The sequence below is a fragment of the Orcinus orca genome, chromosome 12, assembly GCF_937001465.1.
Source record: "Orcinus orca chromosome 12, mOrcOrc1.1, whole genome shotgun sequence".
NCBI lineage: Eukaryota > Metazoa > Chordata > Mammalia > Artiodactyla > Delphinidae > Orcinus > Orcinus orca.
In genome coordinates, this window is record NC_064570.1 from 7886863 (window position 1) to 7958951 (window position 72089).

The 72089-nt window shown below is 42.9% G+C and overlaps 1 long non-coding RNA gene across 1 annotated transcript; it reads left to right on the plus strand.

The window, feature by feature from the left end:
• Positions 1 to 833: 833 nt before the first annotated feature.
• On the plus strand, positions 834 to 55263 carry LOC117196270 (uncharacterized). The gene is made up of 5 exons (XR_007470616.1): positions 834 to 2067; positions 2201 to 2340; positions 48506 to 48609; positions 48742 to 49616; positions 49792 to 55263. It is a non-coding gene; the product is annotated as an uncharacterized LOC117196270 (long non-coding RNA).
• The last annotated feature ends 16826 nt before the right edge of the window (positions 55264 to 72089 follow it).

The following is a 72089-nucleotide window of genomic DNA, read 5'->3' on the forward strand; positions in this document are numbered from 1 at the left end:
TGAGCCTGTGGAGTGCAAACCAGCATGCGGGTCACGTGTATGAAGTTTTATGGGCCAGGCCTGGAGGTGACGCCTGTGTGTCTGCTGTTTTACTGGTGACCACAGTGCACCTAAACACAAGGAAGGCTGGGAAGAGAGCTTAGCTCTGCTCCTGTGCCCAGAAAGGACAAGAAACAGCCAGTCTCTCTACTGCTCCGGGATTCTGAGCAATCTGTTTGACCTCTCTGTGCCTCAGCTTCTCAGCTGACCATAACGGGTTTCTGTGAGTTTACGGGGTCTGGCATGAAGTGAGCACTGTTAAGTATAGCTATCATAGAAGTTGTTTTACATGGCTTCTCAATTTTTATCTTGTCTGATTCAGCCACCCTGCAGGGAAGGCAGAGGGGATACAGACTCAGGGACAGATTCGTACCTGGGACTCTAGCGGCCTGTTCTGGGGTCCTCTACCTGCTTTAGTGTGCTTTCCACAACAGTGCGTTATATTCTGAAAGAATACCTTGATGTGTACGTTCTAAGTCGGGGCCGGGGGAAGTGTCTTCATTTAGGAAAAAGCTGAAATACCCAGATCTGTTAAAGCAATTCCACCAATGTTTTGATTTACTTCTCCATCTACATGTTTTAATTACACCCTTTCATTTCCTCCCCAGTACCAAAACATAAAACTGCTTACAAAGCAATTTTTTCCTAAAAAGCCTATTTTTATTTGGTTAAGCCTTTCTGTGAGAATGCCTGGGAGAAGCCAAAAGTGAGATTCCCCCCATCCCCTACCCAAAAAAAAAAAAAAAAAGGAAGAATCAGATGGGAAAGGGTGTGTGGCTTTAATTTCTAATTTTTTTTTTTTTGCTGTACGCGGGCCTCTCACTGTTGTGGCCTCTCCCATTGCGGAGCACAGGCTCCGGACGCGCAGGCTCAGCAGCCATGGCTCACGGGCCCAGCCGCTCCGCGGCATGTGGGATCTTCCCGGACCGGGGCACGAACCCATGTTCCCTGCATCGGCAGGTGGACTCTCAACCACTGCGCCACCAGGGAAGCTCCCCCATTTCTTCTTTTTCCTAGAGAATTCATCTTCTCCAAGTTTGCTGGGATGGGGAGTGAAAAATTTTGTGTCTCTGTTGTACCCCTTGAATGTATCCCTTCCTCTTAAACTCCCCATTCGCCCAGGACACATCTGAAACCCAGAGAGCCATCTGTCATCTGCTCTGAGTCTCAGATTTAATTCTAACGCAGGCCTCAAGGTTAAAGGGCCTGTTTGCCTCAGTCTCCAACAGCCTTTAAAAGTCAATCCCCATAAAAAGCTTTATTCTTCCCCTGTCCAGAGGAAGCCTCAGGATTTGTTTTCTTTTACCCTAAATATATTTGCTCTACACCAGTAGGTGGCAGTATTTCTATGCTTTTCTCCCCTCCATGCTCTGCTATAAACAGGACTTATGGGAAAGCAGAGTAGGTTGGAACGGTATTAAGGGTTCCCTTCCCCACCCCAAAGGAACCCATTACCTTGTTAGTTTCGTTCATTTGAGAACAGATAATCTTTCACTTTTTAAAGTTTTAAACTTAAAAATTCTTTTTATTTTGAAACCATCTCAAATTTACCTAAAAGTTGCAATTATAGTACAAGGCCCTTAGCTTTTTCAGAATATTTTGAGTTAGTTGCTGTTGTGAGGCGCCAGCACCGCCGAGTACTTTGTGTTTCCTGCAGACAAGGGCACCTCCTCCACGCTCTAGACGGCCTTCAAAGTCAGAACATTGGCAATTGTGCGTCACTATCGCGTAACCCTCAGATACCGTTCAAGTTTCACTTCTTGTTCCGGTGATGCCCTCTACGGCAGACGGACCCAGTCCAGAATGACCACTGCATTGAGTAATCATGTTCCCTCCCTTAGAAGCTGCCACGGTGTAGTTAGAAGTTCCCTGCATCACAGAGCCTGTGGAAATGGTGATGCAGGGAAGAACACTCCTTTCTTTGTTCGCGAATCTGATCCATATGGATAGAGTATTTAGCCTACATGCAGAGTCCTGTAGAGGCTCCAAACAGGAAGCCTCTAAATTAGCCAGCAGCGAGTTTTTAAGGTATGCCGATTTCAATCAGTTAGCAGTTCTCTTTCTTACTCACAACAAAATAATTCCCTTTAGGCAAGAGCTCAGCCTTCATTTTCCTTTTTTTTTTCTTTTTTTTCCAAATCCTTTGTTCTGATTTATTTAGGTTACCGGGATGCCATATTCAGTTTTCAGACATTTTCACCAACCGCAGTTGAGGACAACCGCGCGTGGGTGTCAACCATGATGTTGCTTTTCGATTTGACTCCCTCTACTTCCTGCCAAGGAGTTTCTTTCTACGAGAAGGTAATCAGATTTGTGCAGGTTCTATGTCTCAGTTCTTTTTTCTTTAAATATTTCACTTGTTCCCTCCATCTATTTCTCTTGGGAAAATCCACTATTCTCTAAGATTTAGTGTAATGGTGCCTTCTTTTGACACCTTAGGCCAAATTGGTCATTCCCCTGCCCTCTATCTGCCCCTCTCTCGGTCCTGGTACTCGCTGGTCTATATTGTAACAATTTGCTTCTAGATCTCTTCTCTCCACAAGGCTTGGGGTTTATCCAGGGTGGCAATCGGTCTCTATTGGTTTTGTATCACTAATGCCTACGACAGGGCTTGACATCTAGCAACTTCAACCGCTCTTTCCTTTAGATATTTCTTCTCATATTTTAGTCTAACATTTTTCTCAACTTAGATGTCACATGTTTTTAGTTGTGGAAAGTGGAATAGAAAGCATTATCCCATAGGCTGATGACATGGTTTTATTATCAATAACTAGGAGCTGTCTTAATAGACATTTAATTATTGTCAGAGAACATAAGATAGTCTCTTTGAAAATCTAAACTGTCATTTTATTTTTTTAAATTTTATTTTAAATTTAATTAATTTATTAATTTATTTATTTTGGGTGTGCTGGGTTGTAGTTGCAGCAGGCAGGCTTCTTAGTTGCAGCTCACGAACTCTTAGTTGTGGCATGCATGTGGGATCTAGTTCCCTGACCAGGGATCGAACCCAGGCCCCCTGCATCGGGAGCGCAGAGTCTTAACCACTGTGTCACCAGGGAAGTCCCTAAACTGTCATTTTCAAGGCTTGTTGCTAGCGACTCTACGTAGCTCAATTGCTTTAAACTTCTTGAAAGTTAAAATGTTTCAAGACATTTCTAGCTCTTTACTAAGATTTTAAAAAATGGCTACAAACAGTGTTTGGTAAGATTCATTAAAGACACTTGCCTGGTGAGAATTATCGCGGGTGTTCATGGCCTACGACTTGACTTTAAGGGTCCATTAGTCTGCAGGCTGAAGTAGACCTAGCACTGCCCTCTGGGGAAGACCATGTCTCCTGCTGCCTCCAGGGCTGCCTCCTTGTAGAGTGAACGGCCTTCTGCTTGTGCACATTGTAGTTTGTTCTCTAAACCTACCCCCCCACAAGCCAACTGACAAAGTGAAGGGGTGTGGACCTGCCTGTACTTTGTAATATGTAATCTGCACTTCAGATAGTTCTCAGAGTAAAACCCCAAACTCTCTGCTGACCAATATTTATAAAAACCAAGAAGTAATATTTATAGGAGTATGTCTGAAGCATGATGCTCGGCGCCTCCCATGGAAATCCTTCGTAAGTGGAAGGTTTTGCACTCACTGTCATTCTCATCTGTTTCCTCCTCCTTGTTATTATTACGATAAAGGTGACGCAATGCACCTGTTCCCTAGGTTTTGCTAGATCCCCTAGCAGTCATGCTTGGACTGGGTGGCCCACTGATGTGCTATCCACACACACCGCATTCGTTTGGTGTTTTGTAGAGCTCCTCCGTTTCCTAAATGGGCGAGCCGTATAAGACAGTGGTTGAGAGCTTGACCTTCGGAGACAGGTGTTCCCGATTTGAATCCTTGCTCTAATCCTGGTCATTCCCCTTGCCGCCTGTGTGACCGCCGGCAAGTTACCTGATCTCTCTAAGTCTCCGCTTCCCCTTCTGCAGCACAGGGTGAGAATACCCTTGACAGGGTGTCGGCACCAATTAAACAAATAATTCATGCGCAGCATTTAGCTCAGTGCCTGAGCCCTAGTAAGTACTCAATATATTTTCAAAAACTATTTTAACATAGTTATTAACTGCACATTGGTGTGCCGTCATTGGCCCACACGGGGGTAACATTAAAAGACAGAGGTCCCCTGTGGTGTTGCAGTCGAGATTTGCGGGGGGAGCGGATATCCAGGGGAAGATCACTCCCCGAAAGCCTTGGGGTCGGGTGGGCTCCTGGTGGCTTCCAGGAATAGCCAGGAGACCAGCGTGGCTGGAGAGCGAGGGGCTGGGGGCTGGGGGAGTAGTTCACTTAGGCCTGTGGCCTCTGGAAGGATACTGGCTTTCACTCTTCATGAGATGGGAGCCGATGGAGAGCGTGGGTGTGGAAGATGCTGTTCATTGCATCGCACAGTTTTCTCCTCCTCCTTTCCTTCTTCCTTCCTTCCTTCCTTCCTTCTTTCTTTCTTTCTCCCTCCCTCCCTCTTTCTTTCTCTCTCTCTTCCTTCCTCCCTCCCTCCCTTCCTTCCTTCTTTCCTTCCTTCCCTCTTTCTCTCTCTCTTTCTTTTTCTTTCTCCCTCCCTCCCTCTCTCTCCCTCCTTCTTTCTCTCTTCCTTCCTCCCTTCCTTCCTTCCTTCCTTTCTTTCTCTCTCTCTCCTTCCCTCCCTCCCTCTTTCTTTCTTTTTTCTTTTAAATAAATTTATTTATTTATATTTTTGGCTGCGTTTTGTGTCTTCATTGCTGCACACGGACTTTCTCTAGTTGTGGCGAGTGGGAGCTACTCTTCGTTGCAGTGCGTGGGCTTCTCATTGCGGTGGCTTCTCTTGTTGCGGAGCACGGGCTCTAGGCATTTGGGCTTCACTAGTTGTGGCATGTGGGCTCAGTAGTTGTGGCTCACAGGCTCTAGAACGCAGGCTCAGTAGTTGTGGCGCAAGGGCTTAGCTGCTCTGTGGCATGTGGGATCTTCCCGGACCAGGGCTTGAACCCGTGTCCCCTGCATTGGCAGGCAGACTCCCAATCACTGTGCCACCAGGGAAGCCTCTTTCTTTCTTTCTTTCTCCCTTCCTTCCTTCCTTCTCCCTTTTCTCTCCTTCTCCTTCTCTTTCCTCTTCCTCCTCAATGGGAAACTTTTGTTCAAGTTGCAGTATCAGGTCAACTAAGTCCCTGGACAACTGGTGGGTCTTCAGAACAACTATGGAAAGTGTGACTTGCGTGACTTTTCAGGTTGTGTTCTTTGTGTTGACAGCCAGAAATTTAGTCTACATCAACTTTCTGATCAGAGCAAAGGCCCCTTTTTGGCAGTAGAATATCAGGTTGATGGCCTGTCTTGGTTATCTGTGCAATGTCCTCACAGCAGTAGGTGACTTCAGAACTCATACCATAATTGGTTATTACTTTGTAGGCTGCGTGATTGTGTGGTTACGAATGATTTTCTCCACTAGACCATAAGCTCCATGAAGGCAGAGGCCATGGTGCTGCTTTAAAATTCAGCACTGCATCTCCAGAACCCACTACACTGTCCTGTATACTTAATAAATAATGGTTGAATGAATGAATACATTAAATCAGCATGATAATTTTTATTTTCTTTACTGCTGTAATGCTGGAGCCAAACATTATGAAACCTTTGTTCAGAGAGCCATAAGCAATTATATTGTTGGATAAAAATCTATATATTTAAGAATACATTGCAAGACTGTATTTTCTGCCAGCAAGTGTGGGCCAGGGGTCCCAGCTTTGGTCATGATTTAGCAATTAGCTAAATTGGTCACAATTTAGCAAATGTCCCTGCTCTGCCAATCTGTTGGAAAGGCAGATAAGAAGGTTTCAGAGGAATGGTAAGATTTGATAAGAAAACCCATTTTTCTGTGTGTAAATAAAAGAATTCAGGAGACTCAGTTAAGTTTTTTTTTTTTTTTGTGGTACATGGGCCTCTCACTGTTTTGGCCCCTCCTGTTGCGGAGCACAGAGTCCAGACGCGCAGGCTCAGCAGCCATGGCTCACGTGCCCAGCTGCTGCGTGGCATGTGGGATCTTCCTGGACCGGGGCATGAACCCGTGTCCCCTGCATCGGCAGGCAAACTCTCAACCACTGCGCCACCAGGGAAGCCCTCAGTTAAGTTTTTTTATATTTAAATTTTTTTGTATTTAATATGAATATGTAAAAATATAAACCTATATAGAAATCTCATTTTTTGCAGATCTTATACAACTATAAAATCAAATAAATATATCATTTAGTGCCAACACAATTATGAAGCCAATGCCATTCCAATGGACAGCATCAGTGAACCTGGGTCACGCCTCCCCTTGTGAACATCTCACTGCCTGCTCCCTGCTCCTGTCTTTCGCTTGACAGGTTCCACATCATTCTCTGAGTTAATCCAATTCCCTGAGTGTCACCCAACACTCTCCTTTTCTCAAGATATTGCAAAATATATATTCCTTCTGCCATCTGCAATGCAATTTACCTTTTACCTTTACTGGCTTAAAAATGCCTTTTTGGTGGCTTCCCTGGTGGCTCAGTGGTTGAGAGTCCGCCCGCCGATGCAGGGGACACGGGTTCGTGCCCCGGTCCGGGAAGATCCCACATGCCACGGAGCGGCTGGGCCCGTGAGCCATGGCTGCTGAGCCTGCGCGTCCAGAGCCTGTGCTCCGCAGCGGGAGAGGCCACGACAGTGAGAGGCCCGTGTACCGCAAAAAAAAAGGCTTTTTTATCTCTTAAGTCCATTTCTGCTAAGCTCACCAAACAGTAAGTTCTGTTACCCGTTGACCGTGTGATCAATAAACATTATGGCAAATAAAATCATCTTGCATCCTCAGACATAAAGCAGACATCCCAATAGCCCAGAAAGCGCTTACATTAAAATTTTTTGCATTACTACTGAAATGAAAAAAATTTTTACTAATTGTATAGCAAAACTTGAGCGTATCCAAAAATGTATCAGAGGACAGTAACTTAAAAACATTAGGCTAAATAGTTATTTACTGCCTGTTTATTTAGACCCCAAAATCGATTTGGTATGTTTTCTTTTTGTGTGTGTTGGAAGGGGTGGTGTGTGTGTGTGTGTGAGAGAGAGAGAGAGAGAGAGAGAGATGGAGATTGAGAGAGATCGAGAGACAGAGAAAGAGAGAGAGAAGAGTTACTCGTTAAGCATTGGGTTGGTTGGCCAAAACGTTCGTTCGGGTTTTCCGGTAAGATGTTTTGGAAAAACCGGAACGAACTTTTTGGCCAACCCAATATAATTGTTTAAGCTGGTCTTTAAATTTTGTTGGGTACATAATCTCTTATAGAGATCTTTGAGGAGAATCAGGCAGAATGTTTGCCTCTGGTTATTTTCAAGATTTTTAACATTAAGTTGGAATTCTTGAGATGAAAGTTACTATGTAAAATAAATAAAGAGTTGAGAATGCATGTCCTGGGCAAATGCCCGGACTATTGTTTTTTATTTTCCACTTAAGTCAAATATTTAAAAATTTTGTTTGGAGATGGTGTTTATCATCTTGATATATTCTAGACTATTCATCAGATAGTTTTGTTTGGAGATGGTGTTTATCATTTTGATATATTCTAGACTATTCATCAGATAGTTTTGTTTGGAGATGGTGTTTATCATTTTGATATATTCTAGACTATTCATCAGACAGTTTATCTAAAACTTATTGGTGTTTATTTAGATTATAATAAACAGGTTAGTTATCTGTTTTTTGGTCTTTTGTAATAGTCATGAAGCAGACTTCAGTTACAGTGTCAAGTTAACTTTTTTCTTGACTTTACACAAACATCTTCTGAAGGGTTCTGTGAATTCTTCAAAAATACAATATACACTTTACTACTGCCAGAGAATGTGTGTCTTAAATTTGAGTATTTGAACTCTCACATCTGTGAACATTTGAAATGCATTTATGTTTCAAAATCAGATTTTGAAATTAACATGGAATCTGTATCTTGAAAATGTATGACAGTCTCAATATTTAAATGCCCATGTTAACAAAAAGTGTAGGGACTTCAAATTCAATTTTGTGTTTTATTTTCTAGTTCTATTTATAGAGCAATTCTAGTGGTTTACAAATAAAATATGTTAGCTTTTAAGTAGCAAAATACACAGATGTTAAAATTTGGTTTTTAAATTTAATTCTGACTTTGATAAAGAGCAAAGCTGTATTACAGAAAGACCATGAAATAGAGAACTTAAAATGTGAAATCTTATTTCATATTCCAAATCCATGACTACTTGGAGACACCCATTTTTATTTGATTACTTTTAGTTTTCAACCAGATGTTTGGTGTTATGTATGCCTGGCTGTGGTGCAGCATAGCTAATAGGCCTATTTACTTATATGAGTGTTTGCCATTGTGATATCCTCAGTGTAATGCCTGTTTATCGCAAGTTTTGCTCATTATTTTTTATTAGGTCCTAATGGTTATTACAATGGCCTTTAAAATCTTATCCTAAACCTTAACCCCAAAGCATTTAAGTTTCATTGCCACAGGGAGATACTGTTAAAGTAATTTTGGTAAAGTGTCATCATTCCCCAAACAGGGATTTTTTTCCTTCTAGTTAAGATTATGGTAAGTAGGCTGTGTGTGTGTACTTGCAGTTATACAATGTTTATTGTGAATATCACTATTTAATTTGTTGACATATTGTAGAGTACAAAAATATAAGCTCAAAATGTTATGTTATTTGGGAGGGATCAAGATGGAGGAGTAGGAAGACACTGAGCTCACCTCCTGCCATGAACACATCAAAACTGCAGCTACAGGACTTCACTGGTGGCGCAGTGGTTAAGAATCAGCCTGCTAATGCAGGGGACATGGGTTCGAGCCCTGGTCCGGGAAGATCCCACATGCCGCGGAGCAACTAAGCCTGTGTACCACAACTACTGAGCGTGTGCTCTAGAGCCCACGAGCCACAGCTACTGAAGCCCGCGCACCTAGAGCCTATGCTCTGCAAGAGAAACCACTGCAATGAGAAGCCCGCACACCGCAACGAAGAGTAGCCCACGCTCACTGCAACTAGAGAAAGCCTGTGTGCAGCAACAAAGACCCAATGCAGCCAAAAATAAAATACAAATAAATAAATAAACCCCCAAAACACAGCTACATATTGAGCAACTCTTGCTAAGAATCACCTGAAGACTGGCAGATGGCTTTTCTACAACCAAGGTTGTAAAGAAAGAACTACATGGAGTCTGGTAGGAGGGGAGGAGAAGCAGTCTATTCAGGACCCACACCCCTAGTGGGTGACCCAGAAGAGGAGGGGTATATCACAGGCTCGGGGATCCTCCCTAAGGAGTGAGGAGCTTGAACCTCTAGTCAGCTTGGAGACCTGGAGCCAGCTCAGAAGTGTGGCTTCAACCCCTCAGGACCCCAAGCATGCCCCCAACCCAGGCGGAGACTGCCGTCACACCAGGGAGAAGCTCAACTCCATTAGGGCTCCTGCTCTAGCCCCTTGGGCCCCAGCCCCACCCTGCAATAGAAGAAGCCCAGGCTCACACCTGGCTCCAGTTCTAGCCCCTTCAACTCCAGCCTTACCTCCCACCAACGTGGAGGCTGCCAGCACACGCAGGGAGAAGATGTAGCCTGTGCTCATTTCAGCTCCAGCACTCCCATCAAAGCCACTGGGCACACATAGACTCCGTACAGATGCTCCCACACAAGGACACACCTTTCAAACCAGAATATGTAACTGTTTTGCCTAATTTCATAGAGACAAACATAGAAAGTTAAACAAAATGAGAAGAGGGAAGGTTATATTTCAAACAAGACTATGTTTCAAACAGTCAGAGCTGAAGAATATAATAACTGAAATGAAAAATACATTAGAAGGGATTAACACCAGATTAGGTGATACAGAAAAACACATAGTGACCTGCAAGATAGATTAGTGGAAATCACCCAATCAGAAAAGTAAAAAGAAAAACAAATTTAAAAAATGAGAATAGTTTAAGGGACCTCTGGGACAATATCAAGTGTACTAACATTTGCAGTATAGGCATCCCAGAAGGAGAAGAGAGAGTGAAAGACACAGAAAATGTATTTGATGAGATTATGGCTGTAAACTTCCCTAACCTGAAGAAGGAAACAGTTACTTAGGTCCAGAAAGCACACCAAACAAAATGAACCCAAAGAGTCCCCTACAAAGATATATCATAATTAAAATGGCAAAAGTTAAAGGTACAGAGAAAATTTTGAAGGCAGCAAGAGAAAAACAAAGAGTCACATACCAGGGAACCCCCCATAAGGCTATCAGCTGATTTCTCAGCAGAAACTTTGCAGGCCAGAAGGGAGTGTCATGATATGTTTAAAGTGCTGACAGGGAAAACCTACAACCTAAGATACTCTACCCAGTAAGATTATTATGCAGAATTGAAGGAGAGATAAAGAGTTTCCCAAACAAGCAAAAACATAAAGAGTTCATCACCACTAAACTGACCTTACAAGAAATGTTAGAAGGTCTTCATCATGTGAAAAAGAAAAAAACTCTAACAAGAAATAAGAAAAAAATAGAAAGGGAAAAAAATCTCACTGGTAAAGGCAAATATACAGTAAAGGTAGTGGATCAACCACTTAAATAAGTAAGTACGAAAGTTATAAGACAAACTTTGTAAAATCGATAACTACAATGAACATTTAAGGGTAGACATGAAAATGTAAAATATGACATCAAAAACACAAAATGTGAGGGAGGGAGCGTAAAAATGTAGATCTTTTAGAATGTGTTTGAACTTAAATGACTATCAGCTTAAAACAAGTAAATACAGTGTAGGTCAACATACATAAACTTCATGGTAACCACAAGTCAAAAATCTACAATAGATTCACAAGAATTAAAAAGAAAGGAGCCAAACATAACACTAAAGAAAATCATCAAACCACAAGGGAACAGACTAAAAGAAGAAGAAAAGAACAGGGAAGAACTACAAAAAAACAACCAGAAAACAAGTAGTAAAATGGCAGTATTACATATCTATCAATAATTATTGTAAATGTCAATGAACTAAATGCTCCAATCAAAAGACATAGGGTGACCAGAGGGTAGACAGCAGAAGCAAGAAGAACTACAATCCTGCAGCCTGCGGAACAAAAACCACATTCACAGAAAGATAGACAAGATGAAAAGGCAGAGGGCTATGTACCAGATGAAGGAACAAGATAAAACCCCAGAAAAACAACTAAATGAAGTGGAGATAGGCAACCTTCCAGAAAAAGAATTCAGAATAATGATAGTGAAGATGGTCCAGGACCTCGGAAAAAGAATGGAGGCAAAGATCGAGAAGATGCAAGAAAAGTTTAGCAAAGACCTAGAAGAATTAAAGAACAAACAAACAGAGATGAACAATACAATAACTAAAATGAAAACTACACTAGAAGGAATCAATAGCAGAATAACTGAGGCAGAAGAATGGATAAGTGACCTGGAAGACAGAATGGTGGAATTCACTGCTGTGGAACAGAATAAAGAAAAAAGAATGAAGAGAAATGAAGACAGCCTAAGAGACCTCTGGGACAACATTAAATGCAACAACATTCGCATTATAGGGGTCTCAGAAGGAGAAGAGAGAGAGAAAGGGCCAGGGAAATATTTGAAGAGATTATAGTTGAAAACTTCTGTAACATGGGAAAGGAAATAGCCACCCAAGTCCAGGAAGCGCAGCGAGTCCCATACAGGATAAACCCAAGGAGAAACACACCGATACACATAGTAATCAAATTGGCAAAAATTAAAGACAAAGAAAAATTCTTGAAAGCAGCAAGGGAAAAACGACAAATGACATACAACGGAGCTCCCATAAGGTTAACAGCTGATTTCTCAGCAGAAACTCTTCAAGCCAGAAGGGAGTGGCATGATATACTTAAAGTGATGAAAGGGAAGAACCTACAACCAAGATTACTCTACCCAGCAAGGATCTCATTCAGATTCGATGGAGAAATCAAAAGCTTTACAGACAAGCAAAAGCTAAGAGAAGTCAGCCCCACAAAACCAGCTCTACAACAAATGCTAAAGGAACTTCTCTAAGTGGGAAACACAAAAGAAGAAAAGGACCTACAAAAACAAACCCGAAACAATTAAGAAAATTGTCATAGGAACATACATATCGATAATTACCTTGAATGGGAATGGATTAAATGCTCCAACCAAAAGACACAGGCTTGCTGAATGGATACAAAAACAAGACCCATACATATGCTGTCTACATGAGACCCACTTCAGACCTAGGGACACATACAGACTGAAAGTGAGGGGATGGAAAAATATATCCTATGCAAATGGAAATCAAAAGAAAGCTGGAGTAGCAATACTCATATCAGATAAAATAGACTTTAAAATAAAGAATGTTACAAGAGACAAGGAAGGACACTACATAATGATCAAGGGATCAATCCAAGAAGAAGATGTAACAATTATAAATATATATGCACCCAACATAGGTGCATGCACCTCAATACGTAAGGCGACTGCTAACAGCTATAAAAGAGGAAATCGACAGTAACACAGTAACAGTGGGGAACTTTAACACCTTACTTACACCAATGGACAGATCATCCAAAATGAAAATAAATAAGGAAACAGAAGCTTTAAATGACACAATAGACCATATAGATTTAATAGATATTTATAGGACATTCCATTCAAAAACAGCAGATTACACTTTCTTCTCAAGTGCACACGGAACCTTCTCCAGGATAGATCACAACTTGGGTCACAAATCAAGCCTCAGTAAATTTAAGAAAATTGAAATCATATCAAGCATCTTTTCTGACAACAATGCTATGAGATTAGAAATCAATTACAGGGAAAATAACGTAAAAAACACAAAAACATGGAGGCTAAACATACGTTACTAAATAGCCAAGAGATCACTGAAGAAATCAAAAAATACCTACAGACAAATGACAATGAAAACACGACGATCCAAAACCTATGGGATGCAGCAAAAGCAGTTCTAAGAGGGAAGTTTATAGCTATACAAGCCCACCTCAAGAAAGAAGAAAAAATCTCAAATAAACAATCTAACCTTACACCTAAAGGAACTAGAGAAAGAAGAACAAACAAAACCCAAAGTTAGCAGAAGGAAAGAAATCATAAAGATCAGAGCAGAAATAAATGAAATAGAAACAAAAAAAACAATAACAAAGATCAATAAAACTAAAAGCTGGTTCTTTGAGAAGATAAACAAAGTTGATAAACCATTAGCCAGACTCATCAACAAAAAGAGAGAGAGGACTCAAATCAATAAAATTAGAAATGAAAAAGGAGAAGTTACAACAGACACCACAGAAATACAAAGCATCCTAAGAGACTACTACAAGCAACTCTATGCCAATAAAATGGACAACCTGGAAGAAATGGACAAATTCTTAGAAAGCTGTAACCTTCCAAGACTGTATCAGGAAGAAATAGAGAATATGAACAGACCAATCACAAGTAATGAAATTGAAACTGTGATTAAAAATCTTCCAACAAACAAAAGCCCAGGACCAGATGGCTTCACAGGTGAATTCTATAAAACCTTTAGAGAAGAGCTAGCACCCATCCTTCTCAAATTCTTGCAAAAAATTGCAGAAGAAGGAAACTCCCAAACTCATTCTATGAGGCCACCATCACCCTGATACCAAAACCAGACAAAGATACTACAAAAAAAGAAAATTACCAACATCACTCATGAATATAGATGCAAAAATCCTCAACAAACTACTAGCAAACAGAATCCAACAACGCATTAAAAGGATCATACATCATGAGCAAGTGGGATTTATCCCAGGGATGCAAGGATTCTTCAATATACACAAATCAATCAATGTGATACACCATATTAACAAATTGAAGAATAAAAACCATATGATCATCTCAATAGATGCAGAAAAAGCTTCTGACAAAATTCAACACCCATTTATGATAAAAAAAACTCTCCAAAAAGTGGGCATAGAGAGAACCTACCTCAACATAATGAAGGCCATCTGTGACAAACCCACAGCAGACATCATTCTCTCAACAGTGAAAAACTGAAAGCATTTCCTCTAAGATCAGGAAGAAGACAAGGATGTCCATTCTCTCCACTAATATTCAACATAGTTTTGGAAGTCCTAGCCACGGCAATCAAAGAAGAAAAAAGAAATAAAAGGAATCCATATCGGAAAAGAAAAGTAAAACTGTCATTGTTTGCAGATGACATGATACTATACATAGAGAATCCTAAAAATGCCACCAGAAAACTACTAGAGCTAATCAATGAATTTGGTAAAGTTGCAGGATACAAAATTAATGCACAGAAATCTCTTGCATTCCTATACACTAACGATGAAAAATATGAAAGAGAAATTAAGGAAACACTCCCATTTACCATTGCAACAAAATGAATAAAATACCTAGGAATTAACCTACCTAGGGAGACAAAAGACATGTATGCAGAAAACTATAAGACACTGATGAAAGAAATTAAAGATGATACCAACAGATGGAGAGATATACCATGTTCTTGGATTGGAAGAATCAATATTGTCAAAATGACTATACTACCCAAAGCAATCTACAGATTTAATGCAATCCCTATCAGATTACCAATGGCATTTTTTACAGAACTAGAACAAAAAATCTTAAAATTTGTATGGAGACACAAAAGATCCCGAATAGCCAAAGCAGTCTTGAGGGAAAAAAATGGAGCTGGAGGAATCAGGCTCCCTGACTTCAGACTATATGACAAAGCTACAGTAATCAAGACAATATGGTACTAGCACAAAAACAGAAACATAGATCAATGGAAGAAGATAGAAAGCCCAGAGATAAACCCACACACCTATGGTCAACTAATCAATGACAAAGGAGGCAAGGATATACAATGGAGAAAAGACAGTCTCTTCAATAAGTGGTGCTGTGAACACTGGACAGCTACACGTAAAAGAATGAAATTAGAACACTTCCTAACACCATACACAAAAATAAACTCAAAATGGATTCGAGACCTAAATGTAAGGCTAGACACTATAAAACTCTTAGAGGAAAACATAGGAAGCACTCTTTGACATAAACCACAGCAAGATCTTTTTTGATCCACCTCCTAGAGTAGTGGAAATAAAAACAAAAATAAGCAAATGGGACCTAATGAAACTTCAAAGCTTTTGCACAGCAAAGGAAACCATAAACAAGATGAAAAGACAACCCTCAGAATGGGAGAAAATATTTGCAAATGAATCAACAGACAAAGGATTAATCTCCAAAATATATCAATAGCTCATGCAGCTCAATATTGAAGAAACAAACAACCCAATCCAAAAATGGGCAGAAGACCTAAATAGACATTTCTCCAAAGAAGACGTGCAGATGGCCAAGAAGCACATGAAAAGCTGCTCAACATCACTAATTATTAGAGAAATGCAAATGAAAACTACAGTGAGGTATATCACCTCACACCAGTTAAAATGGGCATCAAAAGAAAATCTACAAACAACAAATGCTGGAGAGGGTGTGGAGAAAAGGGAACTCTCTTGCACTGTTGGTGGGAATGTAAATTGATACAGCCACTATGGAGAACAGTATGGAGGTTACTTAAAAAACTAAAAATAGAATTACCATATGATCCAGCAATCCCACTACTGGGCATATACCCAGAGAAAACCATAATTCAGAAAGACACATGCACCCGAATGTTCATTGCAGCACTATTTACAATAGCCAGGTCATGGAAACAACCTAGATGCCCATCGACAGATGAATGGATAAAGAAGCTGTGGTACATATATGCAATGGAATACTACTCAGCCATAAAAAGGAACGAAATTGGGTCATTTGTTGAGACATGGATGGATCTAGAGAGTGTCATGCAGAGTGAAGTAAGTCAGAAAGAGAAAAACAAGTATCGTATATTAACGCATGTATGTGGAACCTAGAAAAGTGGTACAGATGAACTGGTTTGCAAGGCAGAAGTTGAGACACAAATGTAGAGAACAAATGTATGGACACCAAGGGGGGAAAAGCAGCGGGGGTGGGGTGGAGGTGTGATGAATTGGGAGATTGGCATTGACATGTATACACTGATGTGTATAAAATTGATGACCAATAAGAGCCTGCTTTATAAAAAAATAAAATTCAAAAATTCAAAAAAAAAGAAAGACATAGGGTGGCTGATTGGATTAAAAAAAGACCTATCTATTTGCTGTCTACAAGAGACTCACTTCAGAGCTATAGACATACACTGACTGAAAGTGAGAGGATGGAAAAAATATTCTATGCAAATGGAAATGAAAAGAAAGCTGGGGTAGGAATGCTCTCAGACAAAGTAGACTTTAAGAGTCTATAATAAAATACAAAGAAGGGCTCTGGTTTCCTTGCACTCACCCTGCACTCAGCATACTGGACTCTGGTGCAGTTTCCCAAACTTAGCAGTCAGGCTCCGTCTGTCCCCCCAGTCTTTGTGCAGGTATCCCTCCAACTGTCTAAACCAGGTCATGTTTGCTCCTCGAGACCTGGTCAAGCACCAGGTCCTCTGGAACTCACTCTGCATCCCCAACCCCCATGTCCTGTGCTTAAGGGCTACATCTTGTTCATTCTACTCACAGAACCATCTCCTTATGTTTGTTGATTGATTAACCGAACCAACAAATAAGTGAATGAATAAATATACTACTTTATCAACTTGCCAACTTAAAGGCTTAGGAGGTTTTGCTTCATGAAGTATTCAAAGATTATGAGATTTCCTTGCGAGCTGAATCTCTCTCTCCTGCACACCAGGAAACAGCCTGCGGGAGTAGAAGGAAACCAGGGGAAGCGTGGAGGTTAGTGAAGGCAGAAGGAGCATGGGAAGTGGGCATGGAGCGTGGGTTGAGGGGCCAGGGACAGTGCCCTGTCCAGGGCAGCCAAGCAGGGAGTGTGCCTGGGACTAGTGTGAGGAGCCGGTCATTTTAGTTCTGTTGATGACTTGGGTCTCCCTCCCTGTGCACAGGTGGATTCCTCTGGCGATAGAGGACAGACTCTACTGTAGTAACAGTTACTACATGCACTCTCAATGGGGGGAAATCACAAAAACTTGTTCGTGGGAAATAAAAAATCTTAGATTATTACAATGGTTTATGGCCTTCCAAAGGGCTTCAGTCCACGAGTAGAGGTACAGTATATATGAGGTATTAAAATTTTATGGGAGGGGGGCAATTCGGGGAAAAAAAGGTCTAAAAAGGCTTCTTGGGAGAAGGGTGGTAATGATAAGATAAGAAACACTGGGCTAGTAGATGGTCTTGAGGTGAAAGAAGAGGGATTCTGGCCAGAGATACCGTGGAAAACTATAACCTTTTCTGCACAGGCTGAAGGTTCGTGGCTGAGGAGGTGAGCTGGGCTGAGATCAGCCTTTCGGTGGGTCCAGACCTGAGCCTTGTGTACCCGCAGGAGCACCCTTTTAAATTTGCACATGGCAACTTCTATGCTCCTGGAGGCCCTCGTTCTGGCAGTCCTGCCTGCTCATGCTTGAGTCTGAGCTGGTGAGGTTGGAAGGTTCAGACTGAAATAAGAGCTGATTTATGGGTAGGTGAGCCAGGCAGGAATCTGATTCACAGAGCACCCTGCACCACCGCTGGAATAAATCAGCAATGGGAGTCATTCCAAGGACGTGTGGGTCCTTCTGTCACTGGACACACATAGGTCCTGCTCCCCCAGGTGGAGAGTGCCTGGAAGGAGGTGGTGGTGTGGGGCAGAGGCAACACCCCCATGACACCAACTGTCCCTGTGTTTTTGTGATGTGAGGGTGTCCTAAGTCAAGGCCAGTGGAAACTGCTGCACACATTGTTCTATTTACTGAGAACTGGTTGTATTATCCTAAATCAAATCGCTTCTGTTTGCCTTCTGGAATCTTCTAAATCTGAAAGTCCCCAAAGAAACCTAAAGAGAGAAAAAGAACTGCAGAAAAGTGGGAAACTTGCCAATTTCCCCCCGCAAAACACTGACTCTATGTTGGTCTGTGGAAATGAACTAGTCACAAACCTGTTTACACGTACACTTACAATGATAGAAGACCAATCAATGAATATTGGCCTCAATAAATAAATGTCAAACAAACACTTAAAGACAATCTGTTTGATGGTGATGGATGCCCACAGACATTTGTAACTTTGTGTTGTAATTACAGGATGATGACGTGTTGACATCCCTCTCCTTGAAATAGTGGGATGTCTGGAGCTGGTGGGCTCTGGGGACCGTGGAGGGCACGGGTGAGGTCAGGGCTGTGGGCTCTGCTCCATCCCACACCCACATCAAGCCACACCAGGGGCCAGCGGGTGACAAGCGTGGCTACGCTGGCACCGCCCCCCCCTCCCTAATGAGGGAACCTCTCCAACTTTCAGCTGTGATGAGGGCGGGTCAGTGAGGTAATTTTCACAGGAGACCAGCATACTTGATACCACAGACTGAGAAAGCTGTCTTTGCTCTTTTCTACAAATGGAAAAAGTTGGATTGTTTATTTTCTTGTGGTAAAGCTATTTAGTTCTGCTGGTGAGGGTGGAAACTCTCTCCCCTCGTTTCGCCCATTCAGGCGTGACGCTCAGGCCGATGGTTGTCCGATGGCTGAGAAGGATTGTGGCCACAGTCATGTACGTGGAATGAAGGCTGCCTCATTGTGGGGAGGGGCAGCGTATGGCAGGAAAAGAGGATCTCCTGTGTCAATATTCCAAAGAGGCAGCGTGGAAAAGCAAAGAGCAGAAATTAGAGCAATAACAAAATGGTCCTTTCATTTTCGTCTTCTGGGCAACCTCATTCTGGTCCCATCTCCTTCCTCAGCTTGGTGGGAAGATGAGTTACCTGTAACTGAGAGCTTATGGAGACAGTCTAGACCTTTCCGAGAACACAGACGGTGCCAACGTACTGGACCGTCATTGTCACCACCATCCCCCACCCCACCTCAGCCAAATAAAATAACTGGGTTGGAGGATAAACATATTTTCAGTTTTATTAGATAGTGCCAACTCCCTCTCCAGTGCAGTTGTTCAAAATTTACCCTCAGGATGGGATGAGAATTTTTATTTGTCCATATCCTTTCCAACTCTAGCTATTTTTGCTTCTTAAATTTTTGCTAGTTTCATGGTGAGGTGCTATGTCCTAGGTTTGACCAGTGGAGTTGAGCTTTTTTTTTTTTCTTCGTTTATTGGAGGTTTGGAAGGATCCTTGTTGGAAGGATCCTCTAGGGATTGCCTAGTCATTGCCTTTGCATGTTTTTATTGGGTGTTTGCTTTTTTCTTACTGATTCGTAAGCTCTTTTTTAAATTGAAGTAAAGTTGATGTACAATATTCTATAAGTTACAGGTATACAATATTGTGATTCACAGTTTTTAAAAGTTATACTCCATTTATAGTTATTATAGAATATTGGCTATAGTCCCTGTATTGTACAATGTATCATTGTGGCTTATTTTATAGATAATAGTTTGGGATCCTCTACCTTTATTGTCCCTCCCCCCTTCCCTCTCCCCACTGGTAACCAACCACTAGTTTGTTCTCTATATCTGTGAGTCTGCTTCTTTTTTGTCATATTCACTAGTTTGTTGTATTTTTTTAGATTCCATATATAAGTGATGTCATACAGTATTTGTCTTTGTCTGACTCATTTCAAATGGCATAATACCCTACAATTCTATCCATGTTGCTGCAAATGGCAAAACCTCATTCTTCTTTTATGGCTGAGTAGTAATCCACTGTGTGTGTGTGCGTGCGTGTGTGTATGTGTGTGTGTGTGTGTGTGTGTGTGCCACTTCTTCTTTATCCGTTCATCTGTTGATAGACACTGAGGTTGATTCCATATCTTCGCTATTGTAAATAATGCTACTAAGAACATTAGGGTACGTGTATCTTTTCGAATTAGTATTTTTGTTTTTTCTCGGATACATACCCAGGAGTGGAATTGCTGGGTCATATTTGAGAAATGTAAGTTTTAAAGAAGCATAGATTGGATATTAATCCTCAGTTTTTTCTATGTAGGACAAAGACTTTTTCCCAGTCTGTGACTTCTCTTTTAATTCTATTTATGGTATCTCCTGAAGAATTGAAGTTTTACATTTGATGGAGTCAAACATCGATATTCTCCTTTATTGTTTATGCTTTTTATGTCTTATTTAAGAGATTCCTGCCTATCCCAAAGTCATAAATATATTCTTTTATACTTTTTACTAATAATTTTAAGCCATTTTCTTCTTGTTGTATTTGACTCTTAGATCAATCTGGTATAGGTTTTAGGCATATGCATCTAATTTAACTTTTCAGTATGGAAAGTCTACTGCCCTATTACTATTTATTGGGTGGTTCATCAGTTCTCCACTGGTTGGTAATGGCATCTTTATTATATACCAAGTTCCCATATAAATACGGGTCAATTTCTGGGCTCTCTATTCTGATTCATTGATCTTTTTATCAATTCTTGCACCAACACCAAACTGTTTTTTAAATGGGTTTTATTGAGGTGGGATTAACATACAGTACACTGCATGCGTTTAGTTTTTAAGTTCAAAAGTCTGACCTATACACTCATGAAGCCATCACTGCGCTCAAGACAATGGTCATACAATCCCCGCAAAAGTTTCACTGTGGCCCTTGACAATCCTTCCTTTGTCCCTCTCTGACTCCGCATCCACAGGCCACCATTGATCTGCTCTCCATCACTATAGATTAGTTTGCATTTTCTAGAAACTTGTATCAACGAACCACACAGCATGTACTCTTTTGTGTAATTTATTCCACTTGGCATAATCATTTTGAGATTCCTCCACGCGGCTGTGCGTATCAAGCGTTCGCTCATTTTTATTACTGAGCACTATCGCATGGTACAGATATGCCACAGTTTGTTGATCCATTCAGTGATTTCCATTTGGATTGTTTCCAGGTTTTCGCTGTCACAAAGAATGCTGATATCAATATTTGCATGCAAGTTTGTATGGACATGTTTCCATTTCTCTTGGGTAAATAAATACCTAGGAGTGGACGGTCTGGGTCGTATTGTAGATGTGTGTTCAACTCTTAAAGAAATGTCCCACCAGCAGCTGCTTCACACATCACCAGCACCTGACATGGTCAAGCATTTTAACTTAGTGTATAGTGGCATCTCTTTTGATTTTAATTAGCCTTTACCTAATGACTCAAGTTGTTGACCATAATCATGATGTGGAGTGATAAGAGGGATGACAGAAGTAAGTGCAGAGTGCTATGGAAATAAAAGAGAGGAAGTGGCTAATTTATTGGGTGGGGTAAAACAGACAGGAAGTTGGGGACGGCTTCACAGAGGAGCAGACATGTGAACTTGGCCTTGAGGGAAAGACTGCATTCTTATTTCTTTCTTTTAGCTTTTTAAAATTGAAGTATAGTTGATTTACAATATTATGTTAATTTCAGGTATACAGCAAAGTGATTCAGTTATACATATATATATTTTCTTCAGATTCTTTTGCATTATAGATTGTTATAAGAAATTGAATATAGTTCCCTGTGCTATACAGCTAAAAGGAGTTAGGTTTTAAAAATAATAGATATTCTGGTCATAAAAATATCCTGATTTTAGATGATTTTAAAAAATAAACAAAGACAAAAAGACAACCATTAACAACCATTTCTAAGATATTTTTAGGTGAGATATTTCTAGTTGTTTTTTTCTCCAACAAATGTGTTACATATTTGGGAACATAATGCTTTTTTACTTAGTGGTTTATGTTGACCATTTCCCCATGGCATTCAAATTCTTGAAAACCCCATTTATTACCATTACTTAATATCCCATCATGTATTTATAACCATTGGTCTATTATTAGAAATGTAGGCTGTTTCTAACTTTTCCTCAGGTAATACATGAGTAAACGACTCTGCATTCCTTTTTTTTAACATCTTTATTAATTTATTAATATTTTATTTTATTTTAATATTTTATTTATTTATTTATTTTAATATTTTATTTTATTTTAATATTTTATTTATTAATTTATTAATTGCTTTACAATGGTGTGTTAGTTTCTGCTTTATAGCAGAGTGAATCGGCTATACATATACATATACCCCATATCTCCTCCCTCTGGCGTCTTCCTCCCACCTTCCCTAGCCCACCCCTCTAGGTGGTCACAAAGCACCGAGCTGGACTCTGCATTCTTGATACCTAAAAACTGACTCTGACTTGGCCTGTGCTTTCTCAGGAATCTTCATTCAAACTACCATGTAGTGATTTAAAAACTTAAAAAAATTGTAACTGGTAAAGAAAACAGAAGAGAGGAACCTGATATATTCTGGAAGCCAAAAAACATCTGGGTGAGTGGGAACCGACCTGCAGAGAGACACAACTGAAACCTAAGCAGGCATAGAAGGAAGGCCAGGGGTCCTCTGTGCAGCAGGGCCCCTGAAAGGCTCAGGATCTGGAGACCAGGAACTTCTGAGGATGCAGGTGGAGCTGGGATGGGAGGGCTGTTTGAACGTCTGCAGCTGTATTTAGGTTCCTTCCCCAACCCGTACCATCGCAGAAGACGTTGGATCACACGCGCTCTGGACTCAGGACACAGTTAAGGCTGGGGGTTACATGCTAGACAGTGAGATGCCTTAGAACCTTCTCCACCCATGTTCAGGATGCTGGCAACCAAGCTTATATGCCCTAAACAGGGTATTGGAGGAGTTCTCTCTGGGGAAACTAAGCAGCCCAAGAGAAAACATGTCCATATACTGACAACCATATGTGTCAAATTAAAACTACACTCCAGCTTCTCTGTTGTGGAGTGCCCTGTCCACGAGTCCTGCCCATACACAGATATTCCAACCACTTCATTTGAGATTTACTCTTAAATAGGAAGAGGAGACAAAGATTACAAGACTTAGGGGAAAGTTTCCAACATTAAAGACATATCAGTAACAAACAAATGACAAACACATAAACAGAAAAAAGGAACTTGGGGGAAATAGAGACACTATATGAAGAGCAGAAAACTCCCCCTTCCCCCAAGCCTTAATAACTGATAATTTTGAGAACACTAAAGAAGACACAGGCAGAAGTTCTTGCAGAGGATATCCCTTTCCAAATAAAAGGCAAAGCCTTACTAGGAAAGAGTTCTTTGTTCTTCCCCATTCTTTTTTTCCTGGAATGTGGACACAATGGTTGGAGGTACAGCAGCCATCTTTTGACCATGTAGATGAAAGTCACCAGCAAGGATGGTGAAATGGAGAGGTGGGAGCCTGGTTTCTGAAGAACCTTTTGAGATTATTCCTGCCTTGGAATGTCTAACACCTGGGCTTCTTTTTGCGTGAATTAAATTCCTTACTTGTTTATCACTGTAGAAAGGTTTTCTGTTATGTGAAAATGAACATAATCCTAATCCATTTAACAAACATACTGTTTAGAAATATGGAGAAGACAGTTAAAAGAGTTGAAAGTATTTAAGACTTGGGTTGGGGAAAAATGGGGTAGGGGACTGCTGTTTTTCTTTATTGTAAGCTTTATAGAACTATTTTTCTTAAAAAATTACATACAGGTCTAACTTTGAGAAAAATAAAAATTAATTAAAAAAGAAGGAAAAGTTGGGGGAGGGGGGAGGGCATTCTGGGCTAATGGCATGAACACAAGAGACCACAGGAAGTTGGTGACACATAGGGAAGATTAAGGGATGAGAAAAGAAAGGGAAGCTGGAGGTAGACTTAAAAGTTTGGTGCACCAAGCTAGAAAATTTGGGTAAAAAAATCTCCTAAATGTTAATGAGTTAAATAGTAGGCTGGTGGCCTGGAAAAGCTAATGTATCTAAGTCGTTTATCTGCAAGGGAACTACCTGTTCCCTTGGCATAGCAGAGGTACAGCCAATCCAATTTAATCAGTAAATCCAAAGCGGGTGACATTTGTACTATGTTTATGATTTTGGGGGGGTATGATCTATTTCTTCTGTTTCAGAAAAGAGATAAGTAGGGAATTTGATGATCACTAAACATGGACAAAAAGAATGTGAAATTTTATTATTAAGTTTAAGTGCCGAGAGCAAATGCGTTAGATCTGCTATGGGCCCAGCACTATTAGCTGTGTGACACTGGGCAAGTTACTTAACTTGTCTGTGCTTCAGTTTCTTCATCTGTGAAATGTAATAATAATACCTAATTTAGAGGGTTGTCAGGGGATTTGATGAGTTAACAAATGTAAAGTCCTTAGAACAGTGCCTGGAACATATAATAAGTGCTATTTTAGAGTTTGCTAGTATTATGGGGCATTACTTGAATGTTAAGCGATAAGAATACCTGGAAAAAACTATTTAGGATTCAAATAGTATGGCAAATAACAATATTTTATATATTTATTTGGCCGCGCTGCACGGCATGCGGGATCTTTGTTCCTTGACCAGGGATTGAACCCACCTCCCCTGCAGTGGAAACGTGGATTTTTAACCACTGGACCGCCGGTGGAGTCCCAACAGTATTTTAATATGTAGAAGAGGAATGAAAAATATATTACCTATGTTGGCAAATAGGAGAAAACATTTGAAAACAATCTAAGGAGAGTTAATAAAGAACAATTGGGTAAATTATCTGTGAACAATGGCCCAATATAATATGCCATTATAGATAACTGGCTTTGGATGGAAGATTCGCAGAGAGAAAGAAAGTGGAGTGTGGGCTAAGCTATGGAACTTGAGTCAATGATATGATCTAAGTATTATAAAAGGCAAAAGCCACATTTGGACCTGGTAACAAACCCGGGCTGACTAGAAGAACATGCTTCATTATCCCATTTCCTTCTGGGCTGCTCTGGGCTGCAGCTAAAGAAGGCTATTCAGACTTTGTTTTTTGTTACATTTCCAAAACTCACATATTGCAGAAAGGAGGGCAGCAATCTCGACCTAAAGTTTGGAAAAAGGAGGAATGTGGAAAGCTGATGATGAGGACCCAAACCAGATTGACGCTGATTTAACGATCTGGGGCTCATGTTTGGAAGAGAGAGGCTTCGATTGTTCTAATTAGTCCTGAACAGTGGAATAAGAAATCTCAGTGTAAAACCGCCAGCAGGGCGAATAGATATTAGACACCAGGAATAATCCAACCACAAGAATGAATGGGTCAGTGGGATGGTGGCCAGTGGAGACTATGATGCTGGGAATATTACGGGTTCAGACAACCACCCCTCTGGTCAGCTGTAGCACAGACATGAGCTCAAAGCTGCCCTGGGGGGCTTCCTTGGTGGCGCAGTGGTTGAGAGTCTGCCTGCCGATGCAGGGGACACGGGTTCGCGCCCCGGTCCGGGAAGATCCCACATGCCGCGGAGCGGCTGGGCCGATGAGCCATGGCCGCTGAGCCTGCGCGTCCGGAGCCTGTGCTCCGCAACGGGAGAGGCCACAACAGTGAGAGGCCCGCGTACCGCAAAAAAAAAAAAAAAAAAAAAAAGCTGCCCTGGGAAAGGACTGTGGTCATAAGTCCTGCGAGCCCCTGCCTGTCCTCGGCATTCCACCGGGTGCAGACTTCATTTACTATCCCTAAGCCAAGGGCTGCCGAGGAGCATGGTGATGAAAGCCACACTCCTCGGTGGTGATAATTCCAACCTCCTTGGTCGTCCCAAATGTGCAATGAAAACCTTTTCCTCTTCATCTGTATTCATTCGATTTCGTGAGAAAACCATCACGGGGTCACTGCCACTGCCCTTAACATGTGTGATCTATGCAAACTGGGAGGAAACAGGAAAAGCTGGTGTAGGGCTGGAAACAAAGTTAACTTGACCTGTGAAAGGGGTGTGTCACCCTGGACAGTGTCTGTCCTGCAGTCAGATCAAACGTCGCCTTCTCAGAGACGTCTTTCCTGCGCTCTCTTACTGAAGTAGACTCTGTTGGTTCATGGTAGTCCACATGATATGTTTGATTCCTTATTCATCTCTGAATGTAAGTAAGACTCAGTGAGTCAGGTGATGGTCCTGACTCTTCAAAAGCCGCACCACTCAACACTTCAAGGGATGCCTGGCATTTAATAACTGTTTTTTTGAATGAACAAGAGGCAGCCCCCTGAGGTGGGATGGTTTTGAACTACCTGCCTCCTTTTGGTTAGAAAACATGCCTCCCTGAATCTCTGTGGAGTAAGGGTGCAGGTGGAAAGGTCAAAAATCTTTGTATATTGGATTATTATTTTGGATTTTCTCGTTTTGGCAGGGTTCATCAAGGTGTCTGTGAAAGCCTGGACTTTGCTCTGGGTGATTAAAGTTGTATCTGAAAGAGCAATAGCATGTGATGGGATGAAAACCCGATTAGAACAAAAGGCTAAAGTTAGAAACACAAGCGTTCTTTCCCATGACTCGCAGACTTATAGGGTGATCAGATGTACCAGTTTGCCTGGGACAGTCCTGGCTTATACCTGATGTCCTGGCGTAATTCTGACAGTGCTTCTTTAAATCCTCAGCAGTTTCCTGATTTGGGTGATAAATTTTAGTCATCCTATTTAGAAGGTTCTGTCCACTTCCTTACACCAGCCAGTCATACTAGACCCACAGTGTACACTGAGATGAAGGTAAAATATGTGTAAGAGGTTATTGTAATTTTGGAGTTCATAAATTATGTAGGAAAGTCTCAAATATTTCTTTCTTTTTTTTGCGGTACTCGGGCCTCTCACTGCTGTGGCCTCTCCCGTTGCGGAGCACAGGCTCCAGATGCGCAGGCTCAGCGGCCATGGCTAACGGGCCCAGCTGCTCTGCGGCATGTGGGATCTTCCCGGACCGGGGCGCGAACCCGTGTCCCCTGCATCGGCAGGCAGACTCTCAACCACTGCGCCACCAGGGAAGCCCTCAAATATTTCTTGATGCTCATAATATGATTCTCCTAAGGTTCTGCCAGTCAAATGGTCTTTGTTTCTTAATTTTCATTACCCAAGGGTGTTTGGGGCCGTAGCTATATGGTCTCGGTGGCATTATAGTCAGGCTACACCACGCTGCATAATTTTAAGATAGCACAGCTGTGTCGCAGTGTCTTCCCAGGATTGTTATAAATCTCGGTCAGTTTTATTCACAGCCCTGCTCTCTCTAGGATGCAGGAAATCTTGCTGTTGGAGAGCTTTTCTGGGGACAACCAGAGAGATAAACTGTCTTCAGAAGAGTTTAGCCCAAAAGAGATTTTTAGCCCAAAAGAGTTTAGCCCAAAAAAGTTTTTAGCCCAAAAGAGTTTTTCTTGGACCAAGCTTCTAAACACTGGTACCTTTGTTCTTCTCTTTTTTTTAAAAAAAATATTTATTTTCATTTATTTATTTGGCTGCTTCGGATCTTAGTTGCAGCACGCAGGATCTTTGTTGCGCTGTGTGGGCTTCTCTCTAGTTGTGGCGTGCGGGCTCTAGAGCGTGCGGGCTTAGTTGCCCCGCAGCATGTGGGATCTTAGTTCCCCGACCAGGGATCAAACCCACATCCCCTGCATTGGAAGGTGGATTCTTAACCACTGGACCACCAGTGAAGTCCCTGATTCCTTTCTTCTTAAAGATGAGTCATTTTCCAGGAGGATTTTGGTACTTTTGGTCAGTACTTGAAGAGTGTTCAAGCCGTGTCCAGATATGTCAGAAACCTTGGGTCCATAGACAGAGTGCCCATAAAGTCTGCTTACATAGGCAACTGTCTGACATATTTGACTACTTTTAAGTGACCGATAATTAATGCCTGCACTTGAAGGGCTGGGGAGGATCACTGAGTGAGAACACGTCACCCCATTACTCCAGAGTGGTTAGCAGATTCATTTCCCAAACCAGAGTGGATGATGTGGCCAGTGGGAGAAGGCTACATGCTTGCTAGGTCTGAACACCCTTGATCGCTTCTTCTGGGATCTGCTAAAAGCACATGTTTAGTTAGTGAAAATTGGAGGCACAGATCATCACAGATGCAGGCACAGGGGCTGGAGGAAATGCTGCCTCAATGCACTGTGTCCATCGCAACTTTCCTGTGCACTGCCCTGAGAGGAAGACGTTGAATATAACATGTGATGTCATTTCATACATCACACATTGTAACGTAATGTCAATAAATCATTTCCTATGTTCATTTGCCTATGGATCCAGACCTTATGGGCACCCTGTAGCTCAAGATGTGAAGTGCCCTGGGCTTCCCTGGTGGCGCAGTGGGTGAGAGTCCGCCTGCCGATTCAGGGGACACGGGTTCGTGCCCTGGTCCGGGAAGGTCCCACATGCCGTGGAGCGGCTGGGCCCGTGAGCCATGGCCGCTGAGCCTGCGCGTCTGGAGCCTGTGCTCCACAGCGGGAGAGGCCACAACAGTGAGAGGCCCACGTACCACCAAAAAAAAAAAAAAAAAAAAAATGATGTGAGGTGCCCTGATTTTTCCATTTTCCGTAATCTTCATCATTTAAAATGTCTTCGTAGTAGTCTGTTGGGTTGGGATACCATAATTTAAGCATTCTTCAACTTTTGGGTATTCAGGTTGTTTCATTTTTCTATTGTAAACACTGTAAAGTTGGGGTATGCATGCACATCTTTCATATTTTGGGTTAATTGCTGTGAATATTTACGAAGAGGAGAAAGAGGACTGTTTGAAGAGGCAGCAGGAGGCAGAGGCTCTGAGCAGCAGTGACGTGATGTCTAAGGTGCTTCCTTGTCTATGCTACACTCCTCATGGTGTTCTGTTATTGGCTTGCAAGATGTCCCAATGCCCTTTGGAATGTAGAGTAGTAAACTGCCCACGCCAGGCTGGTGGAGACCTTGACAATCTGATGGTAAATTACCTTGGGGACCTTAAATAGAAAATATTGCACCTCAAATCTGGTCAGTGGGGAGGAAGTGGTGTCACAATATTGTTTTATCTATACATAATGATGTATTTTTTGGTACGAGAGTATGAAATATTTGCATTTCCATGTTATATATCTTGTTTCAACTTATACATTATTGTTTTCTTTCCTTTATCATCCTTTCAAAACATGTTAATGGCCCGTGGGAGAAAATATTTCCATGGGTAAATAGGTAGAATAAACTTGTGCAGAAGAAATTTCATGGCACGTCTTTCAAATGTCTTCCCTGGGTAGTTTTATATTCCCTCCCAGTCTCTTGAGTCCTGAGTCACTGCATTTGTTTGCATGTTCTTTTTTTTTCCCCTCAAATCAGTACCTATGGGCAAATTTGCTCTGTCAAAGCTAAATTAGCCTCCATCATTTAAAATTCCAACCAATGACTGAGCTAACAAACTCAGTCCCCCCGCAAATGAACAACCAACCCAAACCCCCTCAAATCTAACCAAAAACCTCTCCAAATAATTCAGGTCCTCCTTTTGGATCAAAAAGTCAGACAACCGTAACTCGCCTTGCTCCAAATGCCAAATGGAAATTCAGATATGAGCAACTGTTTCAAAATTCTTGTTCTTTAAATATCCATTGTTCTCCAGTACTTTATTAAATATAATTCTTATTAGAAAGTGCACCTTGGAAACTGCATGGGGAAGGAGAGAGTGTTTGGGAGAGAACGGCTTTCCTGCTTCCCTGCTGTTCATGGCAGGACATTAGGCTGGAGGTGCTGAGGGTCCTGGTGTGAATCTCTGAGGAATTGAGATGTTCCCCTAAATCTATCACTGGAGTTGGACAGGCCCCACTGAAGCCTGTCTGGTGGGGGGAATCCTTGGAGGCAGAGATGCCAGGATTTCATATGGGAGGGTCTAAGATGGGCATCAAGCTACAAGGGCATAAGGCCAGGGACTTGCCTTACAGCTGCATTTGCAGAGTATTTTATACAAGATTGAGTTGATATTTCTTTTACTTATCAGAGACTATGGAAGAGGGCTGCTGCGCTGATTGTGGGGTGGGGAAGGAAGGTCGATCCTTTCAGCCCCTTCTTGGAAGCCCACCAATGAGGAGGCTCCTGAGATTTGAATGGTGACCATGCTGGAGTTTGGGCTTGTTGGCAAACAGATGATGGGAGAGGTGGAGGCGAGTGTGTTTGCCCGTCTGCAGAGGGGCCGGGCAGGGTCGGAAAGTCTCCGTCACTGGAGGGGAGACGTACTTCCAGGTTTCACCATGGAATCTCTCCAGTAATCTCACCCACATGCAACTCAAGTGGGTGATGAGGCATCCTGCTTTCTTTTGCCTCAGAACAGCTTGGGCACCAGGAGAGCCCAACTGCAGCTGGGGCAGGGTCCCGCAGCTCATGGTGGAGATGGAGGGGGTGGAAGAAATACCGAGACTGAGGGGTGAGGGGGACTAAAGATGGGGGGGCATGGGGCAGGGCTGGAGGACTAGGGGTCTCAAATCGGCAAAGACAGGCCAGAACCAGTGCAGTAATTCTTACAATCGATGTGACCTTGTCTGTCCCCATAGATGGGGAAGTTTTGAGGAACCTAGTGTTTTACCCATGTTCTAACTATGCCAGCTGTACACTCTGTGTCTAGATGCGTTTTTAGTCCAGATGAGGAGCAGGCCCTGCCCCTCACCTCGCTGCCTGTGAGTGTGTGCAGGTGTTGATTACATGGGCTTCGGACCAGCTTTTCATAACGTTCCCCAAGCTTGGTTCTCTGCCCAGACAATTGCCCCAGCCTTGCTGCGCTTTGGAGGGACATTCCACTGGACACCCCACTCTGCCTATTACACAAATGTGCTATTCCAATCACATGCCCTGGGGGTTTTCTCAAGCCAAAGCCGTTAGATAACAAAATCATCAAGCTTAGAACCCTGTGGATAAAACTCAGACGTGACATATAACTGTGTGTATCTTCAAATATGATTGGGGAAACCAAAGTCAGTTTACCAAAATGTGTTAGGGTTTCAATGCCGGTCAATTCAGTAAATATGTTTGAGAGCCTTCTATGTGTTAGACACTGACCTAAATCTTACAGGAAGTTCTTTGATTACGTTCTTTAGACACTAGTCATTCTTCAGAAAGGTATAGAAATTCTTGATTCGTTATTCTGAAGTACTTACCATTGTTGATACTTTCCTAGTGGAATGTCTTTTTCCCTTTTATTATATACATTTTTGCTGGTGTATGGGAAAAAACATTTTCTCGCTTCTGATCACTTCATTGAAAACCTTCATCAATTCTAATTCTTTAATCTGAAATTTTACTCCTCATGATATAGGGTTGTGTTGTTTGCAAATGATGTTTTTTCCTCATTATTTACAATATTTATTTCTCTCAGTAAAATTCATAAGCATTTTGTAACCCAGTGAAGACTTTTTTTGTTTTGTTTTTGCGGTACGCGGGCCTCTCACTGTTGTGGCCTCTCCCATGGCGGAGCACAGGCTCCAGACGCACAGGCTCAGCGGCCATGGCTCACGGGCCCAGCCGCTCCACGGCGTGTGGGACCTTCCCGGACCAGGGCACGAACCCGTGTCCCCTGCATTGGCAGGCGGACTCTCAACCACTGCGCCACCAGGGAAGCCCCAGGGAAGACTTTTAATTCCAAATTATAAAATGTGCCAAAATTTACTTTCTTTCCATCAGAGCTAATCTGATACACCGGGCAGGCCGGTGTACAATTTGTAACAGTGAAGCATGTTCTTTGTAGATGGCTGCAGTGATTCAAAATAATTAATTTTTATTTCTTGTCAGAGAAGCATATATTCCAGCATGTGAACTACTTTTGGAAGTTCTGTTATATATGCAACCGTACCAAAAAAGAGGTTTAATAAAAAATTCACGGAAAATTTGATTAGGTGATATATATATGAATTTTTTTAGTCTTTGCCTTTTAATCCGCAAATAGGCTTTGCAGTAAGTGTAATCCTCACACTGGAGATTTGTTAAATGTGTCAGGTTCTTGGGCATTAGGTAACAAGGATGGACCCTGGGGGAAGGGTGAGGCAAGGACTGGGTCCTGGAAAAGAAAACAGGAGTCTCTGCTCCAGGTCCTTCTGGAAGGTGGGGAACTGAGGTGCATGGAGCTGACATCTACCAGAGGTGGAATCCTGGTCTTAGAAACAGGTAACAAATGGAAGGCAACTTACTATTGTTTAATGTTGATCATGAGTTCCCAATCACTGTGAACATGAGGTCTTGTTGTAACATAAACATTTTCAGCACTCTTCATATGTGTGCTAGTCGTCTCTTTATTGCTACTCAGTGCTAAATTCACACTTCATTGCTTGCTCTGTGAACATGGAGCTTGGCCTTGTAAGCACCTCCCCCTTCATGGCTGGCGCATCGCTAAGCTCTGTCAGTAGAGTGCTAGACTGACAGTAAAGGAGGATGGGCAGCACATCCTTGTTCTGGTGTGATTCCTTTTTTAAATCACACTGTGGCAGTCAGTTGGCACAAGGAGGGAATCCAGGTGCTCACCTCCACTGAGTTTCAGTGGCATCCCTGCTGGTAGGTCTAGCAGGCAGCCTAGTGGTTGGCTTCTTAGCCTCGAGGCTCCTTCTTCCTGGTGGGGTGTTTCCTGCTTGCCAGTCCAGCTGCAGTTCCTAGTCTGTAGCTTAGTACAGCAGCACCCCACTGGGAGGCTCCCAGCTTGCCAATCCCAGGCCATGTTACCCTGTCTTCTAACTTTTGCCCAGCCCCTGTGGGTCAGCTCTGGCTCAGGGGAGCCCAGAGAATCTCTCCACCATTCAGTGGGCTGCAAACTCACTTTTTCCAATGAGATCTGAATCCCAGCCTTCGGGAGGCGGGTGCTCTCCTTTTCAAGTTGTTCTTTCATTAGGCGTTCTCCTCCATCCCTTTATAGCCAATCTTCTGTTATAGTCAATAGTTCTTTATAATAAAGTCTTCCTGTTAAAATTAGTGTGGTTTCTGTCTTCTAGTTAGATGCTGATGCAAGATGATAGTAGAATAATTGATAGAAATGTCTTCTAGTTAGATGCTGATACAAGGTGATAGTAGAATAATTGATAGAAATGTCTTCTAGTTAGATGCTGATACAAGGTGGTAGTAGAATAATTGATAGAAATGTCTTCTAGTTAGATGCTGATACAAGGTGATAGTAGAATAATTGATAGAAATGTCTTCTAGTTAGATGCTGATACAAGGTGATAGTAGAATAATTGATAGAAATGTCTTGTAGTTAGATGCTGATACAAGGTGATAGTAGAATAATTGCTAGAAATATTGTTTGTTCTGCTACATATTTTACTTCTTCTTTGAGGCCCAGAGCGGAGAGAGGTCTGGGGTCCTGGTCCTGACAGGTGCCAGCCCTCAGCAGCTGTGAGCTGTACCCAGTGGGACTGGATCCCAAGCACCTGGTGGTACCTAAACTCACTGAAGATTTACACACTTAACAAAATCACCGTGGAGAATGGATGAGAATTGACGACATAGCACTAGTGCTGCTTGTGGGTGAGGGGAACCCGGAGAAGAACAGCTTGAATTTCCTGCCTATCCAAGAGCGATGGGAACTCAGAATCGAAATTAAGTTGATTAAAAGAAAAGAAAGAAATCTGACATTTCCAGTGAATCTGCTTTATGGCAGTTATGTGTATTTTTTATGTCAAATCAGTGCAAAAAATATAACCGTGAAAGCTGATACGAATTTAGTAATGTTCCTACAAGCTTGCATTTTATTATTTATAAAGCACGGGCAAACATTAGAAAAAGTGGTACATATATCTATTTATTTATTATTTAGTCTACAGACATGAGGATTTCCTGCCGGAAGGTAATAACTCCACAACCCCACTGGGATCAGAGGCTCACAGGTCTGGGGCTGTCTTTATATTATAAGAATGGAAATAATACTGATTGCTATGTGATTGCTAATACATAATCTTGAGAGCATAGCATCTTTTAAAAACTCTTAACAAAAGATGCAGAAACCTGGCTTTCATTTGCAAAGCCTCCATCTCCACCCTGTATTTTTCTTTGTCCACATTTTGAAAGGATAAAAAGTCATTGTTTGTTTATTTGTTTTGTTTTGTTTTTTGCACTGAGACATTATTCCTGAGAGAAGATGCTACTCTGGACGAAATGCACTGGCCCTGCCTGGGTGGATAAAGGATCCCATTGAGCAGTTGGCTGCTTGACCCTGGAAGGGAGGATGCAGGGAAAACAAAACGCCCTAGAGCTATCTCTCATCCCTGAATTTCCCTCTGGAGCTAGTGCTCTCAGGAAAGCTTTTCTCCTTCTCTACCTTTCATATTTTAATATTAAGATGCTAATATTTATGAAGATGGGAACTAATATTTAACATTTTCTGGCATCCAATCGAGAATTGAAATATCAATAGGAAAAAAGAAATGAAGAAACCAAATGCAACATTAGCTCTAGAAGCATTTTATTTAGCGAAATCAGGAAATATATAATATTTCCTAAGTTTGATGGGATAGAATCAAGTGCTAATACTTTGGTTCCTTGAATTTCACTTCCTCTGCTCTGCCCTTTGACCATGAACAATGCTCACCTGTGTCCCCTTTGTGACTTAATACCTGTGCACCTGAGAGCCCGGGGTCACTGAGAACGTTCAACTTTCCTTCTGCCAATTTTCAACTTCTTTCCTTCAGTTCTCTCCAGTCCCTGAGACTCACTCCTTCACCTTGTGAGCCTACTGTTGGGCTGAACTGGAGAAGGGACCTCCGTATGGTATTGGAAAGAATTTCTTGACAAAATTCACTTTCGAGATCCAGGAAACAAGGATTCAGGCCTTCACATATGTGACTTATGGGGCAATTAGGCATCCTGGCTGCCCTTTTGGACCAGTATGGATATCTGGAAATTATGTCAATTCCCACCCTCATTCTGAAGCTGGAAGTCTCCTGCCTTCCCCACTGGGAGCTATGGTGATTAAATAGTCATTGAAGAAAGACAAAAAGAAGGAAAACAAATGATTTCATGAAATGGGAGAATAAAGGAAAAATGGAACTTTACATCGATATCTTTTCTCTCTTGGACTTTCACCAAAAACTTAGTTTCCTTAGTGCCAAAGTTTCCATAATTCTATGTAATGATTTGAGAAAGTCACCCTACATGACTGTTCTCTTGTTAAACACAGACATCTATACTGCACTCCCAGAAGTAGGTGCTGGTGTGTCTGTGTCCAGTCCTGGATGGAGAAACTAAGCTCACAGAGGGCGGATTTAACAGGAGTCAAGGCTGTAAACTTTCCTCAGTCATCTTTTATAATTATGAGAACACGAACAACCTTAAACACAAGTTGAAATTTGATGATTAGCTGAGGTTTGGGAAAGGCATACATCTGAGGCTTTTCTTCGCTTATAGCCTCTGCCTTCTAGCCACTGTCACCCTGGCAGTGGTCACCGTCTGGGTCTCTGTCCTTCAGCTTATCCTGGGCTCTTATGTATTCGCTCCTCCTCTTGACCTACCTCACGTGCACTTTATGTCTTCTTCTTGGTGAATGGGGAGTGTCTGCTACAGTTGGTCTGAAAATATGTACAGAATTAACTGAGGTTGGGTCAGATGGAAAATGTTCAAAAGAAACCTGCATGTTTGGCAAAAAGGAATGCAAAGTGAGAAATGTTGATTTTGTTTTCAAAAGAAAAGCCACGCAGGACTTTCTGGTTGTGGAATAAGAGTTTTAGGAACTGGTTCCAAATACAAGTTCTTGACCGTGTCCCTGAGCATCGCAGGGCATTCTTCCGTCTCAGCCAACACCTGTCCAGGGACCACATGTGATAAACAGCTGTGAAGCTCAGGGCTCACGACAGACAATGGTGAGGCCACCTCCCGGGCTCCTCCTAACATCTAGGCTTCCCTTCTGGGTCTCCACACTTCCCATAGGGACTTAAGACTCTGCCAAGTGTATAATCAGGGCATTCCAAGCTGGTCCTGTTTTGAATATTCAGTGTAAATATTCCCCAAAGCATATTTGAACGTGTTTGGTCAGGATTTCTAGCTTTAGATTTGAGGAACAGGGATATAGGGCTTCCGGTGGGGTCCCATTGCCCTGAGGTGTCCCATTCCCTTTAGACCCTGAGCGTGGCTTTTTGCTTAGCCCAGTTACCTAAGGTGCTGTAGTCGAGAATGGTTTATTGTGTCCGCTTGCAGGAGGATTCACGTTTCTCAGTTTCTCAGCTGAAGGGTAACCAAGTGTTTTTGTGTTTCCGATTGTGTGCTCCATACATGAGCAGAAATCCAAATACATGAAAACTTTTAAAACATTTTCTTTGTTAGAATGATGATTGGACGGGGGTTTGAGTATTAGATGTGACTTGAGGATTAGTCAGATGGGTTGAGTCTTTTGTCAGATCCTCTTTCTGGGTGTCAGTAATCCTTCCTAAGTTTTATGATTGAAGCTTAGTGATTAAAATGGGAAAAGCTCAAAATGACATGATGAATTGAAGATTCAATATGAACTTGCCGATGTGAGCCTAGTAGCAGTTTCGCAATAGAAGCAGCCTGATGTGTCTGTCTGGATTCCCGTAACTAAATTCAGGAAGCAAATAGCACTAGATAGCAAGGGATAGTTATATTAGGTCATGTGTGCTACTTATTAAAAAAACATTTTTTTAAGAGGGGAGGTTGCCCAAATGGTATATATCCTGAAGCAGTGGTTTTCAAACTCTTTATCCATCAGATTTTTCCTTAAATGAAATGTTACTCAAAGTAGGCTAATATTAAAACAGAGCTGCCGGGACTCCCCTGGTGGTTCAGTGGCTAAGGCTCCACGCTTCCAATGCAGGGGGCCTGGGTTCAATCCCTGGTCGGGGAACTAGATCCCGCATGCCGTAACTAAAAAAGATCCTGCGTGCTGCAACGAAGACCCCGCGTGCCGCAACTAAGACCTGGCACAGCCAAATAATTAAATAAATATCCAAAAAACAACAACAAAAAACCCCCCAAAAACCCAGAGCTGCCCTAGTTGAAGCCTGGGTTGGGAACTGAGTCCTTACTCTTGGTTTTTTCCTTCTTGAAGCAGCGCAGGAGAACTTCTGTGGAACTGCCAGCCTCTTAAAGAATGGTTGGGAAGTCATTGAAACCAGTGACCCTTTGGAGTCTACCTGGTACACGCTAATTTGACTCCTCCTGGGCTTGTCAAATATGCTTTGAGACTAGTGTTGGCCTCTGGAATCCTCCAGCCTATAATACATTCAAAGAAATAATACATTTGGCCATAAAATAACACTGTGCCATTTTTAACTCAGGAAAGACACTCACTCAACTTGGATAGGTGTTAAAAGCAAACCATCTCTCTAAGCCAACACATGTATAAAAACAAAGTTGTACTCTAATTGGCTTTCCTGTTTCAAAAGATGGTAGAAAGGCAGGCTGGTGCTTCTGAGATGCCATGTGCAGGAGAAATGAAGTGGCTGCATCTCATGTCCTGAGTTAATTCTCTGCTGTATGAGCTTGAGGGCTGGATAATACATATTTTCCTCTTTTCGTCAAAGGTTTGGGTTTGGCCAGATGACACTTGGAAGCTGACCTCAGAAGGCTCTGTTTGGAAGGCTGGTTTGTATCAGACGATGAAAGTTGTGGGGATGATCACAGGCCAGTTGTTCACTGTGCCAAGCTGGGTCTCCATAGCTTCAAATTCATTCCACTATAATTGAAAACATGCGCTAAAATGTGCATTTTCTTAAGGTTCAAAATTTGCTTGTGATGTGTTTTCCATACCGTTTTCATTTCAAAGCAGAGGATGACAATGCTGTGGCCAAAAACTTGTGTGTCCGTATATAAGTGTTTTAAAAGAAATCTTTTAAGAATAAAAATCTTGAAGAAGAAAGAAAAGGACAAAAGACAGACCATAGTTCTGAGAATTGAAGCAGGTGAGGCGCCCAGAGGAAAAGCCTAAAAGTAGAACTTCTTGATGCTAAATTATGAGTTTTGTCTTTAGTTTATAATTTAGTATGACTGCTCTGTGCCCTTGCTCCCTTAAAAAAGAGTCTTACATCTGGACATTATATTTGTGACACCCACAAAGAGAAGAAAAAAGCGTCTGCCTATGTTTATCCTGTACAAGATTCCACCTGTGGCAGAGGTAGCGATCTCCAATGCCTATGGGGACCAAACAGGTAAATTACATGAGTGAAGCCAGCAGGTGGAGCATGTGACCACCCGGACATAAGTGCTTATTTAAAGGAAGTTGTCATTGACATAGGTCAATCCATTGTTGCCATAACTTTTAATTTTTCAAGATAGGTTGCAAATTAATATTTTAATGTAAAAACCTCCTAACAGGACTTCCCTGCTCGTGCAGGGAATCCGCCTGCCAATGCAGGGGACATGGGTTCGAGCCCTGGTCCGGGAAGATCCCACATGCTGCAGAGCAACTAAGCCCGTGCGCCACAACTACTGAGCCTGCGCTCTAGAGCCCACGAGCCACAACTACTGAAACCCGCGGGCCTAGAGCCCGTGCTCCTCAACAAGAGAAGCCACCACAATAAGAAGCTTGTGCACCACAGCGAAGAGTAGCCCTCACTTGCCGCAACTAGAGAAAAGCCAGTGCACAGCAATGAAGACCCAACGCAGACAAAAATAAATAAATTTATAAAAAAACCCAAAAAACAAACAAAAACCCTCCTGACATTTAAAGGTTTGGAAATTAAAGATGTAAATACAGTATGTGGTCCAGTAAATACCTCTGAAGAGCAGACCTGGCCTGGGGCTACCAGTCTGATCTCTGGTCTGCAGGGGGTGATGCTGGTCTGAAAGCTAGTTGTCAGCAGAGCCTTACTAAGGCCATGCCAAAGGCTGGGACAAGTACTCTTGTTGGGGTCGAGTGGGTTGGGCGGGTAGGGTTGGTTCCATCTCTATTTCCGCTAGTTTGTTTGGTGACAGTGAGAGTGAGTGCCCGCTTCAAGATGAAGTCAAAGCTGTGGCCGTACAGATGTGCGTAGAAGTAGATGCAGCAGAAAGTTAGCCTCAGTGGGAGGAAGGAGGTCTGGAGCCACGGCCAGCAGGGCACTTGTGTCCCCACAGGTTGATGAGTATCTGGGGAGGGCCCCAGGAGAAGGGTCGGCTAATGGCAATATCGGAAGAGTGTCTACTTCTGGATGGTACTTCTAGCTTCTTTGAGATCGAAAGATAAGTGTCTGTTGTTATTAACTCACTGTCTCAGGGGCACCTTGGTCCCTCTCTCTCTCTCTCTCTCTTTTTTAAGCTTTTAAAAATTGATGGCGGTGCCACGCAGCTTAAGGATCTTAGTTCCCTGACCAGGGATGGAACCCATGGCCTCGGCAGTGAGAACACGGAGTCCTAACCACTGGACCGCCAGGGAGTTCCCCCTCTGTCTTCTCCACCAGCCTCTTGACCTCACTGGACTCCACTCCCTTTTTCTCATGTTGGATCCGAAGCAGGTGCTCATTTAGACATGGCTCCACTCACAGACGAACCGCTCTCAGGATCATCAGCCAGCTTCCGGGAAGGGGGCCCCACCCCATTCCCGACCGCACCGTTGGGTACTGCCCAGTTAGACACGCCACCATTATCGCTTGGGAGAGTGAAACAAGAGTGAGAGCAAACAAGGAACTGAGAGGGGTTTGTCCAGCTGAAGGTGAGGACCCAGAAGCAAATAGGATAGAGGGTGGGGTGGGGTTCATAGGTCAAATGGTCTAACTGTGGCAGGAGAAGTTCTGTCGACTTATGGGGTGATACCAGACATGCCAGGCCAACAGATACAAAGCTTCATGAGGCTGGGAAGAGTCTGAGGGGTCTCCTGCCTTCACACTATCCCATGTAGCTAAGGCCAGGGATGGGTGATGCCTGAGATCGGGAAAGAACTGTCTGAAGGGATTAGAGGAAATAGTACGCAGTGTCCACATGGGGCCAAGAATAATGCCTCTTCCCTCTGGCCAGACTGAAAAAGCTCATAACTCATGGAGAATTGGATAGAGTGCTCTGAAGGATTTGATTACAATAGTGGGGAATAATTAATTCTAGACTAAACACTGTTTTGGTCCTGCCTGACAAGGCTTAAATGCAAGACCCAAAAGGATCAAGCAGATTCTAAGAAACTTAACTGCGTCCCAGAACAAACTTCAAGAATATTTATGGGCATGCAAAGATATACATTACCTAACAGATCAGAACTCAAAATATGTGACATGTAATTAAAATGTGACATCTAATCACCAGGCATGCAAAGAAAAAGGGAAACACAACTCATGATGAAAAGTCAGTCAATTAAGAATAACCCAGAAATGGGGCTTCCCTGGTGGTGCAGTTGTTGAGAGTCCGCCTGCCGATGCAGGGGACGCGGGTTCGTGCCCTGGTCCGGGAAGATCCCACATGCCGCGGAGCGGCTGGGCCCGTGAGCCATGGCCGCTGAGCCTGCGCGTCTGGAGCCTGTGCTCCGCAACGGGAGCGGCCACAACAGTGAGAGGCCCACATACCGCAAGAAAAAAAACAAAAAAACCCCCAGAACTGACTATAGTCAGATTAGAATGAACAAACACATTAAAAGATTAATATTATTAATATTACTGTTTTCTATATAGATGTTTGAAAGTTAGAGACATGGAAGTTATAAAAAAGACTACAGTAGAGCTTCTAGAAATGAAAACTACAATGTCTCAGATGAAAAATATACTGGATGGGACTGACAACAAACTAGACGTTACAGAAGAACAGTTTAGTGAAAAGATTGAAGGCACAGAAATAGAAACCATGCAAAATTAAACAATAGATCCTTCCCTCACAGCCTTCAGAAAGAGCCCACCTTGTCTGAGACCTTGATTTTGGATTGCTAGCCTTCAAAATTGTAAGACAGTAAATTGCTGTTGTTTAAGCCACCTGCTTTGTGGTTCTTTGTCACAGCAGCCCTAGCAAACTGATACATACTTCAATTAAGTAGAATAGATTGTTGGATTGGATAAAACGTGAGACACAACTTTATGCTATCTGCAAGAAACACACTTTAATTATAAATTTACAAATAGGTTAAAAGTAAAGCTATGAAGAAAGATATATCATGCTAACACCAATCAAAAGAAAGCTGGGGTGACTACATTAATATCAGACAAAGTAGATTTCAGAACAAAGTAAATTAAAAAAAAGAAGGTCATTTCATAATGATATAGATGTCAGTTCATCAAGAGGTCATTATAATCATAAACGTTTATGCACCTAATAACAGAGCTTAACTATGTATAGTGCAAAAACTGGTAGAGCTACAAAGATCAGTAGCCAAGCTACAATCATGTCAGAGATTTCAATGTCCTTCTCTCAATAATGAATAGAACAAGTAGACAAAAAAGTTGGCAAGGATATAGAAGAGGACCTGAACAGCACTGTTAACCAACTTGACCTAACTGACATTTCACATAACCACAACAGGGTAGACATTCTTTTCAAGTGCACATAGAACAATTACTAAGATCAACCATATATGGGGCCATAAAGAAGTCTCAATACATTGAAGAGAATTCTAATTATACAACATATGCCATCTGATCATAATGGAATTATATTAGCTATCAATAACAGAAAGATCTCTGGAAAATTCCCAGATGTTTGGCAATTAAACAACACACTTATAAAAAAAAACTCAGGGATCAAAGAAGAATTCAAAAGAGAAATTTGGAAAGTGCTTTCCACTAAACTAAAATTAAAATGCAGCATATAAAAATTTGTGACATGCCACTAATTCAGTACTTAGTGGAAAATTTAGGGCACTAAATACCTATATTAGTAAAGAAGAAAGGTCTCAAATCAATGATTTCAGCTTCCTACTTAGGAAACAAACAAATAGTCAAAAGAGCAAACTAAACTTAAAGTAAGAAGAAGAAATGGAACAATATAGAAATTAATGAGATTAACTGGAAGATTAATAGAGAATATTAATAAGCCAAAACCTTCTTCTTTGAGAAAATCAATAAAATTGGTAAACCTTAGCTATACTGATGAGGAAGAAAAGAGAGCAGACACAAATTGCCAATATAAAAAAATGAAAGATGTGGCATCATTACAGACCCTACAGATATTAAAGGATAATAAAGGCCTATTCTGAACAATCTTATTCCAATAAATTTGACAACTTAGATGAAATGGATACAGTCCTTGAAAAATACAAGCTACCAAAGCTCACTCAAAAAGAGATAGATGACCTAAATAGTCCTAAGTCTAGTAAAGAAATTGAATTTGTAGTTATAAACCTTCCCACAAAGAAAACTACAGGCCCAGATGCTTTACTGATCAATCATAACAAACATTTGCAGAAAAAATTATATCAGTTCTACCTAAACTCTTCCAGACAATTGAAGTAAAGGGAATCCTTCATAAGTCACCTTATGAGGCTAACCTTACCTTTTTAAAAAAGTTTCTTTAAACAATTTTATTGAAGTATAGTTGATTTACAATGTTATTTAACATTACCTTTTAATAAATAGTAAACAGTAATAAAATGACAAAAAGACACTATAAGGAAAGAATATTATCATGAGAATAGTTGTAAAAAGTCTTGACAAAATTTTAGCAAACGGTATCATAAAACATATAAACAGAATTATATATTATGGCCAGGAAAATAATAATTTATTCCAGGAATGCAAAGTTGTTATAAAATTTGGAAATCAATCTATGTAATTCACCATGTTAACAAACTAAAAAAACACATATACACACAAAAACAAAACATAGTTTCATCTCAGTAGACTGAGAGAAAGCATTTGATAAATTCAATGTCCATTTATGATAAAATCTGTCAATTAGCTAGGAAGAGAAGGAAACTTCTTCAGTCTGATAAAGGTGTCTATTAAAAAACCTCTTCTGTTTTCATTTGCCTTGTAGTCAAGTACCACACAGAGCAATGGATCTGGTGGAAATAGCACAAGTTTCTGGGTCAGAAACACGAGTTCAAATCATAGCCTTCCTACTGCTGTGACCATGCACACGTTTAATAGCCTCTCTGAGCCTGCATGTTCTCATGTGTAACACAGAGATAATAAACAAGTTACACTATGCTGCTGCCCAGCACTGCTTGCACACATTAAAATTAGTACCCTTTCCCTTCCCTTTTTCTTCACCTGGTTCTGATGAGGCTGAGATTAGTCCAGGGCAGCAGTTTTCAGCATCTTTCTTAGCCACAAATATTTACGGCAGACCTGAGATGCGAAAGGCATCAGAAGGCTTGCTCTGTTGGACTGTAAGAGCTTTCATTTCCTCCTTTTTGGAAGGATCTGGTGGAGTAGAATGGGGAAGAAGCTAGGAGGCAATCAGAGGAAGATAAGGCATCCCCAAATCTGCAAATTGGCTCTTTCTGGAAAACCCAACCAGGTTTTTGGCAATAGATTATCATTCTGGGCTTGCAGGGCAATGGGTGTCTAAACTGAGGTTTCTAGCTAAGACTGCATTTGAGTGTGGAACACGGGGGACATTAATCCAGTGAGACGAGCTCTTTATAATTCAACAGCAAGGACAGTCTCTAAGTTCTGAAGTGTTCCAGCTAGAAAGCACCTCGTGTTCTTCAGGGCTCAGCTGCACAAGGTCGCAGTTACACTGAGACCAGTTAGTCATTTACAGGCAGTTAGTTTCATCCCTTGCCAGTGGGATTGTTACACCATAGTTATTAATAGGGAACTATTTGGAGTTAGTTTTGCCAGAGGCTGATATTTCATGCATGGTCTTTAATGACTTTGAGAACAATGTCGGGCTTCCAAGGAGGCTTATTAGCCACGTTAAAGAGGAGAGCACTTGATGCGCAGGACCAGCAGTGCCCCAGCCAATGAGCACTTTTGTCAAGTGCTAGATTTCACAATACACATCAGAGCATTAAACACTCTGAGACCCTGGCAGTAGATGCAGAGGCATGTCCTCAAGATGTCAGCATAGCAGCTATGAGGACCAGAACAGGCATTTTCATCAACTGAACACACACACACACACACACACACATACGCACACGGTCATGAAGTCAGGCCTGAGATACCCCTGGGGAGAAGCTGAGGAGAAATAGGGTGTGAGGAAGGATTTGGAAAGGGGTAGTTATAATGTGAAACAGACTGAATCTTACACCAGAAAGGACCAAGGTACCCTGTTTGACAGGATCAGGTGTGTACCATCAGGGGTGATCGGGATTGGAAAGCCAGATGAGATCTGACAGAAGGAAGAAAATGAGTAACATTTGAAATATTCAAAACACTTACGTCGGGCTTCCCTGGTGGCGCAGTGGTTGAGAGTCCGCCTGCCGATGCAGGGGACACGGGTTCGTGCCCCGGTCCGGGAAGATCCCACATGCCGTGGAACGGCTGGGCCCGTGAGCCATGGCCGCTGAGCCTGCGCATCCGGAGCCTGTGCTCCGCAACGGGAAAGGCCATAACAGTGAGAGGCCCGCGTACCGCAAAAACAAACAAACAAAGAAAAACCACTTATGTCAATTTTAACCCTAGTACTACAGCACAGAACTTAAAGGTCACGTCAGACATTTTAAAAAAATTTATTAAAGTATAGTTGATTTACAATGTTGTTAGTTTCTGGTGTACAGCAACGTGCTTCAGTTATACACCTATATATTCTTTTCCATATTCTTTTCCATTATGGTTTATCTCAGGATATTGAATCTAGTTCCTTGTGCTGTGCAGTAGGAGGTTGTTGTTTATCCACCCTCTATACAGTATTTTGCACCTGCTAATCCCAAACTCTCAATCCTTCCCTCCCCCTGAGCCTCCCCTCTACCCTTGGCAAGTCCGTTCTCTATGTCTGTGAGTCTGTTTCTGAGGTATGTTCATTTGTGTCATATTTTATTTATTTATTTATTATTTAATTTATTTATTGGCTGTGCTGCATGGCTTGCAGGATCTTAGTTCCCTGACCAGGGATTGAACCTTAGACAGTGAAAGCGCCAAGTCCTAAGCCCTGGACGTCCAGGGAATTCGCATTTGTGTCGTATTTTATTATTTTATTTTTCACTAATTCACATGCCTAAATGGTATTGTTCACCAACTTTTTTGTTCTTGGGATTTTAGGGATACATTTTCCTATGACTAGTATTTTCCTAGAAAATTTGTAGTCCAAATATGACGAATACCCAGTCACTCTATCCATCTTTTTGAATGGAAATGCACTGACACCTATCAGAGGGGACTTGTGGATGTGGGTGTCAGGGCTGGGGAAAGAGGGGCAGCAAAGAGGGGACCAAGGTGAAGAATCCGGGACCAGAGAGGAGAATGGCCAGCACAGTACCTGGCAACGCCCAGGACAAGAGGGAGTAACTGTCGTTATTTGTCGAAAGTCCTGATGCTGTCGTTCATGTGCAAATCATGGGCTTGTTCTCCTGACTGCTGTGTGTGAGAGTGTGTGTGTGTGTGTGTGTGTGTGTGTGCAGGGGGGCAGTGTTTCTGGACTAGGAACTTCTCATCAGAGGTGGCCTGCTAACCATGGGCTCTTCTTAAGCCAGAGGGACATCTCTCACTCCTAATCCTAGTTCCCCAAAGACTGAATGCACCCTCCATATTTGATTGGCTCTTCGAATTATGTAAATAGCATGAGGGCAACACTAATCCTGTGGGTGTATCTTGCAATCGAAAGTGAAAGTCCTCTTTCTTTTGGCCAGGCATGATGTCCCTCAGCTTCGCAGGCCCGCCACCCTCTCCATGTGGATGAAGACCTTCGTAGACAAGAGGGGTAAGAGGGCTTAAAAACTGGGGAGAAGATCTCTCCATTTTCAGGGAAGAGGGAGGAGCTAATTCCATCACAATATATCCATCACGAGGAGGAAGATCACGGCTCATGATTTGGCACAAGAGGGAAAAAGCCATAATGTCAGGAGGCAAAGCCTGACTCTGTTTCCTGGTATAACTGGATGCAGCTTAGATGTAAATTGGTGGTGACTTTTGCAGAGTCTTACCTTGAGTCAATAGGACCTAGCTCAGTTCACCTTCACCGCGGAGCAGCCACATTTGTCTTGGTTTTTCTGGGGTCCTGGAGGAGAAGGAGTGACCTGAGGCGGGGATTCAAGCGGAGGCGAGAGCAGGGCATTTGCTAGAGTGTTTTCCGCGAATGGTTTCGTAGCTAGAAACAGATGTGCCAGGCGGCTGGCTGGTCAACAGCGTGATGTAGAAAATATTAAAACATAGATTCTTCAGGGCATCCTGCGCTTGACTCCTTGGTTCTCAGGAGCTTCTCTCATGCCTTCAAAACGGAGAGCAAACAAGCCTTTTCCTGGTCCACATTCTGTGGGTTTAAGTCAGCTTTGGCTACGGTTGCTCTGTGCATTGGGGCTGGCCTCACCGCATCCCTCCTCTGGTTGGGTCTCTTCGAGAGCGGCCACTTGCAGCTACAGAGAGGGGCTCCTGTGGAGAAACCCCGTACAACATCTGCAGGAGCTGGAAGGGCTGAGCTATTTCCCATTCACCTCATGACTGGCGTGGTTTCCAAAGGGGTGTGAGGCAGAGATGGGAGGCTGGTACCCATCGACTCCAGCCCTGGAAATAACAGGGGCTGCTGGTCCCCCAGGATTTACTGGGGGACCTTGTAGGGTCTGAGACTTGGAATCTCACTGAGATGGATTCATAAGGTAAAAAAAAAAGTCGTGCTGGAAGGGGATTGAATCTGGCCACGTCTCCTCTCTTTGTAATTTTTTAAGCCTGATGCTTTTGGCTTAGAGACCATGAATTATGGAACTATAGTGATTTCAGACCTTAGAGACCATCCACTTGAACCTCATTGCTTTCTGGAGGAGAAATTGAGGAAGTGAGATGTTGAATGAGTTTCCTAAGGTCAGTTATGGAAAAGCAGGGCTGGAACTCAGCTCTCTCATCCTTCCTACAGCATAACTCAAAGTTCCTCCCCCCTTTTTTTGCACCAGCACAAGGGCTGTGTTTTCTCATGTTCTCCGTGGAGACCTTTATACCAGACCCCCCCTCCCCACCCCTGGCCTGGATGAGCCTTCCTGTAATCTGGTGCATATTTCCTCCAAACGAGTACAAAAAGCAGGGTGTAAAATCAAGATATTACACATGTTTAGAGATTACTGATTCCGAGAAAGCTTAGCCTGAAAACTGTAAGTGGTTTAGGAAAAACATTATTTAAACCACAGCGACAGATGCTTTCCAGGTAGTAAAATCATTCGTCTTATTCCACAAGTGGGAGGATGTGATTTTTTACCTCATACTCTGTGCTTCATAACCCCGTCTCCATCTCTTGGGCCTCCCCGCCCATCCTCTGGCCCCCAAACACGTAAGGCAAATTTCTATAATTTACTAACATTTCTCTTTCAAATTTATATTTTGATTTGTAGAATTGGAACATGGCTAGCTACCAGCCAGCTCTTAATCCGAGCTTTGCTGGTGCGGCTCTGCGTTCCCTCTGCAAAGGGGGTCGGGGTCTGAGTGGTCCCAGGCTTGTGGGGTTCCTGTCTTGTGGATTCAGCTATTTTATTGGACACTGTTTCATTAGTGTTCCCAGCTGCTTTCTATCTTTTCTATCGGAGTGCTAAATGTTTCTTTTCTTCTCTAAACAATAGTTTATGATTGATTCCTGGGTTTTGTTTTAGCCACTTTGAACAAGTGAGATGGACTCCCTCCCACCCAAAAGTTTTGATGTTGAGACTGACGATGTCTCAACATGTTGAGTCTCATCAGTTGAGACTGATGATGCCAGACTCACACCAGGAGGGTGTATGAAAAGTTTATTACCCACAGAACGAGGCTTTCGGGGAGGGCGGAATAGGCTTCCCAAGCTGGTCCAAAAATGTCTTGAGAGAGAAAAGAAGAGAGACAGGCTTGGTTCTGGGCATGGAAGAAGGCTTCCGTGGTCTGACTCTCCCTCTGGACCAAAAGAGGGAGCACTCGGGCTTTTTTATTCGATCTGGGTGGAAGGGGCAGCAGGAGGGATGAGGCTTAAAAGCTGCTAGTAGTTGGGCTTCCCTGGTGGTGCAGTGGTTGAGAGTCCGCCTGCTGATGCAGGAGACATGGGTTTGTGCCCCGGTCTGGGAAGATCCCACATGCCACGGAGCGGCTGGGCCCGTGAGCCATGGCCGCTGAGCCTGCGCGTCCGGAGCCTGTGCTCCGCAACGAGAGAGGCCACAACAGTGAGAGGCCCATGTACTGCAAAAAAAAAAAAAAAAAAGAACTGTCAGCAGTCAAACATCAAAACACAGAGCTGGATCCTTTCTTATAGGATTATTTTGGATTTTTGAAAAATGTTTGTTTGTTTATTTATTTTTGGCTGTATTGGGTCTTCGTTGCTGTGCGCGGGCTTTCTCTAGTTGCGGCGAGCGGAGGCTACTCTTCGTTGTCATGCGTGGGCTTCTCATTACGGTGGCTGCTCTTGTTGTGGAGCACGGGGTCTAGGTGCACGGGCTTCAGTAGTTGTGGCTCATGAGCTCTAGAGCGCAGGCTCAGTGGTTGTGGCTCGTGGGCTCTAGAGTGCAGGTTCAGTGGTTGTGGCTCGTGGGCTCTAATCCTGACTTCTCCCCTGAGATCCGGACAAGTAGATTCAAGTGCTTCTTTGACAGGTCCATGGGCGCATCTAAAAGGCCTCTCAAGTTGAACATGCTTCAAATACAGCTATTGATTTGTTCTCCAAACTTGATCCTTCTCTTAACTTTTTCATCTCATAAATGGCCCCCCTGTCTTCCTAGTTGTGTAATCCAAAATTCTAGAAGGCACTCTTGATTGCTCTTTGCCCTCACACTCCACTAGTCTTGTGGGTAGACTTACAAAAGGTAACTTGTATCTTACCTCTTTTTCCCCTCTTCATTCCCCAGGCATCGCAGCTGCTCTCCTCCTACCTGTACACTGCAGGAGCCCCGGACAGTTCCCTGCTTCTTACTGTGCCCCTCCCATGGGTTGAACTGCATCACCCTAAAAGGTATGTTGAAGTCCTACCCCCTGGAAATTTTAAATGTGACCTTATTTAGAAATAGGTTTTTGCAGGTGCAGTTAATTGAAGATGAAATCTTTAGGGTGAGCCCTAATCCAATCTGACTGGTGTTCTTATAAGGAGAAGAGACATGGAAACACACACACACAGGGAAGACAGCCATGTGAGGATGGAGGCGGAGAGTGGAGCGATGCTGCCACAAGCCCAGGGCTGCCTGGGGACACCAAGAGCTGGAAAAGGCAAGGAATCCTCCTCCCCTAGAGACTTTGGAGGGAGCGAGACCTTTGATCTTTTTTCTTTTTTCGGCCACACAGCATGTGGGATTTTAGTTCCCTGACCAGGGATTGAACCTGTGCCCCCTGCAGTGGAAGCACGGAGCCCTAACCACTGGACTGCCAGGGAATTCCCTCAACACCTTGATTTTGGACTTCTAGCCTCCAGAACTGTGAGACAATAAATTTCTGTCGTCTTAAGCTGCCCAGTTTGTGGTACTTTACTATGGCAGGCTGAAGAAGCTAATACACGTCCTATAATCACTTTTTATGCACAACGGCCAGAGGAACCTTTGCAACTTAAGTCAGATTGTGCCCTTTCTCTGCATAAAAACCTCTTTTGATTTTCCTCTGAATTTATGATGAAATCCAAGCTCTTTGCCAGGCGCAATGAGGCCTTACACATCTGGCCCTGATGATTTCTGGTCTCACCACCTACCCCCACCTCTGTTCCTCCTGTTTGTTTCTGGAACAGGGTTGCTGACTCTTTCCACTCACTGGGTCTATGACCCTGAAGGAATGAGTTGGAGTCACTAACCTCACCCCGAGTATTGCTTCATTTCCTCCAGATCACATATCCCGACGTCGCATTTCTGTACTAGCTCGTCATTGGTCCTAGTCCCTCTATGGTGAAGGTCGTGAGGTCTGAGCTCACCACGTTGCCATGTCCTGTGTCCAGAACAGTGCTGGGCACAGCTAGTGTGGGAGCTTCATATATATTTGGTGAGTGAATGTATGATATATGCAAATGTTGAAAAAGTGTTTTGCTTTAAATATGGACACCAGTAAGCGAAAATAAACTTTATATTTACTGAATTTATTGACATTTTCTCAAATACATATGCGTAAGTACGATTCATGCTTTTCCTCAATTAATCTCCCCTGTTTCTTAATCCAGAATGAGCAGTCAAGCCTCATCCAAGGAGAGGCCCGAAGACATCTCAACACACCTAACGACTGAGAGGTCACATTTTGGCATCAGAGTGTCCTGGTCTGTGTGAGGTTCTTTTCACCCTTCTCAAGGGTCATCCCATGTGCCTCTAATGTTAAATTCTGCTTGATCAAGCAAATATGACAAAGTGTTAATGGTTGGTGCATCTAGGTGAAGGGGGTATGGGTATTCATTGTACCATTCTGTCATCTTACTCTACGTTTGAAATTTTTCAAAAGAAAAAGTTGGGGGAAAAAATCAGCCAAAGAAAATACTGTATGATTTCAAATCGCCTTAAGAGAAACTTTGTGTTGTAGGCCTGAAGGACTAACAGCCTGATTGTATCAGATAATTGACAGTAGAGTATTTGGTTCATTCGGGAATATGATGCATCTGATGGCCAACATGTCTATTTTATGTATCTTTAAGGTCAGTCAGAGGTCTTTGCAACAAAACAGGGCAAGATTAGCATGCCACATATGTTTTATTTCTGCTGTGGAAACCTGAGATGTAGTTTTCATGGGTGAATGGCATTCTGTGTTGTCTCCCTGGGACCCTCACCCCTCTGAGCCTTTCACAGAGGGATCGTCCTCTGTAGAACTTCAGGTGTGTTTCCAGATGCTCCTCCTGGAATTGTGTCAGGTGACCCCAAACCCACGAACCAAGACTTTTCTGTTTGTGTTTAAGCCCTGTCCCACTTTCAGGAAACACTGGGCCTCTGGTTCTCTCTGGACAACTGAAACAAAGAGTGAAATTCTAGAATTCTCTTATGGAATGCAGCAAAAGCAGTTCTAAGAGGGAAGTTCATCAGACTTGTGGTTGCCGAGGGTTGGGGGAAAGGAGAGGGTTGGATTGGGAGTTTGGGGATTAGCAAATGCAAACCATTATGTATAGGATGGATAAACAACAAGGTCCTACCGTATAGCACAGGGAACTATATTCAATATCCTGTGATAAATTATAATTGAAAAGAATATTAAAAAGAATGTATATATATATATGTGTATAACTGAATCACTTTGCTGTATAGCAGAAATTAACACAACATGGTAAAGCAACTATACTTCAATAAAATAAATTTAAAAAATAAAAGAAAGAGGGAAGTTCATAACAATAAGTGCTTCCATCAGGAAACAAGACAAATCTTCAATAACAACCTAACTTTACACCTCAAGGAACTAGAAGAGGAAGAACAAAGTCCAGAGTTAGTAGAAGGAAGGAAATAACAAAAACTAAGGCGGAAATAAAAGAAATAGAGAATAAAAAGACAAAAGAAAATATCAATGAAATGATATTTAGAGCTGGTTCATTGAAAAGATAAACAAAATTGACAAATCTTTAGCTAGAATCACTCAGAATGTTCTCAGGTGTGGTGAGTAAAAATTAACAGAATTTCTTTTGGAAGGTATGAAATGATCTAAAAATTAAGCAATGCACCAATAATGGAAGGATATGACAGAAGGAGCTCAAAAAGATTGATACTCATGTCTCTTAAGGACTTTTCGTTGCAAATATGATAGTTGACCATTTTTCCTGGTAGACTAAATAAAAGGAGGGGGGCAAAAATGGGAAAATTCTTAAAGTTACATAAACTACAACAGGAAGACCTGAGGTTTCAAGTTATTTTGGGCTTTGCACATTGAATCACTTGATGATGAATGAAAGGATTTGATTTTGTTCATCACCTCTTAACTGGTAGATGGTTTTTCTAAAGAGTGACAGGATGCGGTCAGCCACGCTGAGAGAGTCACTGTCCTGGTGGTCTCTGGGGTGGAGGGGAATAACTAGAACTCATCACCTATGTTGTCATTCAAAGCATAACTTGACCCTTCACAATTGCCTGACTGTCCTGCAATTTCTTCTCCTGGGCTTTTAGCTGCCTGCACCCAGCCTCTTGGGGCCTGGGTCCTGCCCCACTCCCCCTTCCCCACACCTCTGCCTGGGATCCCTGCTGCCCTCTGCCCTGGGGCGTTGGTGGGGGAGGTCCATGCTCCATTTCTGCTGCCATTTCCTACTCCTGGCGGGGCCTGTTTGTAGGTGCAGGAGGATCAGAGTCAAGTGCAGGCCCCGTGGCATCTGGGACAGGGCAAGGCAGTGGCCTCTCACCCACTCCTGGTCCAGGTACACAGCATGTCCCACACAGAGGTTGCAATCCCTTGGGGGTCTCCCATTTTTTGTGTGTTGGGGAGATGGGCCCGAGGGAAGGGGAGGTTCACTTCCCCACCCCACTGGGCTGTGCATTTTCATTTTGCATTGGGTTCTGCACATTATGTAGCTGGCCCCGTGTGCCAGGACCTGGGGCAGCAGCAAAGCAGCAGAGGAGGGGAGGTATGGATACATTCTCCCTATTAATTCCATCCCTGGTTGGTTCTGGTATCAGGCTACAAAACTTTCCTTTACGAAACTTTATCAACGCTGCTCAGACTTCTTGCCTTTATTCACATAATTTTTCTGTTCTGGAATGTCTTCTTCTAGCCTCTCTGATTTTCCAACTTCTCCTTATTTTTAAAGGCCCAAATCAATATTCATCTCTCTCACAAGACTTCCGGCCCACTCCAGGCATCATTGCTGATTCTCTGCTCTGAAATCAGGCTGTATCTTAGTACTATTTCCGAATTAAACATAGATTTCTCATTGTACATGCAGTGTTCGTTGTTTAGCCTTGTTATTGAACTTGTCGTGTGCTAGTGTCTTGTTTACATGACTCTGTTCTTGCCTCGGTCTCCTAGGAAATGTTCTAGATGCGAGCATACATATTTGTTGCTTGAATGATACGTTGGATGTGTGATGGCGTTTTTGGAAAATAAGGGAATGATGAAGACCGTACTTCCTTTAGAAGTTGTTGATTGGTCAAAATCAAACTTCTGATTTAAGTGATTTTGAATGATAAATTCGAGAAGAAGTAATGATGAATTAGAAACTGACCATGAAAAAACGAATATTTCAGCTGGAAGATAGCGGTTTCAGCAGGAGTAGTTCTGCTTGATTTGAACCCTGTTTTTAGCAATCGCGAGGTTACTGTAGCTCTGAATGGAATTCTCACTGTGACGTGAGCATGTGTCTTTTTCCAGACCCACAAATTATGCTCTGTACCCCAAACAGGAGGGTAAGGAAAGTTCTGGGAACTCAGGCAATGCTGCCTCGGCCCTGCTCAGCTTTTGAAAGTCCCCCCAGCCGGGAGCTAATGTACTTGGGCCACACTTCACCTTCGTCTTCGCTGGAGTTTCCTCCTGACTTTGGTGATTTCCTGGGTCTGTTGAGTTACCACAGCTCTTGCTGCAGGACCCACCACAGCAGGGTTCCCATACTGCGAAGCACCCAAGGCTCAAAGGATTTCATTTCAACGAAAGAGGCTCCTTTTCTGTTTTCGTCCAGTGACCAAGGTGAACACATGGGCCGTTAGCTCCATTTTCGGAGGAGTTTTCAGATCATGCTTTAAAAACCACGAATGAGGTCAGCGCCTCCATGGTACCTGGAAGCTTGCATCCAGCAGCGTTCTTGTTTTCTCACTTGGATGGGAAAGAGCTGTGGAGGTACCGTCCTCCCGGGAGTTCCGGAGTCTGAAAACAGAGGCCTTGGGTTGTATGAAAAGGTCTCTATTCTTTCTTTAAATATTCACAGAGTCCCACGCCAGAAAACAAAACAAGATTGCTTTATCAGTCACCCAACAGTGAGAGAGGAAAGCCGCCCACTTCTCCATGCTTCCTTTCAAAGTGACCTCAGCGACCCTGACAGATTCATGGAATTAATTAGAAACAACAGTAAGGATGCCGTGGGATGGGCGATTTTGTCACTAGACAACGTTTCGGAACTTCCCTGAGGAGCCTCTGCTGCCTCCGACCCACCTCACTGCCCACGCACCCACCCTGCGATGCAGACCCTCCCGGGAGGGGCTCAGACCACCTTCCCCCTTGTTGCCGCCTTCCACGTGGGCCCTCCCGGGTCCCACAAACCCACCCGACAGGCTGCCGCTCCACTCAGGCATCTGTAGGGGTCTGAGCTTAGTCAAGCCCTGTGGCCCCCTAAGCTCTCGCCCTGACCGCAGACCCTCACTGGGTCAAGGGTGGTCGACCAGCTCAAGACTCAGTTCCCCACAGAGGCCACGTCCTGTGAGGAAAAGGAAGAGATGGAAACCTAGCTCTCAAGGGTCTGCTCAGGGCCAGGCACTGTGCTGGGAGGAATCTTACTCCTGTGTGATCTCATTTCATCATGTAAGTGGCCCTTCAGTTATATAGAAGGGGAAACAGAGGCAGAAAGATTAAAAAACATATTGACGGTTGCATTGCATTCCAGTGGTATCCAGGGTAGGGTGGGTCCGCTCTAGGGAAGGTGGCAAATTAAATCTCATTGATTAACCTCTAACCACGTGAGTGCTATCTAACTGGCCAGCTTCTAGATTAAATTGTGGCAGGTAAATTATTTGGAAAAAAATAGTTGATTTCCACGTGACCATATTGTCTCTGTGAATTAATGACGGAAGAAAGTTCTGTATGTTCACATAGGATTCCAAGGTTATTTCAAGAATTATTCACATATGGGAATAGTTTCACCTTCAGAACACAAACTCTCAGCTTTTGGAATATGGGCATCTTATATGGCCCACCAAGAACCCCATTGAAAACATAAATATCATTCAAGTTCCCATCTCAATTCCTGGCTCTTTTTCCCTTAGGAAAGATCTTCCAAAATATATAGTGTTTTGGATATGTATGTTATTTTTTGTTGGGAAATAACCATAATAGTCACTAATATCTATATAGCTCTTATGGCGTGCCAGGCATTGCCTTCAGTACTTTACATATATTTCCTCATTTAATCACCATAACAATCCTGTGAGGTAGATATCATTCCTATCTCCATCTCACATGTAAGGAAATTGAGGCCCAGATGGAGGCCCAGAGAGGTTAAGAACTTGCCTGAGGACAAACAGCTGGTAGATGGTAGAGCCAAGGCTTGCAGCCAGTCAGTCTGGGTTTAAAGTACGCTCAGTCTGTGGATTATGAGACAGATGGTGGGATCGTTGGGTTGTATTACAGCATGTCCAAAGTGAAAGGTAAGTGCACCATTACGTAAAAATAATAGGTTACGGAGAATTGACTATATACCAGGCTCTACAGTAACCTCTTTAGATGTATTTGATATTCATAACAGCCCCAGACCTTTCTGACTATGAAGCCTGTAATTTTGACACCACCCTTCACTATAGAGCCTCGGCTCAGAGTTGCTTTGCTTTGAGTTTCTTAGCTATTTGTAAGGTTGATTATTTCTACATGGGTTAGTTTAATATCTGCGTTAGGTGATGTTTATAGTCAATAATAGATAAGCAATCTGAACAAGTCTAACCAAATGAAAAGAGATAATTTCATTTGCTTTGAGCACTTATAAAATCCACAGCCAGGCATAGCACAGGGAGATCAGCTCAGTGCTTTGTGATGACCTGGAGGGGTGGGATAGGGAGGGTGGGAGGGAGGCTCAAGAGGGAGGGGATAGGGCGATCTATGTGTACATATAGCTGATTCACTTTGCTGTACAGCAGAAACTAATGCAACATTGTAAAGCAATTATACTCCAGTAAAGATGTAAAAAAATAAAATAAAAGTAAAATCCGTAGCCAGAAGGGATCTTAGCGATCATCTATCAGAAAAAAAGTCTCTCTTGTTGAACTGGTATGCGTTCGTTTTTCAGTTATTTCAAATTACAGAGCCCACTGTGTATACATATATATGTATGTATGTATGCAATTATTTATTTATTTATTTAATTTTTTTTTTTTGACAAAGTTACCAGAAAGCTCATAGTGAATTTGAAAACTCACGTAAAGTGAGCATATTAACTCAGGTTTTTGTTGTACTGATTTTTCTCTTTTCCTTTGCTTCCTGTTTCTGTCTTAATGGTATTATTATATCTATATTTCATTATATGCAACCCTGGCTTGTATAAATTTTAAAATAGAGAAGATGCGTGTTACTGCACACGCAAGCCCCCCTTGCTTGGAAGGTGAAGGAGTCACCTGGGACAGTGAGGGGCAGTCCAGGCCTGGAGCCCCAAGGGCCTCTTGCCCAGCTGCTCTCATCCCAACACCCACACTGCTTCTGATTTTTTTTTTTTTTTGCGGTACGTGGGCCTCTCACTGTTGTGGCCTCTCCCGTTGCGGAGCACAGGTTCCAGACGCGCAGGCTCAGCGGCCATGGCTCACGGGCCCAGCCGCTCTGCGGCACGTGGGATCCTCCCGGACAGGGGCACGAACCCGCGTCCCCTGCATCGGCAGGCGGACTCTCAACCACTGCGCCACCAGGGAAGCCCTTCTGATTTTAATGAGCAATTGAAACTTGATTTAATCCCAAATGAAAATGATTAGGAGAAGATAATTTGCTGTTGTAAAACAAAACGGGAAAACAGACCCTGCTGGAATCATGTGTTATCTTTTTTTCTGAACTGTCCACAGCCTAAAAGGGCTCAGATTCATTTAGTTGGAGGTGAGGGGATTACCTAATTCCCACAGCGCCAGCCCCAGCAGACCTGGCAGCTCGCTCCTTTGGATGGTCCTGTAGGCTGTACTTAAAAGCGCAGATACGGGAGTCGTAGAAGCGCAGATGAGAACAAGCTGTATCACGGAGTTGACTTGGGAAAGTTGATTAACCTCTATGTGCCATGTATGCTCGTCCGTAAAATGAGTACATTAATAAAAATATACCCTCTAAGGGTTTGGTAAGAGTTAACTAAGATTATGTTTGTAAAGCATCTAATTACACAAATGGCACAAATGACTCAAACAAGGTACTAGTATCAGCAGAAACACTTATTCCATTTTATTACAGTGTTATTAGAAAGGAAGCAAAAGCAACATAGATGGACCTAGAGATTATCATACTAAGTGAAGTATGTCAGAAAGAGAAGGACAAATACCATATGATATCACTTATATGTGGAATCTAAAATATGACACATGAACTTATCTACGAAACAGACTCACAGACACAGAGAAGAGACTTGTGGTTGCCAAGGGGGGAGAGGGGCTAGGGGAGGGATGGATTGGGAGTTTGGGGTTAGCAGATGCAAACTGTTATACATAGAATGGATAAACAACAAGGTCCTACTGTATAGCACAGGAACTATATTCAATATCCTATAATAAACCATAATGGAAAAGAATATGAATAAGAATGTATATTTATGTATAACTGAGTCACTTTGCTGTACAGTAGAAATTAATATAACATTGCAAATCAACTATACTTCAATAAAATAAATTTTAAAAAGGAAGAAAAAAAAAACCCTTTTATAAACCTGTTTCTCAAGAGGAATATCAGGTGAACTCTGAGTCCCAGAGCCCTCTACCCAAGTGGGTCACCCTAAGTAAACTCCAGGCCTTAAGCACTCATGCGGCATTTAAAAGTAATTGGTCATATACTTGACCATAAAAGAAATCTCAGAAAAACCAAAGAGGGGCTTCCCTGGTGGCGCAGTGGTTGAGAGTCCGCCTGCCAATGCAGGGGACACGGGTTCGCGCCCCGGTCCGGGAAGATCCCACATGCCGCGGAGCGGATGGGCCCGTGAGCCATGGCCGCTGAGCCTGTGCGTCTGGAGCCTGTGCTCTGCAATGGGAGAGGCCACAACAGTGAGAGGCCTGCGTACCGCAAAAAATAAAAATAAAATTAAAAAAACCCAAAGAATCAGTAATAAAAAGTCTGACCAAAATACAGCAGAATTTTGAGAGCAACAACTAAAAAGATATCCAAAAAAAGTTTTTGTGATATAAGTATTTTAAAAATTAAACAGGTACTTCTAAATGATTCCTAGGTCGAAGAAAATATCATAATGGGGAATTTAAATATTTTGAACTGAATAATACCAAAAACATTACCCCAGTTTGTGGGATGTAGCTAAGGCAATATATGGAGGGCAACTTTTGGCTTTAAATGTCCCTAAAAATGTTTAATAAGTCAGTGAGCTGAATTTCAACTTAAGAAGTGAGGAAAAGAGCAATTGAGCAAATTCAAAAAAGATAAGAACAGAAATAATAAAGATTAGAGTGGGAATAATAAAATAGCATTTAAAAAAAACCACAGGGGAATCACAGGGGAGTAAAACAGAACTAAATCAAAGAAAACCGTTCTGTCCTCTGTAGAAAGGGGTGCTGATGTCGTCTTCAAAGTGAAGCTGTGAAGGTCACATGCTCTGTACCAAAGCACTTCGTAAACCGCAGAGAACTATTCAGATGTGCGTTTCATCTTTATTTCATGTATTCAACACCTCTTGACCAGTTACCTCTTCTGTGCCTGGTGGTGGGAGTATAATGCCTTCTTGTAACTCACTCTCTGTAGGGATGGTAGATATTCATCATGTCAACGCAACAGGACCCAAATCAGTGTCTGTGGCAAAGAGACACGCACTGCGTCATGAGAGCGTAGGACTGGGGGGCAGGGTTAGCGTGCGCAGAGCTGTTAGGAAGGTTCTGCAGGAAAGTGAGGCTCAGGCAGAGATGGTGGTGGCGGGGGGATGTGGGAGGTGTGATTTCTGGAACAAACCGAAGACGAGGAGATGGGGTAATGTTTAACGCACAGGTGAGAGGGAAGCCTTGGCAATACAATTCCTTGTCTTAGTGCACATTAAAAAAAAATTATAAAACATATGCTCATGATAAGAAGGTTGAATAAAAGTAGTTAGAAAATAAGTCCCACATAATCCTGACATATTTCTTTCCTTATAAAGATCACAGAACTAGTGTATAGAATACTGTCTAAATGGAAATATCCTGGTTATCGTAAAATACTGCTAAAGCATGGTTGTATCTGTTTAGACCTAGGCTGTGGTTCTGAAAGAAAAGGACATTGGGAACCCTGGGAGTCGGGCTTGGAGGAAGGAATGAGGGTGTGTCACCAGGTGGGCATCAGGCAGGCATTGCTTTCCTCACTCCAGGCCAGCTCAACAAGGGGACAGTGCTGGAGCAGTGTTTTAATCAGGGGCACAGAATGGGTCGCAAGAAGAAAGAATAATTGTAGGGGGCTATTTAGCAGGCCAGTGTAGGGACCAGGACAGAGGTGAGATGATGGTGGCTTGCATTAAGATCATAGAGGCAGAGATGAGGAGAGGTGGGTGGATCCGAGAGATATTTTGAAGATAAAATCTAAACGCACAGCCTAGAGTTGAGGGATATGGATTTGGAAAGCCTGCTGACTCCACTGGACAGGATGATCTGAGGGGTGCCTCATGGCGTGCAGTACTTGGATGTGGACCTACTGGCTTATCTACAAGAAAAGGGCCCTGAAAGGCTATCATGATACAACAAAATACCATCAACAACAAAGGGAGAACAGTGTATACCACCGGACGGCTCGAGGACTTCCTGAAGCTGCTCCTGCCTGGACTCGTATTTGAAGTCATGGTTTGTCTAAGGGTTCATGCTGGGACCCTGGGAAGTCACCCCAGTGAACACAGCTCCCCTCCCCTCTGCCTCTGCTCTAGCTTCTTTGCACTTCCTCTGAGGCAAGCAACTGCTGGGCTTAGTGGAGAGCTGGGTGCAAGGGGACTTTGGGTTCTGCGGGATTCTCTGGGGGAAGGTTGATGTGAGTTCTCTGTGAGCGGGCCTGGGCTCCCTGGACCTGAAGAGGCCAAGAGGCGACCAAATGGGTGGATTGGGTCTTTCCTGCCCTTGAAGCTGGACATGGACTGAAAGCCTCTGCTTCTGTGACCTTGACCACACAGGCGAGAGTCCTCTGCCTTTGCGGCAGCTGCCATCGTGGTTGTGTGAAACCAGGAGCCACTGAAGAAAAGCAAGCGCTCCCTAAAGACCTTGCACTAGAGAGAGGAAGATGAGGCAAGAGAAACAGAGCTCTTGGAAGAGACAAAACAATTTGAATGAAAAAAAAAGGCATGGAAGGAGATTTAAATATAGCACAAAAAAGACATCCCGGAGCTGAAAATCGTAATTTCCTAACTAAATACAATTCAGTAGGTTAATTGAAGGAGAGGAGAGTCACCGTGGAGATCTGAATTAGCATCCCGGAAAATCAAAGGTAAGAAATGTCTTGATATATTAGGGCAAAGAGAAAAAGAGATAGACAGCAAATGGTAAGAAACTTGGAGGATAGATTCTAAAACCTTGAATTGTGAATAGTAGGGGCAGAAAGAGAAAAAAGAGAGGCAACTATTATACTAAGAATAAAAGAAAACTTCCCTGAACTGAAGCAAACTGAACTTTTCTTTTTTTTTTTAATTTAATAGATTTTATTTTTTAGAGTAGTGTTAGAGTCACAGAAAAATTGAGCAGAATGCATGGTTTCCCATATACCCAACTGCCCCCCAACTCAGAACTTCCCCAACTATCACCACTCCCCAGCCCCCCAGTGGTATGCGTGTTACAATCGACACCTTATCATTAACCGAAGTCCATAGTTTACATTGGGCTTCGCTCTTGGTGTTGTATACGTTCTACAGGTTGTGACAAATGTATAATGACACGTATCCACCATTACAGCATCGTGTAGTGTAGTTCCTCTGTGCTCTGCCTGTTCAGCCTCCACCAATCCCTGGCAATCACTGACCCTTACCTTGTTTCCAGCGTTTTGCCTTTTTCTGAACATCATATAGTTAGGTAGCATTTTTAGTTGCCTTTTTTCACGTAGTCATATGCTTTGAAGTTTCTTCTCTGTCTTTTCATGGCTTAATGGCTCATTTCTTTTCAGTACTGAATAATATTCCATTGCCTGGATATACCACAGTTTATTTATCCATTCACCTGCTGAGGGGCATTTTGGTTGCTTCCAAGCTTTGACAATTATGCATAAAGTTGCTATGAACATATAAGTGCAGGTTTTTATATGGAGATAAGTTTTTAGTTCATTTGGGTAAATATTTAAAAGTGCAATTGCTGGATTGTATGGTAAGCGTATGTTTAGTTTTCTAAGAAATGACCAAACTGTCTTCCAAAGTGCCTTGACTAGAGGGTGGGGCTGATTTCCGGGGACGGGAGAGGGACTAGAAGTTGAATCAGTCACCAAGGGTCAATAAGTTCATCAATCATGCCTATGTAATGAAGCTCCATAAAACCCCCAAAAGAAGGGGGTTCAGCAAACTTCCAGACTGGGGAAACAGAATGCTTCCAAGTACTACCAGGCTAGGATCTAAGCTCTACAATGACAGAAGCACCTTTGTTCAGGACCTTGTCCTACGTATCTCTTCATCTGCCTGTTGATTCATATCCTTTAATACCCTTTGTAATAAACAGGTAATCTAGGGAGTAAATAGGTTTCCTGAGTTTCCTGAGCTACTCTAGCCAAGTAATAGAACCCAAAAAGTGGGTCATGGGAACCTCTGACTTATAGCGAGTTGTTCAGAAGTATAGGTAACAACTTGGACTTGGATTGGCAACCTGAGTTAGAGGGGATTGTTCGAACCTCCAGTTTGTAACCAGTCAGTCAGAGGCACGGGTAGCAACCTGGGCTAGTGCTTGGCATCTGGAGTGGAGGGCAGTTTTGTAGGACTGAACCCTTTACCTGTGGAATCTGATGTTCTCTCCAGGTAGATGGTGTCAGAATGGAGCTGAATTGTAGGACACCCAGTTGGTGTTATGGAGCATCGCTTGGCAGTGTGGGGAAACCCCACCCTCCATGTTGGAAAGGTGGGTGCAGAGCTCTTAATTTCCCTATGTCATTTCTTCTTTTTTTTTTTTTTTCGCCGCAGCACGTGGGATCTTAGTTCCCCGGCCAGGGATCGAACTCGTGTCCCCTGCATTGGAAACGCCGAGTCTTAACCACTTGACTACCAGGGAAGTCCCCATCCCTTACGCCATTTCATTTCTCTATCCTTAAAACTGACTTCCCTTTCTCACCTCCGGGAAACCCCACTGAATTTAGGTTGGAGTCAGGGGACTTCTACTGAAATGAATGAGGGACTCTTTCCTGCTGTCTCCTGCCAAAAAACACACCCACTTCCAAGGGAGCTTCTTACTCAAGGGGAATGACCTCAGAACAGGATGAATGTACTTGCTGGGAGAGGTTCAGCCCTTTGTTTTATTGAGAGTCATTAGGGTAGGACAAATTGGTAACAGAGTTAAATTATACATTCTTAAAGCATTTGAAACCCTCTTGTTTTGGGCTTCAATCTGGTGGCTTCCCAGGGCAGATGAGACTTTCATTGTTCTGAAGATCCTGCATCTCTGCTTTGCCTGTTGGTCTATTGGTTTTCCAAGTCCATGTCTTTACTGATCATATAAGTCACTTGGTAAAATCCTTTAGGGTCCCTTAGTGAAATGTTTCTACTAGGATGTTGTTCAGCCTGTAGATAGAAAAATCAAATAAAATGTTTTAAACAGCACAATTTATCCGTTTACATAACGAGAGATCATGGGTGAGCTGTTTGTGTTCCTGCCTAGATCTCACTGTTCCAAATTGTGCACTGGTGCTCCCCCATCATGTCTATCTAAAGATTTCACTTGTGTCTTTTTCACTCTTCCCTTTCTTCAAAGTCATATTTCCACTCTACTGAATGATACACACACAAAGAAGCACATACAAAAGCCCTGAAACAGGGACTTCCCCGGTGGTTCAGTGGCTAAGACTCCATGCTCCCAATGCAGGGGCCCCGGGTTTGATCCCTGGTAAGGAACTAGATCCCACATGCATGCTGCAACTAAGAGTTTGCATGCCACAACTATGGAGCTGTCGAGCTGCAACTAAGGAGCCCACCTGCTACAACTAAGACCCAGTGCAAATAAATAAATATTTTTTTAAAAGCCCTGAAACCTCTACCCTAAAAGAATTGTTTCTCTTATTTTTTTAAAAAATTCAATTGATTTTTTAAAAAATAGATTTACTTATTTTATTTATTTATTTTTGCTTGCGTTGGTCTTCATTGCTGCACGCGGACTTTCTCTAGTTGCAGCGAGCGGGGGCTACTCTTGGCTGTGGTGCGCGAGCTTCTCATTGCGGTGGCGTCTCTTGTTACGGAGCACGGGCTCTAGGTGTGCGGGCTTCAGTAGCTGTGGCGCACGGGCGTAGTTGCTCTGCAGCATGCGGGATCTTACCGGACCAGAGCTCGAACCCCTGCATTGGCAGGAGGATTCTTAACCACTGCGCCACCAGGGAAGTCCTCTTATTTTTTTTTTTTTATAGAAAAACTCCTTCAAATGGTTACCCCGACTCATTAACTCTCTTTCTATTCCTTCAATTTTCTTTTTGAATCTTCCCCAATCAGGTTTTAAAAAATACTGAGCTATAACTGACATTTGATATCATATTAGTATCAGGTGTACAACATGATTCGATATTTGTATATATTGATAAATGATCACCACAATAAATTTCGTTAACCTCCGTCATCACACATAGCTACGAATATTTTTCTTGTGATGAGAACTTCTAAGATTTACTCTCTAACAATTTTCAAGTGTACAATACAGTATTATTAACTGTAGTCACCATGCTGGACATTATATCCCCATGACATTTATTTTATGACTGGAAGCTTGTACTCTTTGATTCCCTTCACCCATTTTGCTCACCCCCTCACCCCCGCCTCTGGCAGCCACCAATCTGTTCTGTCTATGAGCTTGGGCTTTTCTTTGTTTTGTTTTGTCTTAGGTTCCACACATAAATGAGATCATCCGCTATTTGTCTTTCTCTGTCTGACTTACGTCACTTAGCATAGCACCCTCAAGGTCCAACCATTTTGTTGCAAATGGCAAGATTTTCTTCTTTTTTATGGCTAATATTGCATTGTATATATATACCACATATAAAAACAATCCATTCATGCACGGATGGACACTTAGGTTGCTTCCGTGTCTTGGCTGTTGTAAATAGTGCTGCAGTGAACATGGGGGGGGCGGTGCATGTATCTTTTTGTTTTTTCTTAAGTTACGTTAGATATTTTTTTGGTCATTAACAATTTTTTAAATTGGAGTATAGTTGCTTTACAATATTGTGTTAGTTTATACTGTACAGCAAAGTGAATCAGCTATATGTATACATATATCCCCTCTTTTTTTGGATTTCCTTCTCATTTAGGTCACCACAGAGCACTGAGTAGAGTTCCCTGTGCTCTACAGTAGGTTCTTGGTGCATGTATCTTTTTGAGTTAGTGTTTTTGTTTTCTTTGGGTAAATGCCCAGGAGTGGAATTGCTGGGTCATATGATAGTTTTCTTTTTAATTTTTTGAGAAATCTCCATACTGTTTTTCATAGTGGCTGCACCAATTTACATACCAACCAACAGTGCACAAGGGTCCTCTTTTATCCACATCCTCGCCGACATTTATTATTTCTTGTCTTTTTGATAATAGCCATTCTAACAGGTATGAGGTGATATCTCACTGTGGTTTTGAGCTTCATTTTCCTGATGCTGAGCACAATCAGACTTCCTGCCCTTTACTCCACGGAAACTACTTTTATCAAGCTTCCTGATGTGCTGACAGACCCAGTGGATAATTTTCCTTTCTTCACTCATCAGCAGCATTTGATGTACTTGATCAGTCCTTTTGCCCTGAAACACTTTTTTCTTGGCTTCTCCTGTTCCGCTCCTGTAGCACTGACATTGATTCTCAGTCTCTTTGGGATTCTTCTGGTTTTCCGGACTTCAAATATTGAAATACCCTGGGGCCAGTCCTCAAAGCTTTCTTCTCTGTTTGTTGTCTTTCTTGGTGATCTCATCCTGTCTCACGGCTTTGAACATCATTCATGTGCTAATGACTCCCCCATTAGACCTCCACGTTGGACCTCTCCACCGAGCTCCAGACTCAGAGGTCCACCTTGTAAATCCGCAAATCCAGCTTGATTATGGAATGTCTGACTGACACCTCAAACTTAATGCATCAAAAGTGAGTTCTTGATATCTTCTTTGCCCCAAACCTGCCCTTCCTCTAGTTGTCCCATCTCAGTAAATGGCAACTCCATTCTTTCGCTTCTTCTACCCACAAATCTTGGGCTTCTCCTCCACTCTTTCTCTGATATCTCCCAAGCACTAACAATCTTCAAATTATACCTGGATTCTGACAGCTTCTCATCACCCCAGTTCAAGTTATGATCAGTTCTCACCTGGGATATTGCCTAGCTAGAGAGCGTCCTAATTGGTCTCTGATTGTACTCTGCCCCGCTCAGTCCTGCCCCACTTCAGTAATGAGAGTGTTAAAAGGTATCACACATCATACCATTTATCTTCTCAGAACCCTCGAGTGGCTTCTCATCTTGCTCAGATTGAAAGCCAGCATCCTGGGACTTCCCTGGTGGTCCATTGGGTAAAACTAGGCGCTCCCAATGCAGGGGGCCTGGGTTCGATCCCTGGTCGGGGAACTAGATCCCGCATGCAGCAACGAAGACCTGGTGCAGCCTAAATAAATAAATAATAATAAAAGCCAGCATCTCTACAGCAGCCTGGAAGGCCCTACCTCATTCAGACCCCATCTCTCCTACTTCAGCCCTTATGCTTTCCCTTCATTTATTTCTTTCAGATGACAGCAGCCTTCCTGATACTCCTCAGACTCCCACCACCCCAGAAGTCCCACCTTCGATCTTTGCACTTGGTTTTCCCTCGACTTCAGATGTTTATCCCAGAATTCCCATGGCTCATTCCTCACTTCCTTCTGTGTCTGCTCGAAGTTTGTTCTGACCGCCCCGAGGCAGCACCCTCCTCACCGCATCACTCTTATCCATGTGCTTTGTTTTCATTTCTTTATTGACCTTATATTTATAGTTTTATAGGATTCCATTTATAATTAAAAATTGATTACATATTGAAAAGATAATATTTTGAATATATTGGGCTAGTTAAAACAGATTATAAAAACTAATTGTTTCTATTATATTACTTCTTTCAGTGCGCCTGCTAGAAAATTTAAAATGACATATGTGGCTTGCATTGTGGCTCACGTTCATTTCTCTTGGACAGCGCTGGCTTAGACCGATGATACTTTACTTGAATCATGGGGAGAAGGCGTGCTGGCTCATATAAAATTAGTATACAATTGGGGTTCTGCAAGTATTAAAGAGGTGGGTAATGGCAGTTGGAAGGCAATTAGCAGTGTCGGCTACCTGGGAGTAGGTGTTTGGAATGTGCGTTTTGGAGCTGAACAAGCGATCACAACCTAGTTCCACTATTTATCAGTAGATGACAGCTCTGACCCTCAGTTTCCTCATCTATAAAATGAGGATAACAATATTTACCACATTAGGTCCTTGTGAGAATTAATATTTATACAATTCTTAACACAGCATGTAGTGAGCACAAATAAATGGTAGTTACCATCCTCATTTCTCAAGTCTCTGCCAGTCCCACCTCTGGGCAGACTGTTCTTGGCTGGCATTCCCAGGTGCTGTTGGTATACGTTCTGAAGTTCCAGTTTTCTAAACCACAGTGCTGGAAGCACTTGGTCATCATGGAAAGTTCAGGTTTGAGGTATGTTATTCCCACGATTCAGAATTTACCAAAATTACAGACCCATGGAGGTGATGTCATTTTAGTAAAAGGATCCTTGGCACTACAAAGGATGTCGCAGCGTGTAGTTGGCGGGATTCATTCAACAGATAATTTCGCCAGACACTAAATGTCAGTCTCTGAGTCTATCAACGGTCAATAATCACACTCTCACCCACCCTCCAGGCGCTTCAGATCCTGTCCAGCTTTCTCAGGTTCAAGGACATCCTTAGGACCAAAGCTCCCCGTCAGACTCTATGGTCTGATGCTGGAGGTGGAGCCTGTCTCCAAGAACCTTGCCGATTCACATTGAAGCCAACAGCTTCACCCTCATGGCAGGAGGCTTTCTGGGTGACGTTGATGAGACATGCCCAAAGTGGGGCTCTGCCAGCCTGTCGACACTCATCATGCCCACTACGAACTCAGGATTCTGCTGGGGTCACGAAACATACTTGCTGGAGGAGCGATGCCTGGTCAGTACTCGCTTTTGCTTCACTTACTGGTCCAGCCAGGGCTGGTGGGGAGATGACACACAGCTGATTGCCAGTTTGAATGCAGCAGCCTGTCGATCTGAAATAATCATGGTAATCAGTGGTAAAACAGGACCCAAATCAAGGAGCGTCACAGAGATTCTCAGAAACACCCCTATTGTGTGATTCCCAGTGTTCCCAGTGATGCCCAGTGTTCCCAGTGATTCCCAGTGTTTTGGAAGAGGAAGATGTTGTTGCTTGTGTGATTTGTCCTTGTTGCTCTCCACCTTTCTTTCAATGAAATATATATACTTTTTAATCGACTTTGAAAGATACACAATATTTTTAAAAGCAATACGTATTTTCAGAATTTTATGACTCCACTGTACTTCCAACAGACTCCCCTCCCTTGAGGATGATGGGAAACACCTTGGTGTATAAAATAAGATCCAATTCTGTTCCTTGTGTTCCTCCTGCCTTTAAATATGTTTCATAGTAATGTGGTCCTGCCATTTCAAGTACTGGCATCTTGTTGAATAAAGTGAGAATTAGAATAAAGGTAAATGTCATAGCTCCTGGACCTTCCTTGGAAAGAATAGTTCTGTCTTCCTCTTCCAGTACTTACTCATAAATGAAGGTATGATTATTTTTAAACTGTTGAAAATTATTATGTAAATTTTCATTTGTATATGTCACCCTTCAATCATATGGTATGTTCCTGAAGGGATATTAATTTCTTTGGGTTTCAAGTGATGGGAATTCAACTCCTTGTGGCTTAAGTAAGAGTTGAGATTTACTGACTCCTGTAAGGGGGAAAGACAGGGCTGCAATGAAGAGATCAAACTATGTTGTCAGGGCTTGCTCTCACTCTCTGTATCTCATCTCATCTTCCCTCTTTGTGTTGGTTTTATTCTGTCTTATTACAGGAGTTTTCCTCTGTGTGGTAGATGACAGGCGTGGGCAGAGGGAATGAGTGGAAAGCAGATGACCTGGTAGCAGCAGCTACAGACTTTTATCATCCCAGCTGTTGTATGATGAATTTGGCTGGCCTTTGTCCCTGGTTCCTGGAAGAAGGTCTCAAAGCTCTTGGAATTTCCTGAGTGATAGGAGTGTCTTTGTAATTCATCTGTAGGTTCTTGGACCACACCTGAGTTTATACTAATGAAGTGACTCATGGTTGGCCCCTAGACAGTTTTAAGATGGGGGCTGGCTGTGCCAGAAGGGCCAACCATGAGATTAGAGGGTTGGAGCTATGAGCCAGGTGATATCAGCCCAACTTCCCGTGGGGGAAAGAGGGTGGAGATTGAGTTCAATCGTATAGCCAATGACCCCATCACATACCTATACAATGAAACCCCAATAAAAACTCTGGTAAGCATGTCAATGTCCTGGAAGACTGACACATCCCAAGGACACAAGAGCTTTGCATTTGAAACCTTCTGAGATAGCGCCCTATGTGTCTCTTCATTTGGCTGGCCTTGGTTGGTATCCTTTTGCTATAATAAAGCTGTATAGTGTTTTCCTGAGTTCTATGAGTTGTCCTAGTGAATTATCGAACCTAAGTGGTGGGAACCCCTGTATTTGTAGCAGAGGGTCAGAAGTATGGGTGGCTTGGGGACCCCCAACTTGCAGCTGGTGCCTGAAGTGAGGGTGATCTGTAGAGGACTGTGCCCTTAACCTATGAAATTTGACCTAACTCTGGGCACTTAGTGTCAAAATTGCATTGTACCAACTTTAGTGCAACTTCCAACATGGAAATGGAAAATTCCACACTAAGACTTTGGTTGGACAGACTGGGTAATGTTGCCACCTTTGAAACCGGACCCACATGGCATAAGGAGGAGCAGTTCTGCAAAGGAGGGGGTTGCTGTAGCGGAGGGAGCAGTGAACTATGTTGGGTGACAGAAGCAGTAGTTGTCTCCCACGGCACAAATTCTGTATAATTTTCTGACCTCAGCATGTTGCAAAGACCGTTAGCACCCACCAAATATCCATTTGCCCCCTTACATATGTCAGTGGAACTGAAAGTGGGGTCTGCCTGCTCACCTCTCAAAAGCCAGTAAAGAGGCAAGGTTGGTGCAAAGGAAAGTTTGCTTTATTTTGGAAGTTGGCAACTGGGTGGGGGGAGGGCAGACGCCTGTCCAGAGGCTGACTCCCCCCTACCCTGACAATCATGGGCCAAGAGCTTTTATAGGCAGAAGGAGGGGTCTACATGCAGAAACAGCACAGCCAGCACAGTCATCTTGAAATTGGTCATGTGGCGCTCTGAAGGGCGTCATCTTGATTGTTTTAAGTACAGGTAGTCCTCAGTTCCAGGGTCGGTTTGTTCCCATTTTCTTGAGGCCAGTTTTTGGAATTGTGGCAGCTTATGTCACGGCTACAGTCTGGTCATCATGTAGTTAACTTCTTCCACCTGGTGGGCGTTTCAGTATCTACAAGACAGCTCACAGGATGTGGCTCAGAATATTATGTATAGCCCTTGAGGAGGAATTAATGGTCCTTGACTCTGCTTAATGACTAAACGATTATTATGTAGTCTTGTTGGACTGTTTTCCTTTGTTACTGCATTTTCTCATTTCTCTGATTAAACTTGGCTAAAGTTTTTCCACAGACAAAAGGCAGGCGGAGCACATGGGGGCGGGGGTGGGGAAGGCCCATAAGGTCCTGCTCCGTTTCATCAGCGTTCCTTACAGTTAAGTTGGGGCCTTATGACTAGTTCTGGCCAATGGACTGTGAGTGGAATTGATGTGAGTCAATTTCAGGTGAAGGTAATTAAAAGCCTGGAATCCTTTCTTATCTCTTTTCTTTCCTTGCTGCTATGACCTTGGCAGCCAAGTGTCCCAGCTGGCATACCACAAGATGGAGGAAGGTACTTATCCACCTTGGTCTTTGCTGTGTTAAGCCAATGAGATTTGGGAGCTATGGTAGACAGATTAATTGCCGCCCCTCCCCCGCCCCGAAGATATTAGGTCCTAATCCCTGAACCTGTAAATGGAAAAAGGGTCTTTGCAGGTGTGATTGATTAAGAATCTTGAGATGAGGACATTGTCTTGGATTATCTGGGTGAGTCTTAAATGCCATCGTAAGTGTACTCGTAAGAGAGGGGCAGAGGAAGATTAGACATCCACACAGAGAAGATGATGTGACAATGAGGCAGAGACTGGAGTGATGTGGCCACAAGCCAAGGGAATTGATTCTCTCACAGGTCTGGGGTCAGAAGTCTGAAATCAGTATCACTGGGCCAAAATCAAGATATCTGCAGGGCCACATTCCCTGTGACCTCTAGGGGGGATTTCTTCCTTGCCCCTTAGCTTCTGGTGGTTCCAAGCATTCCTTAACTTGTGGCAGCATGACTCCAGTCTCCACCACCATCTTCCCACCAGCTTCTCCTCTGTGTATTCTCCCTCACGTCTGTGTCTTCTTCTCCTCTCATAAGGCTACATCATTGGAGTGAGGACCCATCCAGATAACTGGTGATTGTCTCTTCAGCTTGAGATCTTTCATTTAATCACATCTGCAAGGAAACTTTTACCAAATAAGGTCACATTCACAGGTTCTGGGTGGACATCTCTTTGGGGGGCCATCCTTCATCCCACTACAGACATCAATGTCTTAGATAGCAAGTCTGGGACAAATAGTGTCTCCAAAATATACATTCAGTGAAAGATTTTATGCAATGAGCAATTGCCCTTTATCTAGAGAACATATTTTTTTAAGAAACATGAAAGCTATCTTTCTGTTAGTACAGGTATGGACCAATTATTGCTTTATGGAAAATGTACAAGATCCAGTGTGTTATTTGAGAATGTTCTACATTAGTTTGAGCATGTGTCCTATCTAGAAACTGCTTTCTTGGCTTTCTGTTATTGGCCTAGAATGTCCTCAGTATATCCAACATACTGATCCCATCTTTACCATGATGGTTAGCGTGATGCTTGTTATAAGGATGACACGCTGGGTGAATGTTTATGGCTACAAATCCCAGGCTCCAAACACGTCAAAGGAGAGGACAGGCGTGAAATGTTTGCTTATGATGCTAAACTCAAACCAGAAATTGACCTGAAATCAGTTCCAGATATCTCAAAAGTCTGAAATCCTTTGGTTCAGTTGAATAGGGTTAGGATAGGCATGCTTCACATTTTGATGGCTTAAATTCTAAAGTAGTCTATTATCTGCTCCAAAGAAGTAGAGAAGTTTAGAAAGGTACACAGAGGTTTGAATTATTTTTAGGTATCTCCATTTAAAAGGAAAACATTTGGAACCAAATTTGAAATAGGTTCAACCAAACACTGTAGAGAGTCTAGGGATCTACCATGTTGAGGTAGAAGGATCCTGCACCTTCTGGAGACCCTTGCACCATTCCTGCCTCTGCGACTGCATTGCTGTGTAAGTGTGTGCTAGTGACTTAATGTCTCTGGGCCTCATCTTTTCCTCAATAAAAGCAGTGTGTTGGAGTAGTTGATCTCGAAGATTCCTTCCAGCTCTAAAAGTCTGTGATTCTCTAAAAGGGAACCTACTTTATGACAGACCACCCAGGTGGAAAGTTAACGCTCGAGGGCAGACCTCATCCTTGCGCCCAGAAGAGCAGCAGTAGGTCATTGCAATACAATCACGACCAAGGGCAGACCACAAAGCAAAACAATTGAAACAGGACCTTGGAACTGATGTTGATTTATCTCTAAGATGTGCTTTTCCATTTTCTCTGGCAAGTTTGCTCTCAAGTAGAATTAGCTGAAAAAGTACGAGCTGGCAGGATGCACGCAGGCCCTCCTGCTCGAGGAAGGCTTCGGAGTCCTGGCCCCTCTTGAGAGCACCTTGTATTCATCCCTTTCACCAACGGCTCTTCTGAAGGTTGCCAGCTGGGGCTGTAGACCTACTGCATCTTGCTGCACGGACGGAGGCTTCTTCATCAGGGGCCAGTCACCTTGACACCTTTCTGCTCCATCAGGAGCACCCCTCCCCCTCCCAGGAGAAGAACGTTTCGGCAGAGAATGTCCAGGGCAAGGGGAGCGATTCTAAGGCGAAGGCGTGCTTACAATGAACTGGAAGAGGGGAGGCATTGGATGGTTTCCTAAGGGTGAGAGCAGACAGCCAGTTGCTTTTTGCCAAAACAATATTCCATAGCTCAAGGAATGACACGCCCTTCGAAGCCAGGCGCCTAACATGCTCAGGCCCAGATGACTTCATGTGGGCAGTGACAACTGGCTTTGTCATAGTACATAACTCTTAGCAAAAGGTCTGGCAGACTCTGCGTTTTCCCTGCTTTATAGGTCGGAGGTATGGAAACAAGAAACAGGAGGCTTTCTTTCCTTTGAGGAATGTGTTTCAAACTTGATAATTTTGAGGGCATTTAAAGTTCTTTTTTCTTAGATTCTTTTCCTTATAATAA